Below are 71,243 nucleotides of genomic sequence, written 5' to 3'. Positions count from 1 at the left end.
AGGCCATGAGAGCATGAAGGGTACAAGAGTTTATTCGTTATACAGACGTTTTTTCCAAGGTAATCTCTCTCAAGTTATTTTTATCACTCCCAGTTTCAGAAATCCCAGGAATATCTAGAGAGAGCGAATCCTTTGACCCGGGTTTCGCTCATCCTACACGAAAACATCCACGCAACGCGAGTGGGAACACTATCCACGAACGATCTGGGTACCATGTCTAAAAATAACTTGAGAGATTACTTTGGAAATAAAGGCTGTATAGAGGATTAACTCTCCCACCCTTCATGCTCTCTTGCTTAAGCTAATAAACATTATAGATGAGAAAACTTGGCGACTAGAGATGGCCAGACATGCTTTCCCTACGGCAGTGATTGCATTTCAAAAACCGCTTTTTTTTTCCCTGGTTAATGAACGTTTTCTTTACTTTAGGTTCAGTGTTCAAGTTCTGCTCAATGTTTAGAATCACCGAACTAAAATAAATAGCTACGGTAAACTGAACAAGTAACTATGAAGAATTAATCGCATCTGTTTCGTGTTTTAGTGATCTGGGGAGGAAGTGGAGAAACAGAAACAAGCCGTCCTGTTTGGGTTAATTAAATACTAGATCGCCAGTAAGCGGGAGATGGAAGATAATTGCCCACGCCATAAATCTTGATAGCTAGGACAGCTAGCCTTGCATACGGTCGGTGCGCCTTATATTAGAATTAACCAATCAGGATTAAGCAGGAGGGAAAAACTTCACTATCCTGACGTTACATGTATGTTAACAGGAAAGGCAATGAAGTCGGGCAATTTTTCTCACTAGAGCCGGCATATTAAATATTCACGAAAATAAAAGGGATTTATAACTAAAAAAAAACATTTCAGGTATTGTTAAAAGTGAAAAATACGAAACACTTTGTGTCAACGGGCTTTTGATTTGGGGCCAAAAATAGGCTAGCTGTCCAAGTTCCGCAACCCGCTCCTCGATCGCTGTCGCCAGGTAGGGTAATAGTTGTGTCATTTTAAACAAAATATCCTGTTCCTCGTCAAATCAAACCCAGAATTCTCGATTTAAACATTAATAGAGGCCAAAGTAGCTTTAGCATTCCCTTTATTTTCTGTTAACTGTGAAGAGAAAGACTATTATTGTGTAGTTTCGGGCCGTTTCGGTAGGACAGCTCGGTTTTGACTGCCGCTCGTACCACGGGAGTAGCAACCATATAAAAAAATTACAATATCTGGAGGGGAAGCCACATCAGCCTTAGGTAGTTTTCATGAGGGTCTTTTATCCTGGTCGAATTGGAATTTAGAGTGTTGGTTTCTTTAGAGGGTGGAAAACCCCAGAAAAACCCTCGGAGCAAGGGGACACCCAACAACAAACTCAACCCACATATGGTATCGGACCGGAATTGAACCCGGACCACATTGGTGGGGGGCGAGCGCTCTCATCACTGCGCTTCTTTGCTCCCCAAGGGAATGGGTGGAGCATTTGACTTTTTTGGGAGGAGGTGGGCGATTTTAAAAAATATCCTGCAAGCATACTTGTACCAAAAAATTCATGCACACGACCACTGCCGAAAAAAAATTCTCGTACGTTCAGTTTGCCGAACTGAAATCATGTTACACGGAGAAAAAATACTATGAATACACACGTCCCGAGAAAAATTCCTAGTACATGAAAGACTTAAAAAAAAGTTCGTGCCTGTACCAAATCATACACACACCCCTTCAAAAGTCAACCGGTCCACCCCTTACAATAGATTTTCACGGCTCAGACAATTAAATATTCAAACTTCGCCACAACTGGCTACCTCTCATCGCCCGCCTTGTACACTGTGTGAAATCTCCGTCGGTTGACGAACACGTATCGTAACTGATTCTAAAAGAGCGAAATATGCCCATAATTGAAGTCGTCCAGCTGCGTGATTTGAAGACTGGTGATCAAATTGCTGTGATGGGAAACGTTGTTGATCTTAATCCGTCACTTCTCCCGTTAATGGATCACACTAATGGTATATACTTTCACCATGGCATTTTCGACAAGGAAAATTCGGAGGTGATCGACTTCCATGGAGATAGCAAGGCCGATGCCAAGCCGAAGAGGCGCTCCATCTTTGAATTCGTCGCTGGACGTCCCCAACTTTTTCGCGTTGTTCACGAAAATTGTCTGCCGGTGGCGACAACTATGCAGATGGCGAACGATTTCGCAGAACGACGTAGCTATTGGCCGCTGTACGATCTGATCACAAACAACTGCGAAACCTTTGCCACTTATGAAGACATTCAGCACAGGCTTCTGCAGCTCTTTCAAATCTCTTTAGCAATGCGGCTGCCTTTACTGGAGCAGCAGTAGCAGCTGGATCGGCATCTGTTTGTTCAATCGGGAGCCTGCGCTAATAAACGATGCAAGGAGTGAATAACGAACGAACATTTACGAGGCTTCAAATACTTTGATGTTTGAAAACATTTAATAGAAGTTTTTGTATTAGAGGAATTACATAAAGCTTGAAAAGCTCCCTGATATAGAACTAATATCAAGCACACTTTGGGTCTGAACTGCGCCCGTTATCTAAACGTATGTTTTACAGTTGACTGCACAGGTAATATTTATCACTTGAATGTAAAATTAAACTTTTTCCAAATCGGTTTACCAAGCAAGTAAGCATATCATTCGGATTCAGTGGAATAAATTTAGCTTTACATTAAAAAACTGAAACTTTGTAAAATTATCAGTGTGTTTCCTTTGCAAAACAAAGCTATCAATTCTTGGAAAAGCCTTTTGTCTGCAATAGTTGTCAGACCTCATTTGAACTTTTGTCAGTTTCTACGTTTTGTCTGTATTTCTTGGAATAAGCAACAGCATTAAAGCTAGTCACGATCTCATGGCATGTTTAACCTCAAATATCCTCTTAGTTATTTCAAGCCAGGTCTTTTTGTTACTCTTCTTTTTTTCGAAAGCAAAATTTGATCTCGGCAAGGTCGAAATCTGAGCGAGATTTAGGTAAAATTGACGCTGTCGCGTCCACGTAAATTTCATGTCTACCGATTCAAGACAAATAATATGTACTCCTTTAACTTTCTATGACATTTTGTTCTCTTAAATTTTAAGCAAGTTGTAATTGTAAAACGTCTCGAATTTTGTCGAGTCATGTTTCTCGTGCATGTTTCTCGAGTTATGTTTTCACGATGAAAGTCAACAATTCTCTGACACTTGGGTGAGTAATGTAAATTTAAACTCTATCCGGCCTTGGACAAGCAGGCGGTGATCTGAGAGGCGGTAGGATGTCTCAATATCTCGTGAAACTAAACAATATCACATGAACAATATAAGGAGAAGACTGTTAGTCTCTTTTTTCACCGGATTCAGATCTGCCTAACTCAGATACCGTTGAGTTCAAACCATTCATATGATCCGCGAAAGAACCTAAAAATAGATTTCTCATTGTTTTATCGTAGTGTAGTTTTGGACAGGTATTTTCGTTGAGCTAAGGACGTCGTTATGTTTTCTTGGTTTTCCATTAAATAAATTAACATTTCAATAAGTTTCCTGTTTTTATTTTTGGAAATGCAGCCATATAGGGAAGGCACAGGGAGACGTCCATTCAACCAAAAACTCCAAAACCCTCAAAACAGGAGAAAATGAAGCGAAACCAAATTGAACCGAAAATTCCGGACATTCCGCGAGGAATATCACACGAGATAGAAATTTCTGGTTAGAACTTTTGCAAAATTAATATTTCGGTACAGCTCGTGAGGTTGTCCTCTTCTCGAGAAATTCTAAAAACTGTTGTTCCATTCGCCACTGGAAATTTCTGGAAATGCAAACCGGAATTTTTGGTCGAATTGAAAGCGCCCACAAATTAATTGAGAGGGATTAACTCTCTCACCCTTAATACTGTCTTGCAAAGCTAATAAAAATTCATGGCTGGCGATGAGATGGCGGCCGCCAGCTCCGTAATCCCAACCGTGGCGAAAGTATTCGAACGGGTCGTTTATGACCAACTTGATCATTGTCTAATCAAAAATCATATTCCCTTCCCGTTACCAATCTGGTTTTCGTTCCTAACATTCTACTGTAACCGCTTTGCTTGAGGCTACAGACCGTTGGACAATGATTATTGATCATGGTCACGTCAGTACCGTTGTTTTCTCAGACTTAAAAAAAGCTTTTGATACTGTTAACCATGATATATTGTTGCCGAAATTACAATACTATGGACTACGTGGTCCCTGTTACGAATGGTTTATTGTTTTTATTGGATATCAATGACCTGTCAAATTGCTTACATTTTGCACAACCTATTGCAGAATGTATGCAGATGACACCAGCTTAACCTATGCCAGTGCGGATTCTTTTACATTATAATACAATAATTAACTGGAATATAATACAATTTCCATTGGTGTGAAGCATGGCAAAATCATGAAAAGCATACGGAACATTCTCCGTTGACACAAAAAAGAAATTTATCTGGTCCACAACTACATATCAGTCCTGTACTCCGGGACTTAGAAATTTGGAACTTTTAATCTCTAAGAAATAAAACAAGAAATGATATTTGCCTGTGTGCGGTTAGGCGTTATAAACATGTTGTTCTTGTTGTTCTTTTGAAGTAATGATTGGAATGCTTCTTTTCACATTTTTGATGAGGCTTACCATTTTACGCCCTCTTAAACATCATAACGTGTTCACACCTTGACTGGCCTCCCTGAGCTCGTTATCACCGCTCTACTAGTAGTAATCGTAGATTAAAGAGTGCGTTCTAGTATTGGTAGATCTGGTAGGTTAAAAAAGCAAAACTTGTGGCAACAGCATTTTGTGCCAGAGCTGTTAGATAAACGTGAAATTGGCCTCCCTCCAGTACGGGTGAAAACAAATGAATTGATCGCAATGCACGTGTATACGAGAGGGTTTGTTCTCGTTTACACATGTGTTACGTGATATTAGTTAAGACCGCCCCGTTGTCCACAGTCTGCAGTCCGCAGTCCGCAGTCCGCAGTCCTTGTTTTATACTGACCGGAAACCCACGATTCTCGACCTTGTAAATCGACACAAACGTTGGCCGTTCCGTCGGTATGCGAGACAAAATGCATTTATTACCAAAACTTGGACAATTATTCCGTCTACGAGCACGACGTCAATCGCCTTGGCTTTGGGGAGACAGCTATTGGTCATTTTTACATCCGAAACAATAAAACGGAGGACACGTTGGTGAACCAAAGTAATCCTGTGGGAGTTGAACTCTTTTCCTATACAAACACTTTCGTTGGGTTTATGTTACATATTCTGCGCACAGAAATCTAGACCAGCGAAGTGAAAAGAACACATTTCCCCCTTTGATTTATTCAGCAGAAAGCAGCGTTGGTTTTGGTCGAAGAGTAGAGGGTGCACAACACGCAGCCAAACTACAGCTTTCTGTTCGTACGAAAAGTCGTACACATTTCATGAAGACATGTATGCAAGATTTTTAGATGCCATTAACACTAACTTGACACTTAAAATAAACAACTTATCTGCTACCGTCCACAGTAAATTGTAGTTCGCAATATTGCACAACACTCGAAAGACAGTACATGGACGAACATGGAGATGACGTTATTCGCCCCTGAAGAATTATTTGGGGGCCAAATTGGTGTCTATAGAAAGCTGAGATACACAAAATCTCTACTTTTTCCCTTACCCGATTAGAACTGCGTTCTCTCGAAGGCAACTAGTGACTAGATCTTCCGATTCAACAGCTAAATGATCATCACGATACGCAAATGGAGTTCTCTACAAGACATTTGAGACCTTTAATTTGCGCCAATTTTTTTTTTTCTTTTTTCTTACGGTTATCGGTTTTCTTTTTGTTTTACGGCTAACGGTTAAGTTCTAAGCCTTTTTAGTGCCTAACGGTCAAGTTTTTGGACCTTTTACGGCACACGGTTAAACCCCATTGAGACCCTCCACTGAGTATCATCAGTTCCTGAGCTGCTAAAAAAAAAAAGCACATTTATCCAAGGAGAGTCTGAAGTCCTTCACGATACTTTGAACTAAAAACGAAACAAATACAAGGATTGATGGCACACCTTGCTCGAGTCATAAAAAGGGCAACAAAGAATTGTTTCGTTGATTTATATCAATTTCGTTCATTGACATTTGATTACTTAATTAGCCGCGTGATTGAGGGTCGATGGCGTAATCGCTAAGTAAGTTGATCTTCGAGTTAGAATGACACGTTTTAAGAACCACGAAATCAGAGACAAAGGTTATAAAGCGTTTTTTGTACCTGACGTTCAGCATCGCTATCCAGTAGTGTTTTGCTGCTCGATCTGCTGACCCGTTTCGCTGACCTGTTACTGAAATACGTTTGACTGGATATCGCCACAGAAGTAAGTAATTTGTTTTTGTAACCGGTTGAATTTTGAGAATTATATTTTCCATGTAATTTTATGAGGTTTCTTAAGAATTATGTATCTCCCTTATAGATCGAATAAAACAATGCAAAGATTATACGATTCCGTATCCAGTCATTCATCCGAGAACCATTTTCCTCTGGACCAGAATACGAAACCAAAGACCATATGTCCGATGCTAAGTGGCCGAGAAACGAGTAAATAGAGAAGGACAGCCAGTATACTGCACACCCTAACACAATGCAATGGCTATCTTTAACACGTTTCTTTCCCTTTCTGGCGTTGTTGTCCAGCGTTGAGCGATTGCTCGCCTGGACTCTTTTATGACTTGAGTTTTAAACAGATGATAATGTAAAGTGTGGCTATCCACACCAACGGGATAAATACGAATAACTAAACTGGTCCCGAAGTAAATCTTAAAGAATGAGGACTCTCCAAAGACTTCATTCAAATACAGTGCACACGCCAACCCTCCTGGGTATTTAACAACTTTGACGGTGACGAGCCCTGGGGACGCAACAGCCATCCCAACGATCCAAGCGGCTGGAATGAAGAACGGGCACAGCTTTGAACTGATGAGTGGGGAACGGAGAGGATATACCACAGCTCCAAATCGATCCACTGCTATCAGAACCAGGCTTTGAATAGGTACAACAGTGGAGAAGGTTGATATGAAGTAAACCAGCTTACATAAAAGGCCTGGCCAAGAGGACCACCGATCAGCCACGAGTCTATGGAGCGTATGTACATGACGTCATGGCAGCTATATCGGTGTTCCAAAACAATGAAACGGCGGCCATGTTGGCGTACCAAACCAATCCTGTGGGAGTTTAACTCTTTTGTTATGTAAACACTTTCTTTTGTTCCAATAAATTTGCATGGCTGCTGGACATGTGAGTGAATACTCTTCAGATAGCGCAGTTGCATCTCGGGAAGAATCACAAAAATCGGAAAGAGCAGATCAGACATGGCTATGTTTACGATTAAATAGTTGATTGGTTTTCTCATGGTTTTCGTCTTGCAGACAATAGTTATTCCGATGACGGTGTTCCCAGCCAACGAAACAAGGCAAATCACGCAGAAAGCAAAGGTTTTTCCGAATTTGTCTGCTGTAGGATTGCTGGAGCAGCTCGATGGCTCTATGCCATTTATGGTTGTTTTCGCGTTTTGTTTATCCTTTCTCTCGCTCACAAATTATTTTTTTTCAGTTGGCAACGTCACTCTATTCATATTCTAGAGAAGATGGGATAATTGTTCCGCTTGATGTCGTCCTTCTCGGGGTAACAATGAAGTATTAGGAATTCATTGGGGGGATTCTTTTTATTAGCTTTCCGTTGCCCAAATTTCAACAATAATTAGGTTTTCCTATTTGGTGAGAAGTTCAACAGAATGAACTCAATGAAGTGACCTATCAGTTTGCACCACAAATTGCGTTAACATCGACGAAATTGGCAGAGGACAGTGTTCTGTAACAATGTCACTGCTGCGCCAGATAGTAAGTAAGTAAGTAAAACTTTATTTATGCAGGGTGGCCCATTCAGCACAGTGGCTGGTATCCAGAGGGGCCCTGCTAAATACAATTTCTAAAAATATAAAATGTCCAATAGTTTAAAATAGTTATAAAAATAGAGTTAAAAAAAAAACTAATGTCTAGTAGTTGAAATAGTTATATAAAAAGAGTTTAAAAAATTGAAACGAGTTACAAGCATGAACTGGTAGGGAAAAAAATAGATATCATAAATTAGGTGCTATAAATAAAATGGGCTTTGACAAGATTTTTAAAAGAGGAGAGTGATACAGCTTGTTGGATTTTACAAGGTAGTGAATTAAAAAGGGCTGTGCCAGAAAATCTAAAAGTACGTTTGCCAAGGCTAAGTTTGGGTTTGGGTAGATGGAGCTCAGCCTTCCTTCGAGTGTTGTAACCATGTACATTGTAGTTCCTAATGACATAGTTACTTAAATACTGAGGAACTAAGTTATGCAAACATTTAAAAACTAAAACACATTTGTGGATTTTACGGTTTGTTTCTAAGTCAGTCCACCCTAAAACATTAAAAGTATCTCTAGAAGAGTCACGCTTGAGAATGATACGGGCAGCACGGTTTTGCAACCGCTGCAGACTTTTGCTGGAGCCAACAGACAGTTCACCCCAAGCAATGTCAGTATAACTTAAGATTGGCTCAATAAGGGTATTGTAGATGGAGCAGCGACATGTAGCTGCGTTGCCCCTTTTAATTTCACCTCGGCGTGAAGCCTGATAAAGAGTGAGCCAGTGAGAACACAAGATATTACTAACTTTCGGGGATAACCAAGTAAAATTCAGTCAACGTCACAGGAAAGACGGTATGATCAACAACAAATGCACGAATACATGTTCAGCGTTATTCAGACTGCGAGTTTGAACCGATCAGTGGAGAGCTGCAGCCACTTGGACCAGCGTGAAATACCACACTGCAGTTATCAAACTGATTCGTTGTGAGGAACCTGTGCTGGAAACTGCTGGCGTTGTTACCGAACGTTTATTCAGGTCGAAGCTGTACCTGGTCGGCCTCGGTGAAGCTGGAAGTCAGAGAGCTGCATTGAGATTCTGTTGAGAAAGAGGAAAGCTGATTGAATCGCCCTTTTCACAGTTACCTTTGCTCATTTGCGTTACAATAAAATCTAGCATGTATGTGAGACAATTTTGGGCTATTTTGTAGTTTTAGCCCGAAATTACCTCGCATCCACGTTGGATTACATTGCAATGTAAATGAGAAAAATTAATCGTGAAAGGGCTATTCTTGGCGTTGGCCGAGTTGCTCTGTGATGATGTGAGAGATTTGTCGTTGCTCGGTCCTCATTACCTTCGTCGTGGTCATCCAAGGACTGCCATGTGCATATGACCAGTGACATGTATGATCGTCAAGCGCTCAACATTATTGGATCACAACTTCTTCACCAGTGGTTTTCTTGCGCTATGGTTTGTCAATCGCGTTGAAGAATTTTTCAGTGGTTGGTCTTTAACCACTGTCTTCATTATTTTGGCAGTTCCATTCTTACTAAGGTTTTGACGCTTGAACCAAACATTTGTTTGGGAATTTTGCATCGGTGCAAGGTAAAATGAACCTGTTGACTTCTTAATTACTTTTTATTTATAAAAAGCCACAAGGCATGTGTCGTCGCCGATAGCGAACATTTTTGGCAGTTGTTTTCTTTGCTTGATGTGCAGACTTCCTTCACGAGTTTTAGTCGGGTTCCCACGAAAAGCTACAAACTCAAGGCCATTGTCATCCCGACTCAGCTCGAAATCTTCAACAGCCATGCTGTGGCGCTCTTGTCTGCCGCGCAGCAAAGTTTCTCGAGTTTGTTAGCCCACCACTACATTTCCTCTTCTTGAAGCGTTAGAGCTTTCTCTGCGTTCGGTCTTTTGAAACGCCCAAGGTTACAAAGGTAACGCGCTTTTCCTTCAAGCACTTTCTTTGACTAGGAGAATTCTGTGTCTCGAGTTATCGAGAAATGATACTTGATGCCTTGAAATGATACTTGACGTGTGTATATAACTTATTAATAAAAAAAAAATAACAAACAAATCAACAAAAAACAAACTAGAAGAGGAAAGTAAAGCTTACCGCGCTTTTTGTCAGCCATGGATCTGTCAGCATGGCCGCTGTTTATAAGCTGAAGATAAAATATGATCAGGACAAATTTGGAGCGGTTTTTTAGACCCATTCGACAAGATAAGCTTTCCTCATGAAAATAAACACGTTATGAATGAACATCACGCAATACGAAAAAGTCATGACGCCGCACAGGAAAAATGTCCTCACGTGATGCATTTCAATGTACCGCGTGATTGGTTTGAAACAAACTCGCGGCATCAAAAACGTTAAGCCCTGGTCAAACGGCGCATGATAGTTGATGATAGTTGATTCTCTCATAAATATCATCAACTATACCAACTATCACTCACATGGTCAAACGGCCAAAGAAGTTCGTGATAGTTGACGATAGTTCACCGACAGTCGCGCGAGCAAAGTCACACGAGCAGCTAGTTCCATGCTCTTTCCGCGTAAAATGTGAACACTAAATTGACTTCGCGTGTGACAAACTTGTGAAAGTATGAATTTTTCGCGACGAAAGAGTGCGGCAGCTTGTTTACCGGTAATCGATTTGTTGGAGGAATGTACGGAAGATGAATCTGGAGAGCGTTGGTGGAAGAGAGGACGGACAGGGGGATGGAACAAGAGGAGAAACGAAAGCGGGATGATGAAATTGGTGGAAGAATTGCGAGTGGAGCACACTGCCGCTTACAAGGAAATGTTGCGCATGAACTGTGAAACATTTGAGAAAATATTGACCGCTATCGGGCCTGTGATTACCAAAACAGCTGACCAGAAAACTATCATGAACTATCATACGCGTGGTCAAACAAGAAAAACTATCATCGACTATCATGAAGAACTTGAACAAGCGCTTAATCTGAAGGCGGCACAAAAATGTGTAGGTGTTGCGGTCTACTGGGAAGAGTAGTACAACATTGTCGCCAGCCATCTGTCTTTGTTGCGCAGTCTAACTTAATGTCCTCCTTTAAAATTATTTTTAGACAGTAAATTGTCTTTTGTGTTATTCCCCTAAACCTCGGAGTCAAGTTAGAATTTTAATATATCAAAATTGGCCGATTAATCTCGAGTTCCCGAAGTGATACTTTGGTCTGCGAGTTTCTGGAGTACGTTTGACATACAAGAGCACTCTCCACCTGCAGTGACGGACAGAGTTCTAAATTTAATCTGTTTCTCACTCCTCAAAATGTGACATAACGGACCGTGTCATCACTAAATTAATATACAAACCATTGTAAAATGACTGTGTTAAGGCAGGCGTAAAGGAAACCCCTGCTTAAGTTGTAACGAAGTGTGTAACAATGAATTGTAAATAATCATGCTTGTTAAAACTAATATGCTAATGTTTATATACAAGGAGGTTCAAGGATAGATGCACCCCACCACGTTTCTAGAAAACTGTTCAGGCAAAATTTGTGGAAGCTTTTTCCCGCAGGCAGACATGGCATTGTCGTCAGCCATCTGCCCTTGTCGCGCCGTCGCCTTAATGTCCGTCTGCCTTAATGTCTTTGGTTAAAAGTCATGTTTCTGTGACTCGATGGAAACACATAACCAGCACGAGCTGTTGACTTAATGATGGCGCGAGCAAAGAGAATTTACACTTTGATAATCAAAGTTGGCAAGCTGTTTTCCTTTTTTTTAGTCGCTGTGTTTTCTGAAAGAAATAGAAAACATGTTCTCCGTGTCTCTATCGAGTTATAGAAACACTCTTGAAAGTTTAGAACTCAAAAAAGCTGTGGAAACACTCGTCTGCGGCTCGTGTTCCCACAGCATTTCTCGTTCTCCCAAACTTCCATTCGTGTTTCTATAACTCGATAGAAACACGGTACATGTTTTCTATTTCTTAATTATCATGACAAAAAGGTTGATGATTGTGTCACGATATGTTAGAGCATTTTAAAGTCCTTACACGGTAACATTCTTAATTTATAAGATAGCACAAAGAAATATTGGCGAAAGAAAACAAATATAATTGTGGACTCCAGAATGTCGTTATGGAAAACATCCATAAAGAGGAAGTTCTTTTTATGAAAGCAGCTGTATGCCAAACAAAGGCGAGAATGGTGAACAATGTGAATGTTTCGAGACAAACCTTTCAGTCTTTTAGTATGTCTTTTCCTTTAAAGTAAGTGAATGATTTCATTGCAGTCTCAGCGCACTTTCAAGCAAAGAACGTTGCTATCTTTGATGTACCATCAAAAATATTTTATAGCCCTATGCGACAGTTTAATTAATTACGTGGTGATCTTGACATTTAGAATAGAGCAAACTAATTAAAAAGGACAGTTTTAACTTGATATAAATATAAACAAAGTAAACGAAAACCTGCAGGTCTCTCCTTTGTTACTAAATACGTCTATTATTAATTATGGATAAACACGGCTTGGCATAAAAGTCTATCCGCTTTGGCCCAAATTCACAAAGAAACATTGAGCAAAACAAACAAACAAAGAACGGACTCCAGAATGTTGTTATGGAAAACATCCATAAACAGGAAGTTCTTTTCATGAAAGCAGCTGTATGCCAAACAAAGGCAAGAATGGTGAATAATGTGAATGTTTCGAGACACGAACCTTTTAGTCTTTTAATATGTCATTTCCTTTAAAGTGAGTGAAGATTGTTTTTTATATACTATCTAAAATATTTCATGGCCCATGCGACAATTTAGTTAATTACGTGGTGATCCTGACATTAAGAATAGAGCAGACTAATTAAAAGGGACCATTAAACTTGATATAAATATAAAAAAAAGTGTATAAAAACCTGCAGGCATCTCAATGGTTACTAAATACGTCTATTATTAATTATGGATAAACACGACTTGGCATTAAAAGTTCAGCTTTGGCCAAAATTCACAAAAGGAACTTGATGGATGCGTCAAACCTCGTTTCTCGACAACGTTTTGAACTGCTACAATCTGGCACACAACAAAACACCTTCGATGGCAGGCTCATGGCTAACTCAGCTGGCCTTTGCAACTTTTTTTTTTTTTTTTTTTTTTTTTGTAATTTTTATTTTTTTTTCAACATTTTGGGTTATAATACATACAATACAACACAAGACATAACACTAGTTACAATACTTACAATACGTCATAACTACAATAGATTACATACAACAAATTATAATTACTAATCGTAGCCTAATTATACCTAAAGAATATACAATGCGTTGTTTACAATAGTGCAGCTACCCAAATACAGAGAAAAAAAAAAAGAAAATAAGTTAGTGACATGCTGAGAAGGAGAAATTACAAATTAAGCTCAACTATTATTAAGAGATGGCATTAGTTTTTCCCACTTTTTGTAATGTTTATAAAGTTGGTTATTTTTGGTAGCTATTTTTTTTTCAATGTAATAAACGGTTTTTGTCTTTGCTAAAAATATTGTTAATGTTGGTTTAATTTTATTTAATTTACATTTATAAATAAAAAACTTTCCTAGCAGTATCAAGTGATTCAGGATAATAAAGTCTTCGTTGTTGTTGAACACTCCAAACAATATATTTTCAAATGTCAAAGTGTCCAAAGATACATTCTGGTTTGAAAGCCAAGAAGAAAAAGCCCGCCAGAGGTCTTTTGTTGTATCACAATAAAAGAGCAAATGTTCGAGGGACTCGACCTCTTTCAAACAAAAGGTGCACATTGGTGATTCAATCATTTTAAAACGGAATAACCTCTCATTTGTGAAAATTATATCGTTTAATAATTTATATTGGAACTCTCTAATTTTTGTTTCAAGTGTGACAGTGAATGGTAAAGAATAAATTTTTTTCCAGTCTTCTATAACCTCTGGATATTTGTCCTTCAACTTCCTTTTGGCGGTTGGAGGAGTTTGTTTCTTTGTTTTAAATCCTTTATACAAAAGTTTTGAAGAGGCTTTTAACAGATCCGATTTGGTTTCGTCGATATAAATATACACTGTATCCAAATGCTGTTGAGGATATAGTTGCTGATGTTGAATATGTGATTCTTTGATAATTAATCTCCATTCTTTTGGTATGGCATCTACAATTCCTATTAATTTGAAGTACTGGATTGGAGATAGATTCGCTTCCAACACTTTAGGGCTTTCAAGAAATTTACCCGTATCGGATAACAAGTCACCAATTTTAACAATTCCTTTAGTAAACAAATGTTTTTCAAAAAGAGATTTTCCGTGTATCACAATATTCCTATTATTCCAAATAATTTGGTCTACAACATCCTCATAGGTGGCTACCTTGAATTTCTTTAAATTACGAAATGCCTCTAGACACTCTTTGTAGAATATTGGAAGATGAACCGGTAGTTTACTAGTTTCAAAATCACAGAACATGATGAGTTTATCTGGCACACAACAAAACACCTTCGATGGCAGGCTCATGGCTAACTCAGCTGGCCTTTGCAACTTTCAACATTCTGCTGGGAATGTTATTTGTGGCGGCAAACACAGACTTTTCTGCAAGCGTTTTTGAAACTCAAGTTGGTAAGTAAACACTTAAGAGACCCTCCTCTTTCCTTTTATTCAGTCTTTTTAGTTTGCATCAATAGAATTTTGATTTTTTTTTTCTTCTTTTAGACCATGTCTTACTTGGTCATGCCATGGACACGGTTACTGTTGTTGATGAGTTTGAATGCCAGCTTAAGTGCATCGGAAATAAAAGTTGCAAGTCGTTTAACGTTCGTACTGATGGCAACAATGTAAAACGACGTATTTGTGAGCTTAACAACAAAACCCGACAGATGAAGCCAAGAGATTTTAAATGGAAGAAAGGATCCACATACTATGGCTCTGTTCAGGTCAGTTGAAAACTGCCGTACATTCACATTTTCTATTTTAGTTAACTTCACCCGCGCTAACTTGTTCTTGTACGGTCTTTCAGAATGAAATAGGCTGGCTTGTGTGGTTAAAAAGAGTGGACATAGACTCATCCTAGACTCATATAAAGTTAATAGGTTAGGATATTAATAAACCTTGTTGTTACTACTTAATTTATCGACCCCGTTTATTTCATATCTTAACCCAACACAGGCCTCCTGCATCGATGTTTCCCGTGAGCAAAACAAACAAACAAAGAACGGAGAGTGTTATCCAGGATACAAGGGGAAAAAATGTGAAAAACGTGAGTGTTGAAAATTTGTCATGCAACGATATTTTGTATGATTTGATAAAGCAGGTTGAATTTTGTTTCAAAAGGTGCCCGCGTACTGCACAGTGCTTGTAAGAGCATTATTATTTTAGAGTAAAGTTAGCGATGTTGGCGGACTTTTTAGAAAGATTTCCCTTCTGCTTCAAAAGAATATGAAGAGTTTTATTTAAAACATGGTTTGCTTTTTGCAGCTGTAAAAGGTTTGAATTCCAATCAGCCTGCTCATTCCTGTAAGGACATCCAGGACTCAGGAGACTCCAAAGGAGACGGCGAGTATTGGATCGACCCTGAGAAGAGTGGAAACCCTTTCAAGGTTTACTGTGACATGACAACGGACAGAGGTAAGTAATGAATAATGATATGAAAGTTAGAACTTTCTAAATTCTAAGGAATGAGTACACAAAGCCCCCACAGCTTCCCGAGAACAGCTTTGTATGGGTCTGTCCTCTCATTGCTGATAAATTGCGTCGTGACATTGTCAAATTATACTCATGGAGGTCCACGTCAAAATTTGACAAATACAAGTTCCTCTGTGGCCTTACAGTTGGATTCAATCTCAAGAAAACGTCATCTTAAACAAAGCTCCCGTTTAGATGCAATTTGTCGATTATAATCGAGAAATGACAACATTAAACAGGCTGTGAAAGTTTGGTAAAATTGTCAAGATCCACTTGTGATGGCGTCATGTATCTGTCTGTGCTCTTATTGACCACAAAAACTAGCCAATGAGCGTTTAACGGCTGGTTGATTTTCTCTTTTTTAAAAACAAGTTGCCCTTAAGATCTAATTGGTCCGCTATAGAAGGAACATTTAACATGCTGCGAAAGTTTTTCAAAATTTTCACGAACCACGCTTTATTGTTTGATGTAATTAACAATGGAAAGGTCACGACAAATGTGAACTCTATTGTGCAGCAATTTTACAGCATTTGCACCTACTAACCGTTTTCTTGTTTTTTTTTTTCTTTTCGTGATAAAAGTAAATACAGTCCTCAACTGCTTTTATTTTTTCACGTGACCACTGAACTTTGTTTTATTTAAGGAGGTTGGCTTCTTGTCTCCAACGTTGTCATTGACAATCCGTCATCCCCACAAATGTCAGTAAAGTCGTCATACCGTGAAATCAGCAGTTACCATAATAACCAGACGTTTCTGACCAAGAGTGCCATGAATGAGCTCAGAACGCACCTGTCTTTCACTCAACTGAGATTCCACTGCAGTAAACAACAGGGACGTACGTTCCACGTGACCACGGTCGCTAACAGTACTGGTGAAGCTGTAGTCCAGTACTTCAGCGGTCAGACGGATGTCCAGCCTGATGCCTGTGGCTCGTTTGTTAGAATGGAGAACGACAACTCCAGATTAGCAGAAGTTTGCCACCAGTGGGGATATGACGGTACGCGCGATTACGTCGGCAAATGGGGGCATGTCAGTCTATATCAAGATAGATTGTACAACCATGCGGCTTTTGTAGCACATTCATATCACTGGCTGCTGACTCCAGGTGGCTCAAGATTGGAATGTGATGACGGGCACGTTGGAGTGTCTTCTGGTGATTTCTGGAGAGTCTTTGTGCGATAAGATACTTGTAGCTGGACAAACGTATTCATCTAATCTTCGATACATACAAAAATAACAAATTTAAGTTAAATACAGTTTTGCGATCGGAAATTTTGTTTTGCGTTTAAGGACCTTTTAGACAGTTAGCAGCTTCCATAGAACGTCTATAAACACGAGAAATAACACCATCGTTAGCAAATCGAAAATGAAAACCCGATCGAAAATCAAATAAACGATGTGTAGCTTAATAATAAAATAAAACAAAACATAATTGTTTTATGGACAAATTAAATGTTCATCCTAGAGGGATTTGCTAAAAACTTTAAATAAACTAACTTTAGCTGAGCAGCGAGCTCGTAACATCGCTGCCTCGATTTTTAGAACATAGCCCGCCTGCTTGCGTGACTTAATACAACTTAGGAATTCGTCTTATAACTTGAGAGGTAATAACATTCTTAATATCCTTACGGTGTACACCACAAAGTACGGCCTTAAATAATGGCGATATTTTGGATGCAAATTATAAAACAGTCTCCCGCACTTGAGCAGATCCTCGACCAGCTATAAAGCGTTTAGAACTACATTAAATGACGTGCACATCAGCTGCCATACATGTGTGAACTAATGTTAACAATTTTTCCTTTTCATATCTTTTACTTGTAAACAGTTTTTGTCTGTACAGTTTATATACATTTTATATTCTTATACATTTTTAGATATTTTATAGTAGCTAGTTATGTAATCTCTGTTAGTTTAGTTTAAAATTTATTCCTAAATGTACATTTTGACTTTGTTATTTTGTTTTCTTGCAATTGGCGAACCTGTAAACTGGTGCATCCTGTAGACTCTGCTTATCAAGTCTATGGGACGCACCGTTATCATAGCTAAGTGTACGAAAAGTTAAATAAGCTATGCCTATGTCTATAATAAAATAAAAGGTTGTAAAATAAAATGCTTTATGATGTTTTATGATCTTTTTTGTCGATATATTTGCTCTTATCATAACAATTTATCGTTTCGTGTAACTCTACTGTCTGTCATGAATTTGAAAATATGCAAAAACAGTTATGGTGGATGGTAACAGCGTTATATTGTATTGTTTTACTTTCATTCGCAAGCCGATGAAACTTCACACAAATACAATTCCCTGCGATATTAAAATTTCGATCACTCTGGGCTCTCATAGTCCTGTAAAGAGCTAACTGCGATCGTGATCAGTGGTTTTTCTCGTTTAGTTTATTTTTTCTAGAAAATAACTTAAACAGCAGGCAGCCCAAAATTTAAAATCAACGATATGTAAGACACACTGCTGTGACAAACATGACAAAACAACGCATGTCGTAAAAATTATGGTTTTTGTGCATGACGTTTTGTATGCTACAACATCAGGGACCGCGTAGAGGAGGGGGGGAAGGGGCTAGGGGAGCCTTAGCAAACCCCCGCCCCCCTCAACCTCCACTTTCTCACAGTAAAAATTAAATAAGTAAAGCAAAACATAATATAATACAGCAACTTTTTATGAACATTATGCAGCTAGTCTTGTGTGTGCCTTGACGGGAAATTCCGTGGTCGTATATATATACGTGGACGAGTTATTGAGACCCAAGCTCAAATAATCACCTTTAGATGGCCTCCTGTCACCTCTGATTTTTGTCTTCGGGCTGAATTTAAAACAGCAGCAATGTTCCTACACACATAATTTTGGAGAGTAACTGTTCAGAGAACAAGGATGTCAGCTGTTTGTGGTGAACGAGTAGTTTATGTCCTGACCAAGATGTAGAGCGATGTAAGTTTGAAATCATTCTATGAGGCGATTTTATTATAACCCTCCTGGCACTGAGAGGCAATGTTGCTAAGGCGAACGCGTACGCCAAGGAGAATTGAAAATGAGGAACCGTCACCCTAATACATTCTAGAAATGACGCGTTTACGAAAACTATTCAAACACTTCATGTCCACAACACCGTTTCCGCAGCGTTTTTGCCATCCACCTGAAACCGCTCGAAAACACTGATACTCAAACGCCTCGGTTTCGCTGTCGCCTTTAATAAGATAGGGTTCCGTTTTAAACTGTCTCCTGACTGTGAACACCGTTTTCGGATGTCTACATTTTTCGCTGACAACGATAAACGTATTAGTGTGGACAGGGCCAGCCGACTCGTTAACAATCCCAGATGGCTTTTCTAGCCTTGACAACTCCACATTTTCGTGTGAAATTTCAGCCGCTAAAATTCGTCGGCAGCTGCCCTTAGCGGCATCCTTGCCAGGCCTCAGACTTAAGAACAGACATATCTCACGAAAATACGAAACTATTAAGGCCTGTCCAAACGGGAAATGTTTAGCGACCAAACACCATCAAACATTGTCTGGTGACCAAACATTTTACCGTTTGGCCACCTTGTTTGGTGCTGTTTGATCGTGTTTGATCGTGTTTGGTCGTGTTTGATAAAATTTGAAGGCTATCGAACATTCGATCAAACAACTTAAAACATTTCTTTTGTTCTCGTGTTTGATGGGCGATGTTTTGTCCGTTTGGACAGCCGTATCAAACATGTTTGGCGCGCGCACGCGTACCACGCTTTCTCAGCGGCTTGTATCCATAGATACCGCGTCTTGTTTACGTAGTCGCTTGTTCAGTATTTTAAAAATGGCGAACGAAGAAGAAGCTTTGGTGCACGTTGTTGAAAATGAGGAGATATTTACCGAAGAAACGCCGAGTCGAAAACGAAAGCAAAGGAAAGGAAAGGCAAGGAAATGGAATGACGAAGAAACGGATCTTTTGATCGATCTATTGGAACAAAATGCATGCCTATGGGATGTATTTTCAAAGGAATATCACTTAAAAGATAAGCGAGATAAAGCATACGAGAGATGTAAGAAGAACTTGGCCTTGCCATAGCGGACATAAAATACAAGATCATTGGGCTGAGACGCACACCTCGTTGACAATGTAAGAAATTGCCGACTTCGAGATCCGGAACTGGAAGCTCAAGGATCTGTAAGTCTCGCCAGTGGCAAGAAATCGTATTGTCAGTTTCAGTCGCTCAGCAGCACTAATATCCTTGTGACCACCAGTTACCTGACGAGGGGTTATGTCAGGTTCAATAAGCCGCAGTATCTCGAGAAAATCGTCATGAGTCATTCACATCATTTCGCGGTAACCTGGAGTATCTTCGATCATCAGTTCCTGGATGATATTATACAAGTATCCTTTATCTTTTCTTCTCCTTATCCAGCCCCTGGTCTTCCCTCGTCTACTTTCTCTTTTTCCATCCTCCTCTAATATTTCAAGAAGGATTATAGCCCCTATACTCTTCTTTAATTTGAACCCTTGAACCCCAACCTGCTAAGTCTCACGTTCCGCCATATTGAAATCTCGCGCTGAGTAAGGTACGCTGGGTAATTTGTGGCCCATAGCTTTTTGCGTGTGGAGTGTGAACTGTGTTTCATCAAACATGTTTTAACCGTTTGGCCACTCACTTCAACATCAGCATGTTTGATCACCAAACAATGTTTGATGATGTTTGGTCGCCAAACATTTCCCGTTTGGACAGGCCTTTACAGGCGAATATCCTATTGACTACAGTTTTAACCATCAAATGTTTTCAGCTGCATTTGTTACTTTCTTTTTTGATTAATATACCGTTTACACTGTTTTTTAGCTTCAGTTAACCTTGAATCGCGCTGAAGGAATATCGTTGAGTCCCTAGTTTATTACAAGGTTATTAGCAGGGGCGTTACAGTGAAGAAAACTTCATTGAGCAAAATCGGATTTGATTTTGAATTTAAGGCCGGCTGATCAATTTTTACACTGACTTGTAGAGTGACAAGATTCTTCTTTAGCGGAGAAAGTTTGTAATTGTGTAACGCTTCACTTCTTATATTGCAAATGCATTTTCTGTCAAAAAGTTCCTGCACGCGGGCCATGACTCGTACATGCATCTTTAAAGGTGACTGTTAAGCTAAATTACAAGTAAATTTAAAATGTAAAGTAAAAGGTCGATATTATAATGGAAAAAAACTTGGCATTAGCTGGTGCTCGTGTCACTCTACGTGAAAGCATTTTCCAGTTCTTATACTGCCCCATTCTTAAGTTTTTTAAAGAAAGCAAAAAGAAATTGGTAGAGTTAATTTTAAACTCCGGGATGTAGTTATGGAAAGCAAGAAAACTAAAACATCCATAAGCAGTAAAGTCTTTTATGAAAGGGGAAACCACCTGCACGACAAACTAAGCCAAGACGAAAAAACGTCAATTAATGGCGGAAAACGTGAATGTTTTGAGACTCAAGCACAGTATTTTCGTTTATGTCTTTTCTTGTTAATTTTAAAATGAGTGATTTCTCATTGCAGTACCAGCACACTTTCAAGTTAAGAAAATTCATAACTGTAGATATATATTTTTGTTAATGTAGTTTCAAATTCTTAGAAGCAATATTAGTTTAATTAGGTGGTGATACTGAAACGCTCTCATTAGGCAAACATAAGCGACAAGTTATATAATATAAATATAAACTTCAGGGGCACCCAACGGATCTTTTCGGTAAATTATCTGTTCGGAAGGCCTTAATTCCCCTCTGATTTTCGTAAGAGAATTGTCACCTCGAACTTTCGTGATATGACAAATTTAATGTCTGTTGCTTTCGGATTGTTAAAAATGTCGTTTTGAGTACCGAAAAATGGTCAGCCATCACTTTCGGAAAGGCGATAAGACCTAAGGTTTTCGGGAAATGGACAAAAAAAACCCTAATGAATTCGAGAATACTCAATTTCCTCTAGAATAACCGAACAGATATTGAATTTTTTAGCGCAACCTAAAATTAATCTACTGAGCTTTAAAAGCATTTGAGAGGAAACGGTCGTTGGGTGCCCCTGAAACATGAAGATTAATGGAAGCGGCCTGGAAGCCGTTTCAAACGTAACCAAATGTCCAATATCAATCACAAATGTACATGACTAGGCATAAAAGGGCTCAAATTTACATAACAGTGGTGCAGATTTATGTGTCAACCATCGTTTCTGGACGAAGATTTCACCACAGCATCTCGATGGCTGACTCTTGCCTGACTCAGTTGATCATATCAGCTCTCAACATTCTCCTATTAGTTTAATTAGGTGGTGATACTGAAATGCTCTCATTAACCAAACAAAAGCCACAAGTTTTATGATATAAATATAAACATGAAGAAGTTAATGGAAGCGACCTGAAAGTGTTTCAAACGTAACAAAATTAAATGGTTAATATCAAACACAAATGGTCATGACTAGGCATAAAAGGGCTCAGATTTACAAAGCAGTGGTGCAGATTTATGTGTCAACCATAGTTTCTAGACGAAGTTTTCACCACAGCATCTTGATGTCTGACTCTTGCCTGACTCAATTGATCATTGCAACTCTCAATATTCTCCTGGGATTCTTATTTGTGGCGGCAAACACAAACTTTGTGGAAACGTTTTTGAAACTCAAGTTGGTAAGGAGACACCTGTGAATTAAGACGCTCCTCTTACCTTCTATTCAGTCTTTTTAGTTTGCATTCAATACATTTTTTATTTCCTCTCCCCTTTTAGACCATGCCTTACTTGGTCATGCCATGGACACGGTTACTGTTGTTGATGTGTTTGAATGTCAGCTTAAATGCATCGGAAATAAAAGTTGCAAGTCGTTTAAACTTCATCCAGATGGCAACAATGCACAACGACGCATTTGTGAGCTTGAGGTTATTCCCCAGTATTGCACTGCACACCCCTACTGCGCATAATTTCACGCGTGATTAGCGCGCGCGAATTAAAAAATGGCGGCTTTTTTTTTACAGCTAGACCTCGCCATACAGGTAAAATGTATTTTGTAACGTTTCACTAATTACACTGGAGTATGTTCACTATGTATGGTTCATGTTAACTGTAGAAGTATTTTAGGCGTGAATCCCTAAGGGGCTAGTAGGCTATTTAAGAATTTGTAAGTTATGCAAGAGCCACTCGAAGGCATCTCTTTCAACTTTGCTTTTTAATTTTTCTGTTTATTCACTGCTGTATTTTCTTTATGATGATGTAACGCTCGCTGTATCCTGCATCAATAAACGAGATGCCCGCCCCTGATGCTGTGTTTGTGTTTATTAAGATTAGTTACAAAATATTTTATAATCGTTTCAGGGTGATTAGAGTATAATCGTTATTTTCTCGCAAACGAGTATGGTAACCTATCATTTTTTTTTCTGTTGTTTTGAATTGAGTAATAAATTTCTCTCTGTAAAATAAATATGGACCAATTCTCAGTGTAGAACAAAGAGCAATCGTAGGAAACGTGAATTTAGCAAGCAATCGTGACTACAATCATGGTGCTTCCAAAAGGTCTAGATAACAGCAGACACGTTAAGATTTTAAGGAAAACGACCAATTTTTTAAGTTTACAAGACATGTTTCGACAGAACTTCTATTATCTTCAGTTGAATGATTACAAAGCAAGTTGAATAATAAGTAGACAAAAATGCTAATTAAGACAAATAGTAACAAAAGAACGTGAAAAAGTGTAAATTAAAAGGATAATTTTAGATTTACATGGTGTAATTGCTGATTGAGGCAAGGTAGTTCTTTTTGAATATGGATACCCTCCTTTATCTTGAGTTGAAAGCTGGTAGTGGCGTGATCTAAATATGAAAGCAGTCTGTTGAACACAATGAGCGACAACGTTCAGAATTCTGAAGATGTTTGAAAATGTGAGAGGCCTTATCAACGGCTAAGTGCTCACGTACGCGTGTGGAAAAATGTCGGGTGGTTTCGCCGACATAACAGGCATTACAGCCCGCACATGTAAACTTATAAACCACATGTGAACGAAGCCCGCCGGGAATAGGGTCTTTCACACCAAAAAGGTTACCTATCTTAAAGGAAGAAAAAACTAATTTGATGTCTAAATCATCACAATAGCGCTTGATTAAGTGTCGAATCTTCTTCTGAGTGATGACAGAAAAATGGCCTATGTACGGCAGCTTAAAGTAAAACGTGGGCTAGATGGTAAGGGGGTAGCCACGGGGACAATGATTGCTATGGGTCCCAGTGATGTAACGGTTAACCACTTTTTCAAATAAATGGGCAGGGAAAAGGTTCTTTTTGAGAATTTCAGTAAGCTTGGTTATGTCCTCGTATAACCCCAACCAAGTGTTGTTGATCTCGTAGGCCCTGTCAACAAGAGTCCTAATGAGACCTACTTTGTATGAGTACGAGGTGAAGCTAAAATAATTAGTTAATAACCCAGTAAAGGTTTTCTTAAGGTAAACCCTAGTTAGGAAAGAATTAGTGTCACTATTATCAATAAGAACATCTAGAAAGGGTAATTTGCGATTAAGTTCTTTTTCCATAGTAAACCTTATGTTGGGTGCCTCGAGTTAATGTAGTCAAAAAATATAACAGCATCGTGCTCCGAGTGAAATAAACAAAAAGTGTCATCAACATACCTACGATAAAATAAAATTTTAGAGCATTGAAAATTTTCCAACCATAGTTTCTCATGATGCCCCATAAAAAGATTGGCTAATACGGGAGCAAGGGGAGACCCCATGGCCACACCGTCAATTTGGTCTTAGAAAGAACCGTTAAATAAGAAATGGGTCTGGGCGGTGGCTACAGTGAAAAGGCTTCTAAGTTCAGGTTTACTTAACTTAAGGTCAGGATTGCCCTCGGAAATGTAATTGACCGCCAGGTCAATACATTTCTCAAGAGGTATGTTGGTAAAGAGACTTTCCACATCGAAGGAAACCATAAATTTACCAAACATTATATATATAAGGATTTATATGGGTATAAACAAGGTGCTGTTGCCCCTAAACGAACATGGGGACCCCTCATTTTTATTTCAAAATTTAAGTTCCTATAATATAAACAATCAATAAGCAAAGTTTCACAAAAATCTCAGTGCAGGTTCTTATTTCAGTGGAATGACCTTAACAACAAAACCAGACAGATGAAGCCAGAAGATTTTAAATGGAAGAAAGGATCTACATACAATGGCTCCGTCCAGGTAGGTTACTTCTTAGTTTATACAACATTCCTATTCTACAGGCAAAACTGCGTGTCACTTACCATGTTGATTAAACAAGAAAAATATTTATTGTTTCGCGACCAATCAGATGCGAGATGAAACCGCAAAAGATAACCGCCAAACTCTCGCAGCAGGGATCAGTCACGACTTTACACGAAACAACGAGCTGGCTTTTCCTTCTACGAGAAATCTTCAATTTTGCCGTTTTCAAATACTAAAATTGTTCTTTTAAGTTTCTATTTCAGCTTATGCAAATAAGTGGTATAAACAACATTTTACGGAAAAGCGATGTTGAATCGAGCAGACAGGGTTAGACACAGCTAGACAGCGCGTCTGAGGGCAGAAATTGTACTCTCCTCTCCATTTGGATGTTACTAAAACTGGGAACGGAGAACGGGGAACGGGGAACGGGATTCTGGAAACGAGTGTACAGTGGTAACTCGCCCGAGAATTCAACATGGCGAACAAAGGAAAAGGAAAGGGAACAATGTGAGGAAGTGTTATGGTTGTAAACGTGAGTTTCTATAGGCTGTGCCCCAAATTCCAATATGCCGTTACTGGGATAAACAAAGCATGAAATAGCGCCTGAGCTGGGGAGAAAATCGAATCGGTATTGTCACATGCTGCCCCAATCGGTCAGTACAAAATGCAGACTGCAGACTAGAAGACTGCAGACCGGGTACACAATGCGGACTGCAGACTGGGTACAAAACACAGACAGAGAATAAAGACTGTTTTTCGTCTGATACGTGACATGTCATCTAAAAACATATCGATCGAGTGTCACGCAGTCGCTTTTCCGTGGTCATCTTTTACCAACATTAGCAGTCCGGGATATCCCGCTGTATTAGGACGGCCATGACGTCCTGAAGCTACTAGGCACCTTAAGATACCAGCACGGGACGAGCTAGGACGGCTACCGGAAGTAAATTGACTCAACCGGGCATGCGCACGAGAACTCTCGCCTGATCTCTCTGCCGTCCTCATCTCGTCGAGGACGCCATTTCGCCCGACTAGCCGTCGTATCGAAGACGTGAGTATTTTGCACTTGTTTTGCCCCGATAACTGTTCCAATCGACTTTATTTTCATTTATATTGATAGAAATGTTTATAGCGTTCACAGTTTTCGTGATTGTAGTGCAGAATACTACGCTGAGATACGAAAATGTGAGTAAAAATATTCCTCGTCTGTTCGTTTGTGTTTCTACAGCCACTGTGCAGACGCTATCACGAGTGTGCAAGCTCAATACAAACTCTATGCATTGAGAATACAACAGTGTAAGTACAGTTGATAAATTGTTGTAAGAATGAATGCCATGGAGCATCTATCGAGCAAATAAAATACACATTTTCAAACTGATGTTTAGTTGTTGTTTTTATACTACCCAGAATTTGATGCAACGTTTGTTTGATTTTTATAATGCTTGTTACAATTACAGATGGAAATTGAAACGTTCAACAAAAGTCAGGATTCTTCGGCGACAGAATTCCCCAACGCTTTAGTGGTAAAAAGCCATCTGAAGCAGGTCGATCAGATTGTTCGTTTAATTTTTTCATACGGAAATTATGGTTTCTCTATTAAAATATTGACAGATGTATGCTTCGCTTATAAAGAAAAAGAAATTCAGCATCGCTGTTCACTATCGTTTAAGCCTAATAGGATAAGATTTCTATCATCTCTTTTATAGTCTAATGGATGTCATTGCTTCTGTGAATAGCTTGTGCGAGGTTCCAATTATTGACGTCGCCGTCCTTTGCGAAAATGCACATCTTAAGCATTTTGTTTTTGGCGACACGACGGGACCCGCGAAAGTTTCCCGCGTCCACTGCCGTTGCCGTCCTGGCCTTCCCGTCCTCGTATCTTAAGGTCCCTATTGTTAGCATGTTAGCAGGGAAAATGGTGGACCTTTCATGCGGACAAAGAAAATTTGTTGTTTTCAGTCTCGCATAGAGTCTAGCCAGCATTATCCACGACTTTTTGCGACCAAACGTTGAGAAGGAGAATAAGCGACCATTTTGGTAGTGGGAGAACGTGAACTGACTTCTAATCATTAAGTTTTTTTGGGAGCTCTCTGTATTGGTGGATTCACCGAATGTGCACCCCAGTTGTATCACCGGAGACTGAGTCAACAACCTGTTGAAAACCACCCACAGCACAGAAATGCCAGCGAAACAGACAGGCCAGGGGTGGTGCAGTGATTCCCTGTAAATGGATTCTATCTGTATCCTAAGGAATGGTGCAAAGGGTAGAGGAGATTGTTTGTGCTCGTTTACCAGACGTTGAGGGCCATGCAAACATGTAAGTCAAGGTTTGTAGGGGGCATTGTATTCTTTTTTTGGCATTTTTTAAAAAACTATAGACACTGCAGCTGTTCCTAGTAGATGATGATTCTTTTCACCTCCCCATGAAGCTTGAATGTACCAGAAAGTAATATTTTTGCAAAATAATTATTATGAAAGCGAAGACTGAAAAGGTACAAGAGTTTAGAATGTAGTGCTAAGGGTTGAACATTACTAATTGTAAAACTAATGCAAAACATTAATTGGTTGTGAACAGGAAACATGTCAATTTGGTTAAGAACATGTAATAAAAAATAGAAAACATGAGAGTCATCAGACCACTTGAGGGCACTCTCTTACTTAGTGAGACTAATGTGGTAACTACATTCAAAATAAATTCATGTTTTAAAACGAAAAATACATTTGTAATAATATTGACATCTGTAAGCAATGTATTAATCTTGTAAGCGCTTGCGATTTGTTTCAGGTCCTGCATTCTGCCAAGAGGGAAATTCAAGGTTAAGAGTACCTAAAGAGTGAATAAAGTAAAATGCATTTCACTTTCAAGACCGAATTTGTTTGGTATACTTTAAATAAATATATAATAAAACCTTGGGACATGGGGATGGATTGTGAATGCTCCCTCGTCAACCTGTCCAGGAATTATATTTTGATATTTTTGGGTAAATAACTTGTTAAAGTCAGCAATTATATGTTAGCTTTCATAATTTAAATACGGAAATCAGACATGATATCTTTTAGCACAGCAACAAATAGATACAAGAAATATTTGAAATAAATACCAAAATGGAGAAATTTCAGATTTACAAAGAATATATTAACCGAATTTTTGACTATCCATGCATCTGACAAGACTGAAATTTTGGATACATTTTTCTAGCTTAGTTCATTTTGTATAACAGAACAAGAATTTCTCACTCGTATGCGTTATTGAAAATTCTGTTTTAATAATGATTTAATTTCCTCGATTTAGCCAAAACGTATAACATTTTGGACATTTACAATTTATCTTTGCTGGCATATAAGAACACGCCCGTGCTGTCGATATCGGCCCGATAATCCCAAGATAAGAGGAAAGCCTCAATTCTCATATCGACTATTTCTGTGCTTAGAAAAATGCAGAGTAATGATGCTTACCGATTTTACGGTCGCTTTCCAAAGAATGATAACAGCAGCTCGTCAAACTGAGCCCGCATTGCGTTCCTTAGTGCTTCCTTCGGTCCGAGGATAATCGTCATCTGGGCAGAATTGTCTGTGACATGGAACGCGAACACAAACTTTTCTTTCATTTTATAATTTGGACAGTATTTAACTCAATTCAAAATAAATAACACCTCCTGAAGGCTCGCATTCATGGCATTGGAAAGTATTCGCGACTCTCTTTGTCCACCATCTTGAATCTCTTGGTTTGTTGTGAAACACAACACTCCAACCAAAAGACGCATTCTCATTGGTTTAAACGTGAGTTTTGTGACATCACAGATGTCCTAATATATTGGGATATTCCGGACTGATTAGCATTATTGTGGAATACAGTCGAACCTCCCGTAAGCGACCGCCTCAAACCTAGGTGGTCGCTTACGAGAGCTTAGACCATAATGGGTCCAAATTTTTCCTCATTAGAATATGGTAACTGCCGAGACTTAACCCGTTTTACTCATGTAAAAGTCAATTTCGAGAAAAAAATGCGATTCTTCCCGTTGAGAAATTTCCGTCTCTTGTACTACCGAGGAATGTGATAATGTTACAACACCTTATTAACCATTTTTCGCTCCATTATCTGTCAAGTGGTCGCTTACGAGAGGTTAAAAACAAAGGCAAAATTCAATCTTTTAGCTCTAAAAGTGGTCGCGGTCGCTTACGAGAGGTGGTCGCTTACAAGAGGTTCCAAATATAGTGATTTGACTTGGAAAATTTTGGTATTTTGGAAAACTGGTCACTGAGAAGAGGTGGTCGCAACCGGAGGTTCGACTGTATTCCTTTCACGTTCTTCATATATTTTGTCTTTAACAAAGCGGCCAGGCCACAGGTTATTTATCCGCTGCTCACCTGATTTGCCAGCTAACTTGCCGATCTCCAAAAGGCCGCCATGCTAGCTGCCGAATGCGAAGACAGCGGACGACCCACGTTCAAAGATGGTCATGTGTTATGTCACTTGTCCTCGATATCATATTGCGTGTTGCTATTTTAAAAATTGATATGACATCTCACGCACAAAGTGAGAAGATATGAGTAGACTATAAAGGCTTGAAATTCTATTTAAAAACGACTGTGGCCTTACCGATTGGGGACGTAACTTGTGATAATACCGATTCGAATTTCACCGCAGGCGCCATTTCATGCTTTGTTTATCCCAGTACCAATCGGACTATACTCTAACAAGAACGTACTGGGCCCATGATCTGGGGGCACAGCCGGTAGAAACTCACGTTTACAACCGTAACACTTCCTCACATTTCTCCAAATTGTTCCCTTTTCTTTTCCTTTGTGCGCCATGTTGCATTCTCAGGCGGGTTACCGCTGTACACTGGTTCCCAGACTCCCATTCCCGGTCCCCGGTCTCAGTTTTAGAAACATCCTCTCCATTTTCATTTCGGTGTCTTCATTGTTGTGAATTATGCGGGTAATTATTTCTTGGAATGAGCTTTGTTCCTGTTTGCACAAAAATTTAAAAAAGCTTTACATAGTTTTCGCCTTACCTCACTTGGGTGCCAGAACACATGACATAACACCTGTCATTACATGAGAATTCTTCGGCTCAAGATGTCAAGCAAACCGTTAAGTCTATAAAAAAAAAAATTGGTCCTGTACAACCGTGACGATTCTCAAATTCCACGAGCTGATTTCCTCGGTTCGCAGATTTAATACCCTTTAGAAATTTCGAAATATTTATTCTCATTTATTTCAGGGAGCTGCTCTTTAGTTACAAAAAACTCTACGCAACGTTTTCCAAACCTATGTTTACTAAAGAAACATTCAGGCGGAGTTGCCAAAACTTGACATGTCCACGCTCTAAACGTTAATTGGTTCAATTAAAAAACGCGACAGTTTGTCTCGACAAACTTAAATGTTTTACAAGCAGAACAACGCGGAAAAACGTTGCCCGTTCACGGTAGCTCGAAAATGGTAGTATCAGCCTTTGATTCCCATGTGCCAATGAGACGTAATTCATTTTTTAAGTCGAGAATGGCAAGAACTAAAGCTGTTTAACCCAGTTTGGCCATTGAATTTCAGAACGGTTATAAATCATGGAAGATGTTTGTCTTTAAAGATTAATGTGTTCATCAAACCATTAAGGAGGCAAGTTCCGTGTCTTTTAATGTAAACTCCTCTTACTTATCCTTACATTTTCTTTAAATTTTCCTCTGAGAATTTTAGAACACTTCAACAAGAATCTATCTTCCTAGTTTACGATTCATTCCTGTCAAGTTAACGATGCATTGATACAAGGAAGGATGATATTGATATCATAACAGAACTTTTATGTCAATCACTTTTGGTAAAAGAAACAAAATTAATATTCATTTTAAGAGCGCCATACTCCATTAACTGTCCATAGCACTTAACAATACTAATTAAAAATTAAGAGGATAGAATTACTGACAAAGTCCGTCAGGCCTGTTTTGATTACAAGTCAGTCTGGGATCAGACTAATACAGGAAGGAAGAAGCCGCACTCGTTACAGAACAACGAGCCATACAACAAATCTTACAGATGGCTAGTTTGCCCCTGACTCAGTTGGCCATTGCGGCTATCAGCATTGTCTTTTCGATCTTATTTGTAGTGGCGAACACAGACTTTTGTGGAAGCGTTTTTGAAACTCAAGTTGGTAAGTTAACACATGTAAACTGTAAAGATAGTCTTTAGTAAAAAGCTGATAAACTAGTTACACTAGACGTTTCCGATCATTGACTGTCAGTTCTGCAAAAAACTTACGATTAAAAGAAGATTTCGCAACCCCAATATCGCCGAGGAATAATGTGAGCTGAAGTTTTTAAACTTGTTTGTTAAGATACAGTTCACTCTTGGATAAAACTGAAGAATCAACTCACATTGCTCCCTATGGCAATGATATTACGTAATCTTTAAGGCTAAGTTATAAAAACACCCAGATTTTTGCAGAGCTGATACCCTGGTGATGATCTCAATGATCGAAAACGTTAAGTGTAAATGGTTTAAACAGTTCTTAACCTAATTTTCTTTATATAGTTTTATTTTACTCGGCGAAATGTCGTCATCTAAACTGACTCCTTCTCTTTTCCTTCGACATGACACTGTACACTGACTTTGACAAAATATTCATTTTCTTTCTGCTTTTAGACCATGCCTTACTTGGTCATGCCATGGACACGGTTACTGTTGTTGATGAGTTTGAATGTCAGCTTAAATGCATCGAAAATAAAAGTTGCAAGTCGGTTAATGTTCATCCAGATGGCAACAATGCACAACGACGCATTTGTGAACTAAACAACGAAACCCGACAGAGGAAGCCAAGAGATTTTAAATGGAGGAAAGGATCTACATACTATGGCTCTGTTCAGGTCAGTTGAAAACTCCCGCACATTCACATTTTCTATTTTAGTTAATTTCACCCGCCCTAACTTGTTCTCGTGCGGTCTTTGAGAATGAAATAGGCTGGCTTGTGTAGTTACAAAGAGTGAACATAGACCCATCCTAGACTCATATAAAGTTAATAGGTTAGGATATTAATAAACCTTCTTGTTACTACTTAATTTATCGACCCGGTTTATTTCATATCTTAACCCAACACAGGCCTCCTGCATCGATGTTTCCCGTGAGCAAAACAAACAAACAAAGAACGGAGAGTGTTATCCAGGATACAAGGGGAAAAAATGTGAAAAACGTGAGTGTTGAAAATTTGTCTTGCAACGATATTTTGTATGATTTGATAAAGCAGGTGAATTTTGTTTCAAAAGGTGCCCGCGTACCGCGCAGTGCTCGTAAGAGCATTATTATTTTAGAGTAAAGTTAGCGATGTTGGCGGACGTTTTAGAAAGATTTCCCTTCTGCTTCAAAAGAATATGAAGAGTTTTATTTAAAACATGTTTTGCTTTTTGCAGCTATAAAAGGTTTGAATTCCAATCAGCCTGCTCATTCCTGTAAGGACATCTGGGACTCAGGAGACTCCAAAGGAGACGGCGAGTATTGGATCGACCCTGAGAAGAGTGGAAACCCTTTCAAGGTTTACTGTGACATGACAACTGACAGAGGTAAGTAATGGATAATGATATGAAAGTTCAAACTTTCTAAATTCTAAATAAGGAGTGCACAAAGCCCCCACAGCTTCCCGAGACCAGCTTTTTATGCGTCTGTCCTCTCATTGCCGATAAATTGCGTCGTAACATTGTCAAATTATACTCATGGAGGTCCAAGTCAAAATTTGACAAATACAAGTTCCTCTGTGGCCTTACAGTTGGATTCAATCTCAAGGAAACGTCATCTTAAACAGAGCTCCCGTTTAGATGCAATTTGTCGATTATAATCGAGAATTGACAGCATTAAACAGGCTATGAAAGTTTGGAAAAATTGTCAAGATCCACTTGTCATGGCGTCATGTATCTGTCTGTGCTCTTATTGACCACAAAAACTAGCCAATGAGCGTTTAACGGCTGGTTCATTTTCTCTTTTAAAACAAATTCCCCTTAAGATCTAATTGGTCCGCCATAGAACGAACATTTAACATGCTGTGAAGTTTTGCAAAATTTTCACGATCCACGCTTTATTGTTTGATGTAATTAACGATGAAAACGTCACGACAAATATGACCTCTATTGTGCAGCAATTTTAGAGCATTTGCACCTACTAATCTTTTTGTTGCTTTTTCCTTTTCTTGATAAAAGCGAATATATATCAACTGCTTTTGTTTCTTCACGTGACCACTGAACTTTGTTTTATTTAAGGAGGTTGGCTTCTAGTCTCCAACGTTGTGATTGACAGTCCTTCATCCCCACAAATGTCAGTAAAGACGTCATACCGCGGAATCAGCAGTTACCATAACAACCAGACGTTTCTGACCAAGGATGCCATGAATCAGCTCCGAATACACCTATCTTTCACTCAACTGAGATTCTACTGCAGTAAACAACAGGGACGTACGTTCCACGTGACCACGGTCGCTAACAGGATTGGTGAAGCTGTAGTCCAGTACTTCAGCGGTCAGACGGATTTCCTGCCTGATGCCTGTGGCTCGTTTGTTAGAATGGAGAATGACAACTCCAGATTGGCAGAAGTTTGCCACCAGTGGGGATATGATGGTACGAGTCATTACGTCGGCAAATGGGGCCATGCTCTATTGCAAAATAGATTGTACGACCATGCAGCTTTTGCAGCAAGTTCATATCACTGGCTGCTGACTCCAGGAGGCTCAAGATGGGAATGTGACGACTTTTTGGTTGGAGTGTCTTCTGGTGATTTCTGGAAAGTCTTTGTTCGTTAAGATCCTGGTCCACTAATCACTTGTACTAGGACAAACGTTTTTATCTTATCTTCGATAATACAAAAATAACAATTGTAAGGTAAATAAAGTTGTGCGATCAGAAATTTTGTTTTGCGTTTAAGGACCTTTTAGATAGTTATCAGCTTGCATAGAACGTCTATAAACACGGGAAATAACACCATCGTTAGGAAATAGAAATTGAAAATCCAATAAACGATGTGTAACTTAACAATAAAATAAAACAAAACAATTGTTTTATTGGCAAATTAAATCTTCATCCTGGAGGGATTTGCTAAAAACTCTAAATAAACCCACTGCAACTGGATGCAAATTATGGAACAGCCTCCCGAACTTGAGCAGATCCTCGACCAGCTATAGAGCGTTTAGGACTGCATTACGTGACGTGACATCAGCAGCCATATGTGAACTAATGTTAACAATTTTTTTTCCTTTTCATATCTTTTACTTGTAAAGAGGTCTTGTCTGTACAATTTATATGCATTTTATATCCTTTTATAATATAAATAGAACCCTGATTGGTAAAAAAAAAACCCATGTTTTATCATAGTATAAAACATAGAAATTCAATTGCGTCAGTTTGTCGGTCTGTGTGCTTTGTTGTTTCTACTCGCAGTAGGTAAAATCTATATCATAAATCAAATGAAGAAGCCTAGCCGTGTATTACACTGTGATAAAACACGACAGACATTTGAGAACACCAGGGAAATGTAGAAAACACAAGCCGCAGGCGAGTGTTTTCTACATTTCTCAAGTGTTCTCAAATGTCTGTCATGTTTTATCACTTTGTAGTACAAGGCTTAGGCTTCTTTATTTGTTATATACATTTTTTTAGTACATCTTTTAGGATATTTTATAGCAGTTATGTAATGTTAGTTTAGTTTAATATTTATTCCTCAATGTACATATTTACTTTGTTATTTTGTTTTCTTGGCGCACCTGTAAACTAACTGGTGCGTCCCGGCCGTTAGACTCTGCTTATCAAGTCTATGGGACGCACCGTTACCATAGCTAAGTGTACGATCAAGTTAAATAAACTATGCCTATGTCTATAATAAAATAAAAGGTGGTAAAATAAAATGCTTTATGATGTTTTATGATCTTTTTTGTCGATATATTTGTTCTTATCATAACAATTTAGTTTATCATTTCATGTAACTCTACTCTCTGTCAGACAAAAACCTTTATGTTAGTTGGTAACAGCGTTATAATGTCTTGTTTTACTTTCATTCGCAAACCGATGAAACTTCACATAAATACAATTCCCCACCACATTAAAATTTCGATCACTCTAGGCTCTCATAATCCTGTTAAGAGCTTAATATTGGCTATTTTCTTTTCCCTTTAGAACTAACGGAGATCATAATCAGTGGTTTGTCTCGTTTAGTTTATTTTTTCTGGAAAATAACTTACACAATAGGCAGCCCAAAATTAAAAATCAACGATATGTAAGACACACTGCGGTGACAAACATGACAAAACAACGCATGTCGTAAAAATTATGGTTGTTTTGTGCTTGACGTTTCGTATGCTACAACATCAGGGGCCGCGTAGGGGGGGGGGGGCAGGAGAGCCTTAGCCAACCCCCGTCCCCCTTAACCTCCACTTTCTCACAGCAAAAATTAATTAAGTAAAGCAAAACATGATGTAACACAGCAACTTTTTATGAATAGTATGCTTGCAGCTAGTCTTGTGTGTGCCTTGACGGGAAATTCCGTGGTCAGATATATATACGTGGACGAATTATTGAGACCCAAGCTCAAATAATCACCTTTAGATGGGCTCCTGTCACCTTTGATTTTTGTCTTCGGGTTTAATTTAAAACAGCAGCAATGTTCCTATACACAAAATGTTTCAGAATAATTGTTCAGAGGACAAGGATGTCAGCTGTTTGTGGTGGAAGAGTAGTTTATGTCCTGAAGAAGTTGTGAGACGATGTAAGTTTGAAATCACTCTATGTACCGATTTTACTATAACCCTCCTGGCACTGAGAGGCAATGTTGCCAATTCCAACGCGTACATCAAGGAGAATTGAAACTGAGGAACGGTCCGCCCTAACACATTCTAGAAATGATGCGATTTCGAAAACTATTTAAACGCTTAATGTCCACACCGTTTCCGCGGCGTTTTTGCCATCCACCTGAAAACGCTCGCGGTTTTCGCTGTCGCCTTTAATAAGATAGGGTTCCGTTTTAAACTGTCTCCTGACTGTGGACACCGTTTTCAGATGTCTACATTTTTCGCTGAAAACGATAAACGTCTGGGGAAAACGCACCAAATATACGTGTTACTCTGATAACGTTTTAGGGTGGACAGGGCCAGCCGACTCATTAACAATCCCAGATGGCTTTTCTGGCCTTGACAACTCCATATTTTCGTGTGAAATTTCAGCTGGTAAAATTCGTCGGCAGCTGCCCTTAGCGGCATCCTTGCCAGGCCTCAGACTTAAGAACAGATATATCCCGCGAAAATACGAAACTATTACAGGCGAATATCCTATTGACTACAACGTTTTAACCACCAAATGTTTCCAGCTGCATTTGTTACTTTCTTTTTTGATTAATATACCGTTTACACTGTTTTTTAGCGTTATTTAACGTTGAATCGCGCTGAAGGAATATCGTTGAGTCCCTGATTTATTATACAAGGTTATTAGCTGGGGCGTTACAGTGAAGAGAACTTCATTGAGCAAAATCGGATTTGATTTTGAATTTAAGGCCGGCTGATCAATTTTTACACTTGTACAGTAACAAGATTCTTCTTTAGCGGGAGAAAGTTTGCAATTGTGTAACGCTTCACTTCTTATATTACAAATGCATTCTCTGTCAAAAAGTTCCTGCGCGCGGGCCATGACTCATATCTTTAGACGTGACCGTTAAGCTAAATTACAAATAAATTTAGAATGTAAAGTGAAAGGTCGATATTATAATGAAAAAAAAATTGGCATTAGCTGGTGCTTGTGTCACTCTACATGAAAGCATTTTCCAGTTCTTATACTGCCCCATTCTTACGTTTTTTAAAGAGAGCACAAAGAAATTGGTGAGAAAAACTGTAGGGTTAATTTTAAACTCCGGGATGTAGTTATGGAAAGCAAGAAAACTAAACATCCGTAAACAGCAAAGTCTTTTATGAAAGAGGAAACCACCTGCACGACAAACCAAGCCACGACGAAAAAACGTCAATTAATGGCGGAAAACGTGAATGTTTTGAGACTCAAGCACAGTATTTTCGTTTATGTCTTTTCTTGTCAATTTTAAAATGAGTGATTTCTCATTGCAGTACCAGCACACTTTCAAGCTAAGAAAATTCATAACTGTAGATTTATTTTTAATGTAGTTTCAAATTCTTAGAAGCAATATTAGTTTAATTAGGTAATGATACTGAAATGCACTGATTGGGCAAACATAAGCGACAAGTTATATAATATAAATAAAAACATCAGGGGCACCCAGCGGATCGTTTCGGTAAATTATCTGTTCGGAAGGCCTTTAATCCCCTCTGATTTTCTTAAGAGAATTGTCACCTCGAACTTTCGTGATATGACAAATTTAATGTCTGTTGCTTTCGGATTGTTAAAAATGTCGTTTCGGGTACCGAAAAAAGGTCAGCTATCACTTTCGGAAAGGCGATAAGACCTAAGGTTTTCGGGAAATGGACAAAAAAGCCCTAATAAATTCCAGAATACTCAAGTTCCCCTAGAATAACCGAACAGATAGAATTTTTTTCGCGCAACCTAGAATTAACCTATAGAGCTTGAAAAGTACTCCAAATAGCCTAAAACAGCGTTTAAAAGCATTTGAGAGAACACGGTCGTTAGGTGTGTTAGCCCTCGTTGCCACAAAAGAATAAGGCAAGGTCAAAACATAGACTTGTCCAACCGTTTTATTTAACTTTACGGTCTCTCGACCTCGTGGTCGACTAGTTTCTACGTATCACGTGACTGACTGTGACTGACTGTGTGGGGGTGGGGTGACCCCTACATACTCCCCATCTCAAATGAGATGTCCTCCTGGACATTGGAACGCATTGCTACAGCTTCCTACATCCTAGCAGTAAAAATTACTTTGAAGGGCGATCAGGTCTTCACACTCGAAACCTACCTGCTGATAAGATAACAAATAATGACTAATTACCAACGACAGTGTTCTTGCTCTGTTTCTAAATTGCTTAACAGTTTATCACTGAACAAGTCTCTTTGTTTTTCTTCGAGAAACAAAACATGATACCAATGTGTTAATAGTTCAATTAAGTCCAATAAAGTTCAATGAGTTCAAGTCGTTAACGCAGACAATCTTGAAGTTTTCTTAAACAGCCACTGGTGGCACACATTGATAAATGTTTGGGGGCACAAATGGTACAGACGCTAAGTACACTTGTGTATGATAAGGTATCACCTAATGATTGTACATGGCTAAGGTGCCGTAAGGTGTAGCAGGAAACTTGGTGAAGAAACAGAAACACTGGCAGTTGTCGCTGGAGTACTCAAAGTACGAATTGGATGGTAACTTGGATTTCCAAGATGATCATAACATAGAATATTTGGTGGACGGCGGTTTCGCACAGGATAATGAGATCCTGCTAGCTCTTGTTGTAGTAAGGGTTCCTGTTCTGTTTCAGAGTCAGATGGAGAATAGTCTTCTGTCACTGTCATGTCATCACCATGTGGTGACAAATCCTCCATATCGTCAGGCAACAAATCTTCTTGGGCACCATCTATTTGCTCTTGTCCACGATTGTCTGTTTCTGCTGTTGGTGTTAACAACATTTCTAACTCGGTGGGTGAGAGGCCAGGTAGCTCCCCTTCATCTCCACTGTCACTACCATGCTGATGAACCTCTCTTCCTTAGTTAGCAGGCACCTGAGACTAAACCTAAGGTTTAAAACTAGAACTAGGATTAAAAATACTACTACAAACTAAGGTTAATCAAAGGGCTCTTAGAGCCAGCTCATTCATGTAATGACTTATGTGCATTGTGCTCTTTGGTTATGAAATACTGGTACAGTTGAACCCGTTCACTTGGAACCCTCAAGGAAACAAAACTTTGAAACAGCAGGAATTAAGCTTAAATAAATATCATTATTCTTGGAAAAATATCCATATTCCTCATTGGGATTGGAAATCAGACAGTCTCCTCTGTGGGGGGAATAGGCATTCTCTGGGATCGCACATTGTTGATCCATTCCCATGAACACCAAAACCTCATTAATCATTTTGAACTAATTGCCGGTGACAGAAACTTTGGGAAGATTAAAGGTCAGCTTTTGGCATTAGCAGCTCTGGGATGGATTGGGTAACCAATGTGAGCTATGATTGGTCGATAGTTGCCTTTGGAAACCATTGATTAATCATAGCTCTCATTGTGTATCTGAACCATCCCGGTAATGGGAAAGGTAAAGTCTGACTAAGAACACCACTGCCTATCGTAAATGCGCCGATGACTCCTCTTCAAAAGTAGTTGCTATTCTCATAACAGGTCAGCACAGACCCTCGTCAGACGCATAGCCCAGTATCAGACATCTAGAAGAGACATACCGACTCGCGGTTGCGCAGTACCATACAACCACAACAAAGGGCATCTGATATATGGGGAACACCTCAATTCACGGAGAGACTTACCAGTCAACAGTGAAGCAGAGTGCCACACAACACCAGCCAGCGAAGTGAGGACTCGCTTTGGCAGAGTTGTGAGACCACTAGCCCGTCTAGATCTGTAAGATACTTTCTGGTCTCTAATATGTGGAGATAGAAAGACATTTAACTTGAACATTCTCTAAACATTCTAGAACATTGCCTAAAGTGACAGTGACAAAGGTTCCCGTTTAAATTGTGACAGCACTTAGCTGTATCAGTTAGCCGGACAAACCTGTTAACTCTCCATTACTTATAACGGTTGTGTTTATATTATATTACTATTAATGTTTTTTTTTTCGGCAAAAGGTTGAATGTTACGCCATGCATTTGTTATAGCTTGCCCTAGCCATGATGTCTTGGCGGTGTGAATAAAACATGGCGTCCATTTCTAGTTTTGTAGTGTTTTCTCTTTCTTCGACACATTGGAGATATCAGCCTTCAGATTGAAAGCAAATTTTCCACTTTTCGGAGCGACGAAAATATCTTCCGGATTCATTTAAATCTTTATACCTGTAAGAAGTGGTATCGAGAAACTGTGATAGTACGCCCAGCACTCAAGTTTGAAGAATTCCTTGGATCTACCAATCCAAACTTGTCCAGAAGGGAAGATGCCCAACAACTAAAGTTCGTCTTCACGCAACGCCACGGGCGAGTTCCCAAAAACAATACTTCTAGTATAAATGATATTAGTATAAATCCACTGGGCGACCACGCACCGCTTACAAGGGTCTTCATGATTCGCCAAACGAAACTATAGGTATACAACACAAACAATGCCCCTAGCCTTAAAAACAGAAGAGGTGCAGATTAACAAGAACGAATCGAAATAAAAGTTTTAAAGAGGTGTAGGTCATCTGAATCTACTAGCGTTCTGTCATGGATGCCGTTCTCTTATTCGCTGCAGTGAGTAGCCAAGGAGTGTGTGCGGTTGCTGACAAGATGGCGGCTGCTTCATTGCCTTTTTAAAAGAGAACTTAAGCAATGACGGCGACCCCGAGAGGAGCTATTGTTTCTAACTCTATGATTTCTCTGATATGCCTTTTAATTTTACGCAAGTTATTAATCACTAACAAGTTCGAAATGTTGGAAGTGAAATAAAATGCAATATGTCGTATGTTTCCTTTATATCAATCTCATGTAAACCTTTTATCTTATGCAAACTGGGTCACCAGTAATGGATGTTTTACCCTCTAAAAAAACAGTCGATTTGTTTTAATCGATATATCTTCCGCTTCTATCTCCTTCATAACAATAGACCTTTTCAGCTTGGGCGCTGTGTTTTCCCTTACATACCACGTGATGTTCTCTTAAAGAATTGTTCTTTTATTCATCTAAAAATTATTCATTCCTATGCACGCGACTATTTGAAAATTTGAAAGCAAGAATTCCCAAGAGTATCATCACATGGTCTGAAATGGGGCAACAAACTGCCTGAGCTCATCATCATTATTATCATAGTTCCTAGCTCACCTATCGGAGAATAGGGTCATTGACTTGTCTCCTCCAATCTGCTCTGTCTCTCGCAACGGCGACAGCCTCATTCCAAGTTGCAACAGCCATCTTCTGCCTCTCTCCCACTCCAAATCCCTCCACCTCTCCTTTGATCGACCTCTGTTGCTCTTTCCTTCAGGTACCCAGCTTAGGGCAACGCGTGGGTTCCGTGTTGATGGTCTATGCGCAGTACACACCCTACCCAGCGTCAGCTCCGTCTCCTAATCTACTCACTGATGGTTCACAGTTTACAGTGAACTGCACAAGCTAAAAAGGTCTATTTGCAAGACTAGTGACAGCCACTGGAGGCTCTTGCCTCGGTAATAAATTCAATTTATTTATTTACTTTACGCTCCCGTAAGAGCTATAAATTAAACTAATGTAGCCAGAGTTATGAAAGTGCTGTGGAAATTTAGATGTAGTGTGCAATTTGAAACAAGGATTGTAAATTATAAGAGACAGAAATTAAGGGGGTATATAAAGTTTGAGAGGTCTGAAGGGATAATTGGTGGTGAAGTGTACCTGTAGTGCTGGTTTGTTGCATGTTTTGTGATATAGATATTCAGCACCTTTCTGGGTTTCATTCTGAATGTCAAAGTTTGTAGCTTCCGTAAGCTGGTCTTTAATATCAACGTACCAAAAGGGGTACAATAAAACGTACAATTCCAAAAAACCGTGCAAGGCACGTTGAAGAACTGTTTGGTAATACGGTCCAAACTGCAAGAACAAAAACTCGCTGCCTTCAAAAACGTCCCACATGCGATACCCTGGGGAAATGTCACGTGACACTACAAATCCGGATGTGACAAACCGGATGTGACAAACGGTAGTCACGAAGTTACAGTGGTATTTCGGGTTTGCCTGTGGTCAGTTTACTCTGCAGGAGCAAGAACAGCAGTTCTGAGTCTCTCTCTGTCACGTAATGCTACGTAGCACTGCGTGACAGAGGGAGGACCAGAACTGGACACTATTGTTTATTTATTCTTTAACATCGGGACTGCTTCAGCAGTAGTACCATTGGCGTTTATTATTTGTTGACTTTGGGAGTGCTGGACCATCGTAGCAATAGCTTCTTAATTATTTTCGAAGTTACAAGTGTATCGCGGGACAGTGGGACTTCTGGGAAAAGTTGAACTCCTTATCAAGTACTGTGTGACAACGGGATGGTGAGACTGGGGAATAGAAGAATTTTGTCACGCAATCGTGGAGGGGTATTGTGAAGATGTCGTTACTGCAATCTATTAATGCTACTGTAGAACTGAAACTTAACTTAATTTTTTTCTCTATGAAGTTGCGTAGTTCATTATTGTTATAAAAAAAAGGTTATTATATGTTAACAGGAATCAGGTTTTTCTGCAAATTCAGAGAATCGAAATTGGTACAGGTCTCTTTATTGTTCTTAGTATATATTGTTGACATGCTGGAAATTTGCACTCCGCTAATTATCTAGAATTACCACAAGTCGATTTCTACTACTATAAAATGAGCAGAATTTTTTAAATTTTTGCCATGCTAATCAAAATTTGATAATATAAAAAAAAAATTACCGTGCCGTCTTTCAATAGGCCAATTCCGATTCCGGCCTACGATAGCTAAGGAGAAAAACGGCACACAAAGAAAAAACTAGAGGACGAGAGATTAGTATCCCTTCCTTCTTTTCGTTTGCCTGGAACAGTCTAGGTTAAGTACAGTTGGCAAGCTGACTTACTCTGTAGTGAAGATATTTATGACTATAGCATTAGATGTTAGTATTTGTTACTAACATACGGCCTTATCCTGTCTTTGGATCATAACGTCCATGTTTATCAGCCTTTTGATTCCTATGTGCCAATGAGACGCAATTCATTTTTTAAGTCGAAAATGGCAAGAACTAAAGCTGTTTAACCCAGTTTGGCCATTGAATGTCAGAACAGTTATAAATTATGGAAGATGTTTGCCTTTACTTTAAAGATTAATGTGTTTATCAAACCATTAAGGAGCCAAGTTCCGTGTCTTTTAATGTAAATTTCTCTTACTTATCCTCACATTTTCTTTAAATTTTTTTTTCTGAGAATTTTAGAACACTTCAACAAGAATCTATCTCCCTAGTTTACGATTCATTCCTGTCAAGTTAACGATGCATTGATACAAGGGAGGATGATATTGATATCATAACAGAACTTTTATGTCAATCACTTTTGGCAATTAGATAAAATTAACATTCATTTTAAGAGCGCCATACTCCATTAACTGTCCATAGCACTTTATAATACTAATTAAAAATTAAGAGGATAGAATTATGACAGAGTCTTTAAGACCTGTTTTGGTTACAAGTCAGTCCGGGATCGGACAGATACCGAGGGGAAGAAGCCGCACTCGTTACAGAACAACGAGCTATACAACAAATCTTACAGATGGCTAGTTTGTCCCTGACTCAGTTAGCCATTGCGGCTATCAACATTGTCTTTTCGATATTATTTGTGGCGGCGAACACAGACTTTTGTGGAAGCGTTTTTGAAACTCAAGTCGCTAAGTCAACACATACTCCATTAACTGTCCATAGCACTTTATAATACTAATTAAAAATTAAGAGGATAAAATTACTGACAGAGTCTTAAGACCTGTTTTGGTTACAAGTCAGTCCGGGATCGGACAGACACTGAAGGGAAGAAGCCGCACTCGTTACAGAACAACGAGCTATACAACAAATCTTACAGATGGCTAGTTTGTCCCTGACTCAGTTGGCCATTGCAGCTATCAACATTATCTTTTCGATCTTATTTGTGGCGGCGAACATGGACTTTTGTGGAAGCGTTTTTGAAACTCAAGTCGGTAAGTTAACACATGTAAACTGTAAAGAAAGTCTTTAGTAAAAAGCTGTTGAACTAGTTATACTAAACGTTTTCGATCATTGAGAGTCAGTTCTGCAAAAAACTTAGGATTAAAAGAAGATTTCGTAACCCCAATATCGCCGAGGAACAATGTGAATTGAAGTTTTAAAACTTGTTTGTTAAGATTCAGTTCACTCTTGGATGGAACAAAGAATCAACTCACATTGCTCCCTATGGCAATGGTATTACGTAATCTTTAAGGCTAAATTATCAAAACACTCAGATTTTTGCGGAGCTGATACCTCGAAAACGTTTAAATAAAGTGTAAATAGTTTAAACAGCTCTTAACCTAATTTTCTTTATATAGTTTTATTTTACTCGGCGAAATGTCGTCATCTAAACTGACTCCTTCTCTTTTCCTTCGACATGACACTGTACACTGACTTTGACATATTCATTTTCTTTCTGCTTTCAGACAATGCCTTACTTGGTCATGCCATGGACACGGTTACTGTTGTTGATGAATTTGAATGTCAGCTTAAATGCATCGAAAATAAAAGTTGCAAGTCGGTTAATGTTCATCCAGATGGCAACAATGCACAACGACGCATTTGTGAGCTAAACAACAAAACCAGACAGATGAAGCCAGGAGAAAAATATAAGAGCTGGATCGGCTTGAATGGTTAAAAAGAGTGAACATAGACTTAAATAAAACGATTAGGTTATGTTAATAAGCCTTGTGGTAACTACTTAATTAAACGACCTGGTTTCTTTCGTATCTTCACCCATTACAGGCCTCCTGCGTCGATGTCTCCCGTGAGCAGAACAAACAAACAAAGAGTGGAAAGTGTCATCCAGGATACAAGGGGAAACAATGTGAAAAACGTGAGTGTTGAAAATTTGACTTGGAACGATATTTTGTATAATTTGGTAAAGCAGTTTGCTTCAAAAGGTGCTCGCGTACTGCGCAATGCTTGTAAGGAGATTATTGTTTTAGAGTAAATTTAGTGATGTTGGTAAACTTTTAGATTGATTTCTCTTCTGCTTCAAAAGTGCATGAAGAGTCTTATTAAAAAAATTTTTTTCTTTTTTTTTTTTTTTGCAGCTATAAAAGGTTTGTATTCCAAGCAGCCTGCTCATTCCTGTAAGGACATCCGGGACTCAGGAGACTCCAAAGGAGACGGCGAGTACTGGATCGACCCTGAGAAGAGTGGAAACCCTTTCAAAGTTTACTGTGACATGACAACTGATGGAGGTAAGTTAAGGATATCGATATAATGATATAAAAGGAGAACTTTCTAAAATCCCAGGAACGAGTGCACAAAGCCCCCACAGCTTCTCGCTGTACTTAACAAGACCAGCTTTTTATGCGTCTGTCCATTCGTTGCTGATAAATTGCGTCGTAACATTGTCAAAGTATCTGCGGATCCACGAGGCTTTTTCGAGAAAGATAACGAAAGACAAACTGAGATAAAAAAGGAAAGAAAAAAACAAGAGAAAACGCTAGGTTAAAGTGAGAGAACCTAAATTTCGTTTAGCCAAAATGATTCCGAAATCCCGCGAGACGTCGATAAACTTTAAACATACAATAAGTCGAACTAAATATCAGAAATGGAAATTTTTAACTAACCTTTATTCCATTTGGAAATTCTTGAAAACCCGCTGAATTATCACCGAGTCCAGTCCACTCGCATCAGATCAGTACTCAGAATACAACAAAATACTGAGATATTCCACTCGTCGAGGTCCAGGTCAAAATTTGACAAATACATGTTTTTCTGCGGCCTTACAGTTCAATTCAATCTGAAGAAAACGTCATCTTAAACTAAGTTCCCGTTTAGATACAATTTGTCGGTTTTAATCAAGAATGAAAGCATTAAACACGCTGTGAAAGTTTGGTAAAATTGTCAAGATCCGCTCTTGATGGCGTCATGTATCTGTCTGTGCTCTTATTGACCATAAAAACTAGCCAATGGGCGTTCTACGATTGGATTATTTTCTCTTACAAAAATATTCCCGTTAAGATCTCATTTGTCTGTTATAGAAGGAACAATTAGCATGCAGTGAAAGTTTTGCAAAATTTTCACGATGCTCGCTTTACTGTTTGATGTAACTAACGATGAAAACGTCACGACAGATATGACCTCTATTGTGCAGCAATTTTAAAGCATTTACACCTGCTAATCTTTTTGTTGCTTTTTCCTTTTCTTGATAAAAGCGTATATATATCAACTGCTTTTATTTCTTAACGTGACCACTGAACTTGTTTTATTTAAGGAGGTTGGCTTCTTGTCTCCAACGTTGTGATTGACAGTCCTTCTTCCCCACAAATGTCAGTAAAGACGTCATACCGCGGAATCAGCAGTTACCATAACAACCAGACGTTTCTGACCAAGAGTGCCATGAATGAGCTCAGAACGCACCTGTCTTTCACTCAACTGAGATTCCAATGCAGTAAACAACAGGGACGTACGTTCCACGTGACCACGGTCGCTAACAGCACTGGTGAAGCTGTAGTCCAGTACTTCAGCGGTCAGACGGATGTCCAGCCTGATGCCTGTAGCTCGTTTGTTAGAATTGAAAATGACAACTCCCGATTGGCAGGAGTTTGCCGCCAGTGGGGATACAATGGTACAAGCTTTTACGTTGGCAAATGGGGGCATCCTGTAGATCAAGATAGATTGTACGATGCCAGTGCTTTTGCAGCACATTCATATCACTGGCTGCTGACTCCAGGAGGCTCAAGATGGGAATGTGACGACTATCTCGTTGGAGTGTCTTCTGGTGATTTCTGGAAAGTCTTTGTTCGTTAAGATCCTGGTCCACTGATCACTTGTAGCTGGACAAACGTTTTTATCTAATCTTCGATACATACAAAAATAACAATTTTAAGTTAAATAGAGTTGTGCGATCAGAAATTTTATTTTGCGTTTAAGGACCTTTTAGATAGTTATCAGCTTCTATAGAACGTCTATAAACCCGGGAAATAACACCATCGTTAGCAAATAGAAATTGAAAATCCAATAAACGATGTGTAGCTTAACAACAAAATAAAACAAAACAATTGTTTTATGGGCAAATCAAATCTTCATCCTAGAGGGATTTGCTAAAAACTCTAAATAAACCAACTTTGGCTGAGCAGCGAGCTCGCAACATCGCTGCCTCGATTTTTACAACAATCAATGGTCCTAGACCGCCTGCCCGCGTCACTTAATAAAACTTAGGAATTCGTCTTATAACTTGAGAGGTAATTACATTCTTAATCTCCCTAAGGTATACACCACTAAGTACGGCCTTAAATAATGGCGATATTTTGGATGCAAATTATGGAACAGCCTCCCGGACTTGAGAAGATCCTCGACCAGCTATAAAGCGTTTAGGACTGCATTACGTGACGTGGACACGAGCAGCCATGTGTGAACTAATGTTAACAATTTTTTCCTTTTCATATCTTTTACTTGCAAACAGGTCTTGTCTGTACAATTTATATGCATTTTATATCCTTTTATAATATAAATAGAACCCTGACCGCGCTCTGATTGGTCAAAAACCCATGTTTTATCATAGTATAAAACATAGAAATTCAATTGCGTCAGTTTGTCGATCTCTGTGCTTTGTTGTTTCTACTCGCAGCGGGTAAAATCTATATCATAAAACAAATGAAGAAGCCTACGCCGTGTATTACACTGTGATAAAACACGACAGACATTTCTCGAGTGTTCTCAAATGTCTGTCGTGTTTTATCACTGTGTAATACACGGCTTAGGCTTCTTCATTGTTATATACATTTTTAGATATTTTATGGTAGTTATGTGATCTTTGTTAGTTTAGTTTAATATTTATTCCTAAATGTGCATATTTACTTTGTTATTTTGTTTTCTTGGGGCACCTGTAAACTAACTGGTGCGTCCGTAACACTCTGCTTATCACGTCTATGGGACGCACCGCTACCATAGCTAAGTGTACGATCAAGTTAAATAAACTATGCCTATGTCCATGTCTATAATAAAATAAAAGGTTGTAAAAATAAAATGCTTTATGATGTTTTATGATCTTTTTTGTCGATATATTTGTTCTTATCATAACAATTTAGTCTGTCATTTCATGTAACTCTACTCTCTGTTAGACAAAACCGTTATGGTGGTTGGTAACAGCGTTATAATGTCTTGTTTTACTTTCATTCGCAAGCCGATGAAACTTCACATAAATAAAATTCCCTACAATATTAAAATTTCGATCACTCTAGGCTCTCATAATCCTGTAAAGAGCTTAATATTGGCTATTTTCTTTTCCCTTTAGAACTAACTGAGATCATGATCAGTGGTTTGTCGGTAAGTGGGTCATTCGTCCATTCAATTTTCGTTTAAAATCAAAAATTGAAAATTGATATCAATTTTTGATTTTCATGATTTTTTTATCATAAAAAGTGAGAAAGTGCCAAATAGAAAATATTTGACTACTTTCCTTTCGGTAGAACATTGAAACAGAACTTATATTTTTGATTTAGTCCTGTCAACAATGACGAGAAAAATGGAACTGAGCAGCAATTTTGTTTCTCCGACAATGTTGCAGTCCGTGGTATGGCTTAGTCTTTCTGTTTTCGACGGAAGTCTAAAAATTTCGATCACTCTAGGCTCTCATAATCCTGTGAAGAGCTTAATATTGGCTATTTTCTTTTCCCTTTAGAACTAACTGAGATCATGATCAGTGGTTTGTCGGTAAGTGGGTCATTCGTCCATTCAATTTTCAATCCAAATTAAAAATTGAAAATTGATGTCAATTTTTGATTTTCATGACTTTTTATCATAAAAAGTGAGAAAGTGCCAAATTGAAAATTTTTGACTATTTTCCTTTCGGTAGAACATTGAAACAGAACTTATATTTTTGATTTAGTCCTGTCAACAATGACGAGAAAAATGGAACTGAGCAGCAATTTTGTTTCTCCGACAATGTTGCAGTCCGTGGTATGGCTTAGTCTTTCTGTTTTCGACGGAAGTCTAAAAATTGAAAATTGAAAATTGATTGCAATTTTCAATTTTTGTTTTTTCGGCCAACACGTTCCAAATCATTGACAGAACTGCCCTAGAGGGAGGGGGGTTCATTTGCATGGTAAATTTTTAGCCCCGAGGCCCCCTCCCCACAGCTCCGCTTCCTTCCCTGCTTAAGTAAGCAGTCTGGGAAGTCGCGCTCTCTTTGACTGTCGCTTCGAGGTCTTTCGCGGCGTTTGGAAATGTTTTGTGAATTTTGTGTCTTTTCGTCGCTTAGTTCTGTCCATTACAGCGAGCAGCGAGACCTTCGACGTTAGGCAAGAAGGGAAAAAGGCTTAGTTTTCCTAACTTGAGCGGCTGATATGTAACCATATCGAGAGTACCATGAGCTTTTCAGGCGCCATATTGTAAGACATGGGTTGGATTGGATTGAATTGGATTGAATTGGATTGAATTGTATTTGTTAAACGAAGGATTGGTACAAACATGGGACTTGGTACATGTTAAAGACAAGCTTGGAAGCGGAAAGTTTGAGTCTATTTATTTGGCAGATTTCAAATTAACGGATGTGTAATACACGTGTTGTTTTCGAGAAGTTGAGAACTGAGTGAAAGTATACCTAATCCAAGCGACACTTTGAGAAGGAAACTGGAATTCTGAACAGTGTTAAAGGCCACAGAAATATCTCTGGGTTTCTGTTGTGATTGGCATTTCTCTATGATCACGTGATGTATTCGCTCTTTACTGAATAAATTAGTGTACGTTTGGATTCACTCGTGGCTGGTCATTACATTTGGCGACGAGACGTTTCATTCTAGCTTCGTACAGTAATGGCGACCTACGGAAATATAGGCAAATTCAAACAATCAGAAGAATCATGGACCCAGTATGTGGAGCGGTTGGAACAGTATTTCCTAGCGAATGAGGTGGAAGATGTGGCGAAACGCCGAGCAATTTTGCTCAGTGTTTGCGGGAGTAAAACGTACGCACTTGCTAGGGATTTACTTCAACCAGCGAAGCCAGCGGAGACAACTTTTAAGATTGTCGACACACTTGAGAATCACTTTTTACCGAAGCCAAGTGAGATAGTGGAGCGTTATAAATTTCATAGCCGAAATCGAAACGAAGACGAAGGAGTTGCGGCATACGTGGCAGAATTGCGTAAGCTAACCGAACATTGTAATTTTGGCGAGACGTTACCAGAAATGCTACGAGATCGGTTGGTCTGTGGTATAAATAATAAGAAAATCCAGCGTCGATTACTGGCGGAACGAGAGTTGACACTCAAGAAAGCCGAGGAGATTTCTTTGGGAGAAGAGTTAGCAGCGAAGCACGTGGTTGATATTCAGTACGACACGACTCCCAGCAGCGTTAATCGGGTCGACGCTCGAGACAAGAACGGAGTTAAAGATTGTCATCCAGATTCAGAGTGTTACCGTTGAGGGGAGAAACGTGAAGCCTCAGCCTGTCGATTTAGAGATGCTCAGTGTTTTAAATGCGGAAAACGAGGGTACTTAACCAAAGTGTGCCGTGGCGAGAAAAGGCAAGAGAAAAAGACGGGCAAAGGAACCGATTCCGGAACGCGGGAAGGTAAACATACCGGTTCACGCGACAGCAAGTCAGCAAAGGGGAAGAAGCAGCCTACACATTTAGTGGACGAAGTTTCCGCGGAAAAAGGTGTTTATGCAGCGACAATGTACCACATTCGCGGACAAAGCAAACCCAAGGCATTCGAAGTGACTGTGGAACTTTGTGGTGAACCACATAAATTGGAGATAGACACTGGTACGACCAGAACCGTGTTGAATGAAGAAACGTGCAACATTTTACGTGACAAATTGGAATTGAAGACTGTATTAAGCATATACACAGGACAGAAAATACCAATGTCGGGTGAAGTACTGATTCCTGTCAAGTACCAGTATCAACAGCATAATTTACCAGCCATGGTTGTGAAGAGTCCTGGACCAAATTTACTTGGAAGGGACTGGCTTTAAGTGATTAAGCTTAACTGGAACAGTATTTTCAACATCCAGGAGGGCAACCCTCAGCTACAGAAGATCCTAGATGCACATAAGGACGTTTTTGGCGAAGGACTGGGTACACTGAAGGGCACAGAAGCCAAAATCTATGTTGACCCAAGTGCTCCACCCAAGTTCATGAAGGCTCGTCCTGTACCGTATGCACTTAAAGCGAAAGTCGAAAAGGAACTGGATCGATTGTAGAGCGAAGGTATAATATCTCCGGTAGTGTTTACAGAGTGGACTGCACCTATAGTTCCAGTGGTGAAACAAGACGAATCAGTGCGTATTTGTGGCGACTACAAGTGCACTGTTAACCAAGTTTCAAAGTTGGATAATTGTCCAATCCCCAAGACTGAGGACTCGCTTGCCACACTAGGTGGAGGAAATAAATTCACCAAACTGGATATGTCACAGGCATACTGATTCGCTCCTATGGTTGAAGGTGCTACTTATTTTGAAGATAAGCCCACCAGGGATCAAACGTTGTCAGATTTATTTGAACTAGAGTTTACACGGCTCGTTGCGTCCGTGGTTACATCGTAGTCAACTGAAATTGAAATAAATACAAGATAAATTACTATTTACAACATTCTAAATCGAAGCGACAAACGATTTCGAAACTTACAATTTGTGTTCCTGAGTGTCAGATCCCTTTGATCGCTATCTTGATGTTTATGCTTACGACTGTTGATGACTTGGCCTCGAATGTCCGTTACATGATAAATTTTCCCTTTTAAAACTTAAGTCACATGACCTGATTTCCCGCCACGCGTAGTCGAGGCGATTCGCAATTACCGACGATAATTATTTCTAATTTTTTTACACGCGACTGTACATGCAAATCACATACCAACAGTTATTATTGCATGAGGAATCGAAGAAATTCACTACAATCAATACTCACAAGGGACTCTATCAATATAATAGACTGCCCTTTGGGGTTTCGTCAGCACCTGGAATTTTCCAACGTACAATAAAGAATTTATTGCAAGGCATCCCCCATGTTGTCGTACGAGTTGATGACATCTTAGTCAGCGGCAAGGATGACCCAGATCATCTAGCCAACCTAGAAGCAGTGCTTAGTCGGCTCTTCACAGCAGGATTAAAGCTACGTTTGGGAAAATGTTTGTTCATGCAACCTGAAGTCACGTCCTGTAGGTACGTAATCAGTGGCACTGGCATTCAACCTGTGGTGGCGAAAGGTGATGCAATCAAGAATGCACCGGAGCCAAAGGATGTCAGTCAGTTACGAGCTTTCCTGGGCATGCTTAACTATTACCATAGATTCTTACCTGATGTAGCAACCATCCTTAAGCCCTTACACCAGCTCTTAAGGAAAGGATCAACATGGCAGTAGCGAAAGGAACAACAGGAGGCCTTTGCAAAATCTAAGGAACTGTTGCAGTCAGCTGAGCTACTAGTACATTTTGACTCAGCCAAGGAACTTGTACTTGCCACTGATGCTTCCGATTATGAACGGAGCGTATTCCACCATATTCGACGCGAATATTCCAGGTGTACGTCACGTGTTGTGTGCGGCTTGAATACTCTAGGATTCTATTGCGTCACAATCACATATTCGAGTCTAGAATACTCTAGAATATTTTGGCTTTTACGCAGTGCTCATTACTGCGTCATCTCTGCTCCCCGAAGGAAAGGGTGGAGCATTTCACTTTTTTGGGAGGAGGTGGGCGATTTTGAAAAAAAAATATCCTGCAGGCATACTTGTACCAAAAAATTCATGCACACGACCACTGCCGGAAAAAAGTTCTCGTACGTTCAGTTAGCCCCAAAAAAACTCATGTTACGCGGAGAAAAAATACTATGAATACAAACGTCCCGAGAAAAACTCCTAGTACATGAAAGGGTTAAAAAAAAGTTCGTGCCTGTACCAAATCATACACACAACCCCTCAAAAGTCAACCGGTCCACCCCTTACAATAGATTTCCACGGCTCAGACAATTAGATATTCAAACTTCGCCACAACTAGCTACCTCTCATCGCCCGCCTTGTACACTATGTGAAATCTCCGTCGGTTGACGAACACGTATCGTAACTGATTCTAAAAAAAGTGAAATATGCCCATAATTGAAGTCGTCCAGCTGCGTGATTTGAAGACTGGTGATCAAATTGCTGTGATGGCAAACGTTGTTGATCTTAATCCGTCACTTCTCCCGTTAATAGATCACACTAATGGTATATACTTTCACCATGGCATTTTCGACAAGGAAAAATTGGAGGTGATCGACTTCCATGGAGATAGCAAGGCCAATGCCAAGCCGAAGAGGCGCTCCATCCTTGAATTCGCCGCTGGACGTTCCCAACTTTTTCGCGTTGTTCACGAAAATTGTCTGCCAGTGGAGACAACTATGAAGATGGCGAACGAGGCAGCGGACCAACATAGCTATTGGCCAGGGTACGATCTGATCAGAAACAACTGCGAAACCTTTGCCACTTATATGAAGACGGGAATTAAACATTCAGCACAGGCTTCTGCAGCTCTTTTAAATCTCCTTAGCAATGCGGCTGCCGTTACTGGAGCAGCAGTAGTAGTTGGATCGGCAGCTGCCGTTGTTTGTTCAGTCAGGAGCCTGCGCTAATAAACGATACAAGGAGTGAGTAATGAACGAACATTTACGAGGCTTCAAATACTTTGATGTTTGAAAACATTTAATAGAAGTTTTTGTATTAGAGGAATTGCATAAACCTTGAAAAGTTCCCTGATATAGAATTAATATCGAGCACACTTTGGGTATGAACTGCACCCGTTATCTAAACGTATGTGTTACAGTTGACTGCACGAGCAATATTTATCACTTGAATGTAAAATTAAACTTTTTCCCAATCAATTTAACTAGCAAGTAAGCATATCATTCAGATTCAGTGGAATAATCTTAGCTTTACCTTAAAAAACTGACATGTTGTAAAATCATCAGTGTGTTTCCTTTGCAAAACAAAGCCATCAGTTTTTGGAAAAGCTTTTTGTCTGTAATCGTTGTCAGGCCTCATTTGAACTTTTGTCAGTTTTTCCCTTTTGTCTGTGTTCTTGGAGTAAGAAACAGCACTAAAGCTGTAGCCACGATCTCATGACATGTTTAACCTCAAATATCTTCTTAGTTATTTCAAGCTAGGTTTTTTTTGTTGGTCTTCTTTTTTTCGAAAGCTAAATTTGATCTCGGCAAGACCGAAGTCTGAGCGAGATTTGGGTAAAATGGATCCTGTCATGCCCAAATGCTTTTCAACCAATTAGAGGTCATGTAAATTTCATGTCTACCGATTGAAGACAAAATAACATATAATCCCTTATTTTTCTTTGACATTTTGTCTCATAAATTTTAAGGAAGTTATAAATGTAAACGAATGTCGTGAAGTTATTTTTCTCGTGCATGTTTCTCGAATTCTTTTTTCACGACGAAAGTCAACAATTCCCTGACACTTGGGGTGAGGAATGTAGATTTAAACTCTATCCTGCCTTAAGGCAAGCGGGCAGTGTTCTGAACGGCGGTAGGAATCTCAATGTCTCGTAAAACCAAACAATATCACATGAACAAGATACGGAGAAAACTTTTAGTTTCTTTTGTTCACCAAATGCAGATCTGCCTAACTCAGATACAGTTGAGTTCAAACCATTCATATGTTCTGCGAAAGAACCTAAAAAAAAGATTTCTCATTGTCTTATCGTCGTGTGTTTTTTGACAGGTATTCTTGTTCAACTGAGGACGTTTCTATGTTTGCCATTAAATAAATTAAAATATGAATAAGTTTGCTGTTTTTAGTTTTGGAAATGCAGCCATGCAGAGAAGGCACAGAGAGACGTCCATTCAACCAAAAACTCCGCAACTTTCAAAACAGGGTCAAATCATAGTTAACTATGGTCAAATGGTGCGAAATCATTCAATCGAAAATTCTGGAAATTGCGCTAGGAATATCACATGAAATAGAAATTCCTGGTTGATACTTTTGCAAAATTTCGGTAAAGCTCGTGAGGTTGTACTCTTCTCTGGAAATTCTAAAAAATGTTGTTCCATTCGCCACTGGAAATTTCTGGAAATGTAAACCGGAAGTTTTGGTCGAATTGAAAGCACCCACAACTTAATTGACAGGGATTAACTCTCTCACCCTTAATGCTGTCTTGCCTAAGCTAATAAAAATTCATGGCTGGCGATGAGATGGCGGCCATACTCCAGCTGGGAGTATGTCCGCCAGCTCGGTAATCCCAACCGTGGCGAAAGTATTCGAACGGGTCGTTTATGACCAACTTTATCATTATCTAATCAAAAAAGATAATCTTTCCCTTTACCAATCTGGTTTTCGTTCTTTACATTCTACCGTAACTGCTTTGCTTGAGGCTACAGACAGTTGGACAATGATTATTGATCTTAGTCACGTCAGTACCGTTGTTTTCTTAGACCTACAAAAAGCTTTTGACACTGTTAACCATGATATATTGTTGGCGAAATTACAATACTATGGTCTACGTATTCCTTGTCACGAATGGTCTATTGTTTTTAGTGGATATTAATGACCTGCCAAATTGTTTACATTTTGCACAACCTATTGCAGAAGGTATGCAGATGATACCAGTTTAACCTATGCCAGTGCGGAATTGCGGTGATTGTCTTAGTTGCGATCTAAATAGGGTGTATCTATAGCTGATAAACTCACCTTTAACTTAACAAAAACCAAATTACGTTTTTTACGATAAGTGACCATCCAGTGATGTAGATTACATCTACGAAATCGCTTAGGTTACATATTGATCAAAACTTAAACTGGGACTGACACTGTCTTCATTATTTTGTCAGTTCCATTCTCACTAAGGTTTTGACGCTTGAACCAAACACTTGTTTGGGAATTTTGCATCGGTGCAAGGTAAAGTGAACCTTTTGACTTCTTAATTACTTTTTATTTATAAAACGCCACAGGGCATGTGTCGTCGCCGATAACGAACATTTTTGGCAGTTGTTTTCTTTGCTTGATGTGCAGACTTCCTTCACGAGTTTTAGTCGGGTTCCCACGAAAAGCTACAAACTCAAGGCCATTGTCATCCCGACTCAGCTCGAAATCTTCAACAGCCATGCTGGGGCGCTCTTGTCTGCCGCGCAGCCGAGTTTCTCGAGTTTGTTAGCCCACCACTACATTTCCTCTTCTTGAAGCGTTAGAGTTTTCTCTGCGTTCGGTCTTTTGAAACGCCCAAGGTTACAAAGGTAACGCGCTTTTCCTTCAAGCACTTTCTTTGACTAGGAGAATTCTGTGTCTCGAGTTATCGAGAAATGATACTTGATGCCTTGAAATGATACTTGACGTGTGTATATAACTTATTAATAAAAAAAAAATAACAAACAAATCAACAAAAAACAAACTAGAAGAGGAAAGTAAAGCTTACCGCGCTTTTTGTCAGCCATGGATCTGTCAGCATGGCCGCTGTTTATCAGCTGAAGATAAAATATGATCAGGACAAATTTGGAGCGGTTTTTTAGACCCATTCGACACGATAAGCTTTCCTCATGAAAATAAACACGTTATGAATGAACATCACGCAATACGAAAAAGTCATGACGCCGCACAGGAAAAATGTCCTCACGTGATGCATTTCAATGTACCGCGTGATTGGTTTGAAACAAACTCGCGGCATCAAAAACGTTAAGCCCTGGTCAAACGGCGCATTATAGTTGATGATAGTTGATTCTCTCCTAAATATCATCAACTATACCAACTATCACTCACATAGTCAAACGGCCAAAGAAGTTCGTAATAGTTGACGATAGTTCACCGACAGTCGCGCGAGCAAAGTCACACGAGCAGCTAGTTCCAGGCTCTTTCCGCGTAAAATGTGAACACTAAATTGACTTCGCGTGTGACAAACTTGTAAAAGTATGAATTTTTCGCGACGAAAGAGTGCGGCAGCTTGTTTACCGGTAATCGATTTGTTGGAGGAATGTACGGAAGATGAATCTGGAGAGCGTTGGTGGAAGAGAGGACGGACAAGGGGATGGAACAAGAGGAGAAACGAAAGCGGGATGATGAAATTGGTGGAAGAATTGCGAGTGGAGGACACTGCCGCTTACAAGGAAATGTTGCGCATGAACTGTGAAACATTTGAGGAAATATTGACCGCTATCGGGCCTGTGATTACCAAAACAGCTGACCAGAAAACTATCATGAACTATCATACGCGTGGTCAAACAAGAAAAACTATCATCGACTATCATGAAGAACTTGAACAAGCGCTTAATCTGAAGGCGGCGCAAAAATGCGTAGGTGTCGCGGTCTACTGGGAAGAGTAGTACAACATTGTCGCCAGCCATCTGTCTTTGTTGCGCAGTCTAACTTAATGTCCTCCTTTAAAATTATTTTTAGACAGTAAATTGTCTTTTGTGTTATTCCCCTAAACCTCGGATTCAAGTTAGAATTTTAATATATCAAAATTGGCCTATTAATCTCGAGTTCCCGAAGTGATACTTTGGTCTGCGAGTTTCTGGAGTACGTTTGACATACAAGAGCACTCTCCACCTGCAGTGACGGACAGAGTTCTAAATTTAATCTGTTTCTCACTCCTCAAAATGTGACATAACGGACCGTGTCATCACTAAATTAATATACAAACCATTGTAAAATGACTGTGTTAAGGCAGGCGTAAAGGAAACCCCTGCTTAAGTTGTAACGAAGTGTGTAACAATGAATTGTAAATAATCATGCTTGTTAAAACTAATATGCTAATGTTTATATACAAGGAGGTTCAAGGATAGATGCACCCCACCACGTTTCTAGAAAACTGTTCAGGCAAAATTTGTGGAAGCTTTTTCCCGCAGGCAGACATGGCATTGTCGTCAGCCATCTGCCCTTGTCGCGCCGTTGCCTTAATGTCCGTCTGCCTTAATGTCTTTGGTTAAAAGTCATGTTTCTGTGACTCGATGGAAACACATAACCAGCACGAGCTGTTGACTTAATGATGGCGCGAGCAAAGAGAATTTACACTTTGATAATCAAAGTTGGCAAGCTGTTTTCCTTTTTTTTAGTCGCTGTGTTTTCTGAAAGAAATAGAAAACATGTTCTCCGTGTCTCTATCGAGTTATAGAAACACTCTTGAAAGTTTAGAACTCAAAAAAGCTGTGGAAACACTCGTCTGCGGCTCGTGTTCCCACAGCATTTCTCGTTCTCCCAAACTTCCATTCGTGTTTCTATAACTCGATAGAAACACGGTACATGTTTTCTATTTCTTAATTATCATGACAAAAAGGTTGATGATTGTGTCACGATATGTTAGAGCATTTTAAAGTCCTTACACGGTAACATTCTTAATTTATAAGATAGCACAAAGAAATATTGGCGAAAGAAAACAAATATAATTGTGGACTCCAGAATGTCGTTATGGAAAACATCCATAAAGAGGAAGTTCTTTTTATGAAAGCAGCTGTATGCCAAACAAAGGCGAGAATGGTGAACAATGTGAATGTTTCGAGACACAAACCTTTCAGTCTTTTAGTATGTCTTTTCCCTTAAAGTAAGTGAATGATTTCATTGCAGTCTCAGCGCACTTTCAAGCAAAGAACGTTGCTATCTTTGATGTACCATCAAAAATATTTTATAGCCCTATGCGACAGTTTAATTAATTACGTGGTGATCTTGACATTTAGAATAGAGCAAACTAATTAAAAAGGACCGTTTTAACTTGATATAAATATAAACAAAGTAAACGAAAACCTGCAGGTCTCTCCTTTGTTACTAAATACGTCTATTATTAATTATGGATAAACACGGCTTGGCATAAAAGTCTATCCGCTTTGGCCCAAATTCACAAAGAAACATTGAGCAAAACAAACAAACAAAGAACGGACTCCAGAATGTTGTTATGGAAAACATCCATAAACAGGAAGTTCTTTTCATGAAAGCAGCTGTATGCCAAACAAAGGCAAGAATGGTGAATAATGTGAATGTTTCGAGACACGAACCTTTTAGTCTTTTAATATGTCATTTCCTTTAAAGTGAGTGAAGATTGTTTTTTATATACTATCTAAAATATTTCATGGCCCATGCGACAATTTAGTTAATTACGTGGTGATCCTGACATTAAGAATAGAGCAGACTAATTAAAAGGGACCATTAAACTTGATATAAATATAAAAAAAAGTGTATAAAAACCTGCAGGCATCTCCATGGTTACTAAATACGTCTATTATTAATTATGGATAAACACGACTTGGCATTAAAAGTTCAGCTTTGGCCAAAATTCACAAAAGGAACTTGATGGATGCGTCAAACCTCGTTTCTCGACAACGTTTTGAACTGCTACAATCTGGCACACAACAAAACACCTTCGATGGCAGGCTCATGGCTAACTCAGCTGGCCTTTGCAGCTTTCAACATTCTGCTGGGAATGTTATTTGTGGCGGCAAACACAGACTTTTCTGCAAGCGTTTTTGAAACTCAAGTTGGTAAGTAAACACTTAAGAGACCCTCCTCTTTCCTTTTATTCAGTCTTTTTAGTTTGCATCAATAGAATTTTGATTTTTTTTTTCTTCTTTTAGACCATGTCTTACTTGGTCATGCCATGGACACGGTTACTGTTGTTGATGAGTTTGAATGCCAGCTTAAGTGCATCGGAAATAAAAGTTGCAAGTCGTTTAACGTTCGTACTGATGGCAACAATGTAAAACGACGTATTTGTGAGCTTAACAACAAAACCCGACAGATGAAGCCAAGAGATTTTAAATGGAAGAAAGGATCCACATACTATGGCTCTGTTCAGGTCAGTTGAAAACTGCCGTACATTCACATTTTCTATTTTAGTTAACTTCACCCGCGCTAACTTGTTCTTGTACGGTCTTTCAGAATGAAATAGGCTGGCTTGTGTGGTTACAAAGAGTGGACATAGACTCATCCTAGACCGATATAAAGTTAATAGGTTAGGATATTAATAAACCTTGTTGTTATTACTTAATTTATCGACCCGGTTTATTTCATATCTTAACCCAACACAGGCCTCCTGCATCGATGTTTCCCGTGAGCAAAACAAACAAACAAAGAACGGAGAGTGTTATCCAGGATACAAGGGGAAAAAATGTGAAAAACGTGAGTGTTGAAAATTTGTCTTGCAACGATATTTTGTATGATTTGATAAAGCAGGTTGAATTTTGTTTCAAAAGGTGCCCGCGTACTGCACAGTGCTTGTAAGAGCATTATTATTTTAGAGTAAAGTTAGCGATGTTGGCGGACTTTTTAGAAAGATTTCCCTTCTGCTTCAAAAGAATATGAAGAGTTTTATTTAAAACATGGTTTGCTTTTTGCAGCTGTAAAAGGTTTGAATTCCAATCAGCCTGCTCATTCCTGTAAGGACATCCAGGACTCAGGAGACTCCAAAGGAGACGGCGAGTATTGGATCGACCCTGAGAAGAGTGGAAACCCTTTCAAGGTTTACTGTGACATGACAACGGACAGAGGTAAGTAATGGATAATGATATGAAAGTTAGAACTTTCTAAATTCTAAGGAATGAGTACACAAAGCCCCCACAGCTTCCCGAGAACAGCTTTGTATGGGTCTGTCCTCTCATTGCTGATAAATTGCGTCGTGACATTGTCAAATTATACTCATGGAGGTCCACGTCAAAATTTGACAAATACAAGTTCCTCTGTGGCCTTACAGTTGGATTCAATCTCAAGAAAACGTCATCTTAAACAAAGCTCCCGTTTAGATGCAATTTGTCGATTATAATCGAGAAATGACAACATTAAACAGGCTGTGAAAGTTTGGTAAAATTGTCAAGATCCACTTGTGATGGCGTCATGTATCTGTCTGTGCTCTTATTGACCACAAAAACTAGCCAATGAGCGTTTAACGGCTGGTTGATTTTCTCTTTTTTAAAAACAAGTTGCCCTTAAGATCTAATTGGTCCGCTATAGAAGGAACATTTAACATGCTGTGAAAGTTTTTCAAAATTTTCACGAACCACGCTTTATTGTTTGATGTAATTAACAATGGAAAGGTCACGACAAATGTGAACTCTATTGTGCAGCAATTTTACAGCATTTGCACCTACTAATCGTTTTCCTGTTTTTTTTTTCTTTTCGTGATAAAAGTAAATACAGTCCTCAACTGCTTTTATTTTTTCACGTGACCACTGAACTTTGTTTTATTTAAGGAGGTTGGCTTCTTGTCTCCAACGTTGTCATTGACAATCCGTCATCCCCACAAATGTCAGTAAAGTCGTCATACCGTGAAATCAGCAGTTACCATAACAACCAGACGTTTCTGACCAAGAGTGCCATGAATGAGCTCAGAACGCACCTGTCTTTCACTCAACTGAGATTCCACTGCAGTAAACAACAGGGACGTACGTTCCACGTGACCACGGTCGCTAACAGTACTGGTGAAGCTGTAGTCCAGTACTTCAGCGGTCAGACGGATGTCCCGCCTGATGCCTGTGGCTCGTTTGTTAGAATGGAGAACGACAACTCCAGATTAGCAGAAGTTTGCCACCAGTGGGGATATGACGGTACGCGCGATTACATCGACAAATGGGGGCATGTCAGTCTATATCAAGATAGATTGTACAACCATGCGGCTTTTGTAACACATTCATATCACTGGCTGCTGACTCCAGGTGGCTCAAGATTGGAATGTGATGACGGGCACGTTGGAGTGTCTTCTGGTGATTTCTGGAGAGTCTTTGTGCGATAAGATACTTGTAGCTGGACAAACGTATTCATCTAATCTTCGATACATACAAAAATAACAAATTTAAGTTAAATACAGTTTTGCGATCGGAAATTTTGTTTTGCGTTTAAGGACCTTTTAGACAGTTAGCAGCTTCCATAGAACGTCTATAAACACGAGAAATAACACCATCGTTAGCAAATCGAAAATGAAAACCCGATCGAAAATCAAATAAACGATGTGTAGCTTAATAATAAAATAAAACAAAACATAATTGTTTTATGGACAAATTAAATGTTCATCCTAGAGGGATTTGCTAAAAACTTTAAATAAACCAACTTTAGCTGAGCAGCGAGCTCGTAACATCGCTGCCTCGATTTTTAGAACATAACCCGCCTGCTTGCGTGACTTAATACAACTTAGGAATTCGTCTTATAACTTGAGAGGTAATAACATTCTTAATATCCTTACGGTGTACACCACAAAGTACGGCCTTAAATAATGGCGATATTTTGGATGCAAATTATAAAACAGTCTCCCGGACTTGAGCAGATCCTCGACCAGCTATAAAGCGTTTAGAACTACATTAAATGACGTGCACATCAGCTGCCATACATGTGTGAACTAATGTTAACAATTTTTCCTTTTCATATCTTTTACTTGTAAACAGTTTTTGTCTGTACAGTTTATATACATTTTATATTCTTATACATTTTTGGATATTTTATAGTAGCTAGTTATGTAATCTCTGTTAGTTTAGTTTAAAATTTATTCCTAAATGTACATTTTGACTTTGTTATTTTGTTTTCTTGCAATTGGCGAACCTGTAAACTGGTGCATCCTGTAGACTCTGCTTATCAAGTCTATGGGACGCACCGTTATCATAGCTAAGTGTACGAATAGTTAAATAAGCTATGCCTATGTCTATAATATAATAAAAGGTTGTAAAATAAAATGCTTTATGATGTTTTATGATCTTTTTTGTCGATATATTTGCTCTTATCATAACAATTTATCGTTTCGTGTAACTCTACTGTCTGTCATGAATTTGAAAATATGCAAAAACAGTTATGGTGGATGGTAACAGCGTTATATTGTATTGTTTTACTTTCATTCGCAAGCCGATGAAACTTCACACAAATACAATTCCCTGCGATATTAAAATTTCGATCAATCTGGGCTCTCATAGTCCTGTAAAGAGCTAACTGCGATCGTGATCAGTGGTTTTTCTCGTTTAGTTTATTTTTTCTAGAAAATAACTTAAACAGCAGGCAGCCCAAAATTTAAAATCAACGATATGTAAGACACACTGCTGTGACAAACATGACAAAACAACGCATGTCGTAAAAATTATGGTTTTTGTGCATGACGTTTCGTATGCTACAACATCAGGGACCGCGTAGAGGAGGGGGGGAAGGGGCTAGGGGAGCCTTAGCAAACCCCCGCCCCCCTCAACCTCCACTTTCTCACAGTAAGAATTAAATAAGTAAAGCAAAACATAATATAATACAGCAACTTTTTATGAACATTATGCAGCTAGTCTTGTGTGTGCCTTGACGGGAAATTCCGTGGTCGTATATATATACGTGGACGAATTATTGAGACCCAAGCTCAAATAATCACCTTTAGGTGGCCTCCTGTCACCTCTGATTTTTGTCTTCGGGCTGAATTTAAAACAGCAGCAATGTTCCTACACACATAATTTTGGAGAGTAACTGTTCAGAGAACAAGGATGTCAGCTGTTTGTGGTGAACGAGTAGTTTATGTCCTGACCAAGATGTAGAGCGATGTAAGTTTGAAATCATTCTATGAGGCGATTTTATTATAACCCTCCTGGCACTGAGAGGCAATGTTGCTAAGGCGAACGCGTACGCCAAGGAGAATTGAAAGTGAGGAACCGTCCACCCTAATACATTCTAGAAATGACGCGTTTACGAAAACTATTCAAACACTTCATGTCCACAACACCGTTTCCGTAGCGTTTTTGCCATCCACCTGAAACCGCTCGAAAACACTGATACTCAAACGCCTCGGTTTCGCTGTCGCCTTTAATAAGATAGGGTTCCGTTTTAAACTGTCTCCTGACTGTGGACACCGTTTTCGGATGTCTACATTTTTCGCTGACAACGACAAACGTATTAGTGTGGACAGGGCCAGCCGACTCGTTAACAATCCCAGATGGCTTTTCTGGCCTTGACAACTCCATATTTTTGTGTGAAATTTCAGCCGCTAAAATTCGTCGGCAGCTGCCCTTAGCGGCATCCTTGCCAGGCCTCAGGCTTAAGAACAGACATATCCCACGAAAATACGAAACTATTAAGGCCTGTCCAAACGGGAAATGTTTAGCGACCAAACACCATCAAACATTGTCTGGTGACCAAACATTTTACCGTTTGGCCACCTTGTTTGGTGCTGTTTGATCGTGTTTGATCGTGTTTGGTCGTGTTTGATAAAATTTGAAGGCTATCGAACATTCGATCAAACAACTTAAAACATTTCTTTTGTTCTCGTGTTTGATGGGCGATGTTTTGTCCGTTTGGACAGCCGTATCAAACATGTTTGGCGCGCGCACGCGTACCACGCTTTCTCAGCGGCTTGTATCCATAGATACCGCGTCTTGTTTACGTACTCGCTTGTTCAGTATTTTAAGAATGGCGAACGAAGAAGAAGCTTTGGTACACGTTGTTGAAAATGAGGAGATATTTACCGAAGAAACACCGAGTCGAAAACGAAAGTAAAGTAGAGGAAAGGTAAGGAAATGGAATGACGAAGAAATGGATCTTTTGATCGATCTATTGGAACAAAATGCATGCCTATGGGATGTATTTTCAAAGGAATATCACTTAAAAGATAAGCGAGATAAAGCATACGAAAGATGTAAGAAGAACTTGGCATTCCCATAGCGGACATAAAATACAAGACCATTGGGCTGAGACACACACCTCGTTGACAATGTAAGAAATTGCCGACTTCGAGATTCGGAACTGGAAGCTCAAGGATATGTAAGTCTCGCCAGTGGCAAGAAATCGTATTGTCAGTGTCAGTCGCTCAGCAGCACTAATATCCTTGTGACCACCAGTTACCTGACGAGGAGTTATGTCAGGTTCAATAAGCCGCAGTATCTCGAGAAAATCGTCATGAGTCATTCACATCATTTCGCGAAGGATTATAGCCCCTATACTCTTCTTTAATTTGAACGTTTGAATCCCAACCTGCTAAGTCTCAGACTTAGCAGGCTCACGTTCCGCCGTATTGAAATCTCGCGCTGAGTAAGGTACGCTGGGTAATTTGTCGCCCATAGCTTTTTGCGTGTGGAGTTTGATCTGTGTTTCATCAAACATGTTTTAACCGTTTAGCCACTCACTTCAACATCAGCATGTTTGATCACCAAACAATGTTTGATGATGTTTGGTCGCCAAACATTTCCCGTTTGGACAGGCCTTTACAGGCGAATATCCTATTGACTACAGTTTTAACCATCAAATGTTTTCAGCTGCATTTGTTACTTTCTTTTTTGATTAATATACCGTTTACACTGTTTTTTAGCTTCAGTTAACCTTGAATCGCGCTGAAGGAATATCGTTGAGTCCCTAGTTTATTACAAGGTTATTAGCAGGGGCGTTACAGTGAAGAGAACTTCATTGAGCAAAATCGGATTTGATTTTGAATTTAAGGCCGGCTGATCAATTTTTATACTTGTACAGTGACAAGATTCTTCTTTAGCGGAGAAAGTTTGTAATTGTGTAACGCTTCACTTCTTATATTGCAAATGCATTTTCTGTCAAAAAGTTCCTATGCGCGGGCCATGACTCGTACATGCATCTTTAGAGGTGACTGTTAAGCTAAATTACAAGTAAATTTAAAATGTAAAGTAAAAGGTCGATATTATAATGGAAAAAAACTTGGCATTAGCTGGTGCTCGTGTCACTCTACGTGAAAGCATTTTCCAGTTCTTATACTGCCCCAATCTTAAGTTTTTTAAAGAAAGCACAAAGAAATTGGTAGAGATAATTTTAAACTCCGGGATGTAGTTATGGAAAGCAAGAAAACTAAACATCCATAAACAGTAAAGTCTTTTATGAAAGAGGAAACCACCTGCACGACAAACCAAGCCAAGACGAAAAAACGTCAATTAATGGCGGAAAACGTGAATGTTTAGAGACTCAAGCACAGTATTTTCGTTTATGTCTTTTCTTGTTAATTTTAAAATGAGTGATTTCTCATTGCAGTACCAGCACACTTTCAAGTCAAGAAAATTCATAACTGTAGATATATATTTTTTGTTAATGTAGTTTCAAATTCTTAGAAGCAATATTAGTTTAATTAGGTGGTGATACTGAAACGCTCTCATTAGGCAAACATAAGCGACAAGTTATATAATATAAATATAAACTTCCGGGGCACCCAACGGATCTTTTCGGTAAATTATCTGTTCGGAAGGCCTTTAATCCCCTCTGATTTTCTTAAGAGAATTGTCACTTCGAACTTTCGTGATATGACAAATTTAATGTCTGTTGCTTTCGGATTGTTAAAAATGTCGTTTTGAGTACCGAAAAAAGGTCAGCTATCACTTTCGGAAAGGCGATAAGACCTAAGGTTTTCGGGAAATGGACAAAAAAGCCCTAATAAATTCGAGAATACTCAAGTTCCTCTAGAATAACCGAACAGATAGAATTTTTTTAGCGCAACCTAAAATTAATCTACTGAGCTTTAAAAGCATTTGAGAGGAAACGGTCGTTGGGTGCCCCTGAAACATGAAGATTAATGGAAGCGGCCTGGAAGCCGTTTCAAACGTAACCAAATGTCCAATATCAATCACAAATGTACATGACTAGGCATAAAAGGGCTCAAATTTACATAACAGTGGTGCAGATTTATGTGTCAACCATCGTTTCTGGACGAAGATTTCACCACAGCATCTCGATGGCTGACTCTTGCCTGACTCAGTTGATCATATCAGCTCTCAACATTCGCCTATTAGTTTAATTAGGTGGTGATACTGAAATGCTCTCATTAGCCAAACAAAAGCCACAAGTTTTATGATATAAATATAAATATGAAGAAGTTAATGGAAGCGGCCTGAAAGTATTTCAAACGTAACAAAATTAAATGGCCAATATCAAACACAAATGGTCATGATTAGGCATAAAAGGGCTCAGATTTACAAAGTAGTGGTGCAGATTTATGTGTCAACCATAGTTTCTAGACGAAGTTTTCACCACAGCATCTTGATGTCTGACTCATGCCTGACTCAGTTGATCATTGCAGCTCTCAATATTCTCCTGGGATTCTTATTTGTGGCGGCAAACACAAACTTTTGGGGAAACGTTTTGAAACTCAAGTTGGTAAGGAGACACCTGTGAATTAAGACGCTCCTCTTTCCTTCTATTCAGTCTTTTTAGTTCGCATTCAATACATTTTTTATTTCCTCTCCTCTTTTAGACCATGCCTTACTTGGTCATGCCATGGACACGGTTACTGTTGTTGACGTGTTTGAATGTCAGCTTAAATGCATCGGAAATAAAAGTTGCAAGTCGTTTAACCTCCATCCAGATGGCAACAATGCACAACGACGCATTTGTGAGCTTAAGGTTATTCCCCATTATTGCATTGCACATCCCTACTGCGCATAATTTCACGCGTGATTAGCGCGCGCGCATTAAAAAATGGCGGCTTTTTCTTTACAGCTAGACCTCGCCATAGAGGTAAATCGTCATTTTCTCGCAAACGAATATGGTAACCTATTATTTTTTTCTGTTGTTTTGAATTGAGTAATAAATTTCTCTGTGCAAAATAAATATGGACCAATTCTCAGTGTAGAGCAAAAAGCAATCGTAGGAAACGTGAATGTAGCAAGCAATCGTGACTACAATCATGGTGCTATTATAAGGATTTATATGGGTATAAACAAGGTGCTGTTGCCCCTAAACGAACATGGGGACCCCTCATTTTTATTTCAAAATTTAAGTTCCTATAATATAAACAATTAGTAGGCAAAGTTTCACAAAAATCTCAGTGCACGTTCTTATTTCAGTGGAATGACCTCAACAACAAAACCAGACAGATGAAGCCAGAAGATTTTAAATGGAAGAAAGGATCTACATACAATGGTTCCGTCCAGGTAGGTTACCTCTTAGTTTATACAACGGCGAGTACTGGATCGACCCTGAGAAGAGTGGAAACCCTTTAAAGGTCTTCTGTGACATGACAACTGACGGAGGTAGCTTAATGATAATGAAAAACATTTTCGGGGGAGGGATGTGGGATTTTGGGGATTCCTAGTTATCTAGAAAAAATGGCCGTTTGAAAAACTATGTAGAAACACTTTCTCATATTGATCAATGAATATACTACAGTTCTTTAAAAAAGTCTTTTTCTTACTTGTTAACCTTTTTGAGTTATTTTTTTGTAAAAAAAATACCTCTTAGTCGGCGCGTCGGGTATGTTATGGACGGGTCAATGGGTGAGTGAGTGAGTGAGTGAGTGAGTGAGTGAGTGAGTGAGTGAGTGAGTGAGTGAGTGAGTGAGTGAGTGAGAGATGTATGTATGTCACACCAATCAGATTGGATCTACTATGAACAGCCAATCAAATTTTTTGTTGTAAAGGTAAATGGTACGTGAGAAACACAAGGTATGTATAAACACAAGGACTTTGGTAATTGAAAAATAAAGAGTGACGTGTATGTTGCCGGTTTGTGATTTTTAGTCCGGTTTGGAGGGGAGTGTGACAGTTACATACGTACATTGGGTTGTTTTAGAGTGTATAATTTTCAGTGTAATGGTGGCTAGTTATGAACGAGATGAGTCATGAGTTTTGAAGCAGTTCATGAGTAGTAGGCAAATGGCACGAGATATTTTTATTTTTAATTACAAAGGGTAACTTGATACTTTTGTTTTTCACAAGGAGTTAATTCAATTAGAGGTCACGAATCGTCGGTTCTAGTTCTTAGGACATGTTTTAGAGGAGACGAGACTATTTAGATTTGAAGCAGTTCTAACGTTTACAATAGTAAGTGCAGGTAACGATTGTTTTGTTCTTATTGCATGCAAATATAACGAGATATTTTTATTTTTTAGTTATAATGGGTAATTTGACACTCTTGTTTTTCACAAGGTAGTAAATTCAATTAGAGCTGACGAATCGTCACCACTTGTTCCCACGAGATGTTTGCTATTTTTAGTTACAAATGTTAACTCGACACTTTTGTTTTTCATATGGGAGTAAATTCAATTAGAGCTTACAAGTTATCGGCTATTGTTCCCAGGATATTAAACAAAAAAGCTTTCATTTCTAGAGTGTTTTTACGTCTCTGCAGTAGCAGTTTAATATTTTTATTTGATGGGTATTTTATGACATTCTTTTCAGTCCGATATTTTTGAAGGTAAAAAGTATGAAAACTGTTCAAATGTTCTTTGAAGACTGTGTGGCACCAAGTTAAAGTGCAATTTAATTAAATCAGACTTTCAACGTGTCAGAGAGGTTTTTTCTCTTTCTTTCAATTTTCGGTGAAGTAGTGTTGTTGCGTTGTGTTGTGTAAAAAGGGTAAACTTACGACTCGTATAAAATGCGAAAAGTTCTCTTAACTTGAGTATTTTTGAGCAAAAATTCCTCTTGGGGGCTGGAAGGGCTCCCGAGGGGGTACTCCCAGAAAAATTGGTTGGGGGTGTGCGGCCCGCTTCCCAAAACCCTTACCCTATTTATGACCAAAATCTGCGATATTCCTTACCCTATTTATGACGACCAAAAATTCGAAACCCTATTTACGACCTGACCCTCAAATCAAAACCCTGTTTCAGACCTGCGTTATAATTAGCTCCCTAGTTCAAACCAATGTTAAATTACCGTAAACATATAAATGTGTGAAGGGCTTTTGTTGATTTTCTTTTCGATAATGATGAAAAAGTGGCTTCTTCTTAAAGCATACCCATATCAAGGCTAGAGTGCAAAAACCGTACCCAATTTATGACCAAAATGACCAAAATCAGCTAAAATCGATACCCTATTTATGACCAAAACGGCTGAAAAACCATACCCTTCGGGGCCGCACAGACCTATATAGCCCATATAAGGGAGTCCCTCCCCCCCCCCGGGGGGAAGGGCTACGGGATCGGTGAGTGAGGAAGTTATGCATGTGCGCGTGTCAGACCAATCACAGTGTGGGTTGTATCAAAGAACGAATAAAATTACCTGTTAGAAAATAAGATGCTCTCTTCATTAATCTGGAGACATGTCAGATTACTGTAGTTTGTTCAGTCAAACATTTTATGGCTTACTATTTAGTTAACTTACCATTACCGATGTAACATCGTATGTACATCATAAATTCCCAGTTTCTTTCTTGCTGTACATCGCAACCAAAAAACTTGTCAGATCAACCAAATCATTACTGTAAACAGTTCCATGAATGCTCCTATCTCCGAGACTTATAGTTCACAAAAAAATAACTCTTGCACGCCTTGCGTGCCTATGTTTTCAGTTTGTCAGGAGCGTAAAGGCAAACCCAGCCTTTCCCTTTCTCATACTGGTATTACTTGTGTCATGCATTTCTCCTTGGTTCTTATTGAATTCACGGTTGATAACTTTTACCTGATTGGCGTGATTTTTAGGAGGTTGGCTTTTTGTCTCCAACGTTGTGATTGACAGTCCTTCGTCCCCACAAATGTCAGTAAAGACCCCATACCGCGGAATCAGCAGTTACCATAACAACCAGACTTTTCTGACAAGAGTGCCATGTATGAGCTCAGAACGCACCTGTCTTTCACTCAACTGACATTCCACTGTAGTAAACAACAGGGACGTACGTTCCACGTTACCACGGTCGCTAACAACACTGGTGAAGCTGTAGTCCAGTACTTCAGTGGTCAGACAGATGTCCAGCCTAATGCCTGTGGCTCGTTTGTTAGAATGGAGAACGACAACTCCAGATTAGCAGGAGTTTGCCGCCAGTGGGGATACAATGGTACAAACTATTACGTTAGTAAATGGGGGAATGCTGTGGATCAAGATAGGTTGTACTATGCCAGTGCTTTTGCATCATATTTATATCACTGGCTGCTGACTCCAGATGGCTCAAGATGGGAATGTGACGACTATCTCGTTGGAGTGTCTTCTGGAGATTTCTGGAAAGTCTTTGTTTGTTAAGATACTGGTCCAACGATTACCTATAGCTGGACAAACCTGTTTATCTAATCTTCGATACATACAAAAATAACAAATTTAAGTTAAATAACTGAAGGCCTTAAGGACCTTTTAGATAGTTATCAGCTTCCCTAGAACGTCTATAAACACGGGAAATAACACCATCGTTAGCAAATCAAAAATCAAAATCCGTTCGAAAATCCAATAAACGATGTGTACCTTAACAATAAAATAAAACAAAACAAAACTGTTTTATGAACAAATTAAATCTTCATACTAGAGGGATTTGCTAAAAAATCTAAAGAAACCAACGTTTATATCACTGGCTGCTCACTCCAGGTGGCTCAAGATGCTAATGTAATGACTTGTACGTTGGAGTGTCTTCTAGTGATTTCTGGAAAGTCCTTGTTCGTGAAGACCCTGGTAAACCCATTAGTTATAACTGGACAAACGTATTTATGCAACCTTCAATACATACAAAATAACAAATTTAAGTTGGATTAAGTTTTGCGATTGGAAATTTTGTCGTGCATGTATATGTGGCTCGTTTGTTAGAATGGAAAATGACAACTCCAGATTTTCAGAAGTTTGCAGTCAGTGGGGATTGAGGGGAATTGTTAAATGAGGCCTTACTCACGTTTCCAGTGAAAAAAGATTTTTTTACAATAACTGTCTAATTTCTCGCGCGCTGATTGGCTCATTTTTAACATCAGTAAGAGTACAGACGGATAAAATTTTAATTTATGGAAGCTTTCAAGTTTAAATTTCAGCTGTCAAACTGTCAACGTTTTAACCAATGAGATTTTATGGACTTTTTAAGTAGCCAATTAAAAAGCAAAAAAAGCTATTGACAATGTTCAAGTCATTTTGAATAAAATTCACTTATCTTTGTTTATGCGTCTTTTCCCCTCATTTATTCCCGGAATTTGACCAGTTTGGGGTCTTGTTATTGTAAAAGGCAAATTGACATCAGTTTTTTATGCGTCTGAGAGTAGGAGATCGTAATAAAGAAGAATCTACAGACTGCCAGG

At 39.1% G+C, this 71,243-nt stretch overlaps 5 protein-coding genes, 1 long non-coding RNA gene and 1 pseudogene across 8 annotated transcripts; all 7 read left to right on the top strand.

Moving 5' to 3' along the window:
* The first annotated feature begins 12,821 nt into the window (after positions 1–12,821).
* LOC149112589 (uncharacterized) lies at positions 12,822–17,952 on the top strand. Of its 2 annotated transcripts, XM_089288989.1 has the most exons (6): positions 12,822–12,925; positions 14,336–14,443; positions 14,537–14,757; positions 14,990–15,080; positions 15,299–15,448; positions 16,149–17,952. In XM_089288989.1, exons 1-6 carry the CDS (start codon positions 12,850–12,852, stop codon positions 16,685–16,687), a joined length of 1,185 nt encoding a protein of 394 aa, XP_089145115.1. In that variant the 5' UTR covers positions 12,822–12,849; the 3' UTR covers positions 16,688–17,952. The 2 variants fall into 2 exon arrangements, with proteins under 2 accessions (XP_089145115.1, XP_089145114.1); XM_089288988.1 differs by lacking the exon at positions 12,822–12,925 and having other exon boundaries at positions 14,329–14,443.
* A 7,624-nt stretch (positions 17,953–25,576) lies between these two features.
* Positions 25,577–26,057, top strand: LOC149112588 (uncharacterized). Its single transcript, XR_016207054.1, has 2 exons — positions 25,577–25,730; positions 25,908–26,057. It is a non-coding gene; the product is annotated as an uncharacterized LOC149112588 (long non-coding RNA).
* A 4,655-nt stretch (positions 26,058–30,712) lies between these two features.
* Positions 30,713–33,705, top strand: LOC149112587 (fibrinogen-like protein A). 2 transcript variants are annotated; one of them, XM_089288994.1, is made up of 5 exons: positions 30,713–30,833; positions 31,250–31,539; positions 31,772–31,862; positions 32,080–32,229; positions 32,920–33,705. In XM_089288994.1, exons 1-5 carry the CDS (start codon positions 30,713–30,715, stop codon positions 33,453–33,455), a joined length of 1,188 nt encoding a protein of 395 aa, XP_089145120.1. In that variant the 3' UTR covers positions 33,456–33,705. The 2 variants fall into 2 exon arrangements, with proteins under 2 accessions (XP_089145120.1, XP_089145119.1); XM_089288993.1 differs by lacking the exon at positions 30,713–30,833 and having other exon boundaries at positions 31,036–31,539.
* Positions 33,706–42,655: 8,950 nt separating this feature from the next.
* Positions 42,656–47,458, top strand: LOC110056322 (uncharacterized). The gene is made up of 5 exons (XM_089289018.1): positions 42,656–43,407; positions 43,882–44,085; positions 44,181–44,291; positions 44,512–44,661; positions 45,684–47,458. Exons 1-5 carry the CDS (start codon positions 43,293–43,295, stop codon positions 46,217–46,219), a joined length of 1,116 nt encoding a protein of 371 aa, XP_089145144.1. The 5' UTR covers positions 42,656–43,292; the 3' UTR covers positions 46,220–47,458.
* Positions 47,459–49,224: 1,766 nt separating this feature from the next.
* LOC149112586 (uncharacterized) lies at positions 49,225–49,836 on the top strand. The gene has a single exon (XM_089289345.1). The coding sequence runs from the start codon at positions 49,225–49,227 to the stop codon at positions 49,834–49,836; it is 612 nt and encodes a 203-aa protein (XP_089145471.1).
* Positions 49,837–58,578: 8,742 nt separating this feature from the next.
* Positions 58,579–62,362, top strand: LOC149112585 (uncharacterized). Its single transcript, XM_089288987.1, has 5 exons — positions 58,579–58,854; positions 58,948–59,168; positions 59,401–59,491; positions 59,710–59,859; positions 60,559–62,362. The coding sequence occupies exons 1-5, from the start codon at positions 58,671–58,673 to the stop codon at positions 61,095–61,097; spliced, it is 1,185 nt and encodes a 394-aa protein (XP_089145113.1). The 5' UTR covers positions 58,579–58,670; the 3' UTR covers positions 61,098–62,362.
* Positions 62,363–66,304: 3,942 nt separating this feature from the next.
* LOC149112584 (uncharacterized) lies at positions 66,305–70,496 on the top strand (annotated as a pseudogene).
* Positions 70,497–71,243: the final 747 nt, after the last annotated feature.

The sequence above is a fragment of the Orbicella faveolata genome, unplaced genomic scaffold, assembly GCF_042242905.1.
Source record: "Orbicella faveolata isolate gen_17 unplaced genomic scaffold, um_ofav_v1 contig_2, whole genome shotgun sequence".
In the NCBI taxonomy this organism is placed as follows: domain Eukaryota; kingdom Metazoa; phylum Cnidaria; class Anthozoa; order Scleractinia; family Merulinidae; genus Orbicella; species Orbicella faveolata.
The sequence above is the reverse complement of the archived record's forward strand: the minus strand, read 5'-3'. Positions and strand labels throughout refer to the sequence as shown.

Coding starts and splice junctions, on each gene's coding strand:
- LOC149112589 (XM_089288989.1), top strand. CDS start 12,850: ATGCGTCAAACCTCGTTTCTCGACAACGTTTTGAACTGCTACAATCTG. Junction 14,444..14,536: donor CGTTTTTGAAACTCAAGTTG/GTAAGTAAACAC, acceptor TTCTTCTTTTAG/ACCATGTCTTACTTGGTCAT. Junction 15,449..16,148: donor TGACATGACAACGGACAGAG/GTAAGTAATGAA, acceptor GTTTTATTTAAG/GAGGTTGGCTTCTTGTCTCC.
- LOC149112587 (XM_089288994.1), top strand. CDS start 30,713: ATGGCTAGTTTGCCCCTGACTCAGTTGGCCATTGCGGCTATCAGCATT. Junction 31,540..31,771: donor CATACTATGGCTCTGTTCAG/GTCAGTTGAAAA, acceptor AACCCAACACAG/GCCTCCTGCATCGATGTTTC. Junction 31,863..32,079: donor GGGGAAAAAATGTGAAAAAC/GTGAGTGTTGAA, acceptor TGCTTTTTGCAG/CTATAAAAGGTTTGAATTCC.
- LOC110056322 (XM_089289018.1), top strand. CDS start 43,293: ATGGCTAGTTTGTCCCTGACTCAGTTGGCCATTGCAGCTATCAACATT. Junction 43,408..43,881: donor CGTTTTTGAAACTCAAGTCG/GTAAGTTAACAC, acceptor TTCTGCTTTCAG/ACAATGCCTTACTTGGTCAT. Junction 44,086..44,180: donor TAAGAGCTGGATCGGCTTGA/ATGGTTAAAAAG, acceptor CCTGGTTTCTTT/CGTATCTTCACCCATTACAG.
- LOC149112586 (XM_089289345.1), top strand. CDS start 49,225: ATGGCGACCTACGGAAATATAGGCAAATTCAAACAATCAGAAGAATCA.
- LOC149112585 (XM_089288987.1), top strand. CDS start 58,671: ATGCGTCAAACCTCGTTTCTCGACAACGTTTTGAACTGCTACAATCTG. Junction 58,855..58,947: donor CGTTTTTGAAACTCAAGTTG/GTAAGTAAACAC, acceptor TTCTTCTTTTAG/ACCATGTCTTACTTGGTCAT. Junction 59,492..59,709: donor GGGGAAAAAATGTGAAAAAC/GTGAGTGTTGAA, acceptor TGCTTTTTGCAG/CTGTAAAAGGTTTGAATTCC.